Raw genomic sequence first — 72,089 nt, 5'->3', positions numbered from 1 at the left:
TGACAGTGAAATAGCCTGTTGGTAGCCATATGTATTGGGCAGGTAGTAGATTGAGAGGGATAGAATGTGGAAAGAAGGGAGCTGTAAAAAACAGGACTGGTATCTGAAATAAAGTGTGTGAACAGAATCCTGTTGCAGCAGCTGGTTTTATATGCAGAGTAAAGTTGGACATATTATGGAAGCATGGGTTGGTGAATAAATGAAGAGAAAATTACACAAATAAATATCAACTGTGTCTGGAGGAACAGAAAAGGGTAACAATGAGTGGTATGGGTATTGAAAGGTCAAAGCAGTGGTTTCTGGGAAAATTGATATATGGCTGCCGGCAGCATAAGAAATAAACGTTGGATTCCATTATTTTAACAATCACCTATGGTGTATTTATATGGAGTTTATATCAATACTTTATGTATAGCACAAGGAAATCAGTAAGGACTTTATAATCAATAATTAATTATTGTTATTAATATCTAAGCATTTTATTATTGTGTTGCTGTTTAAGCTCATATTTTAAAGTAACAGTATAATCACCAAAACAACTTAATATTAATGAAGCAGTTTTTCTGTATACATTATGCCTCTGAAGTCTTACTGCTCAATTCTCTACCATTTTGAAGTAAAATCACTTTTAATTCTGTCTATCCAGCCCTAGCTACACCTCCCCTGGCTGTAAATCACAAAGCCTGCAAAAAAACATGTAATTTTCTTTTAGATGTTACTTATTTTAAACGTTTTTATCTCCTGCTATTCAAATTAAACTTTAATCACACACAAGATACCCCTGCATGGTCTAGCAAGCTATTAACAGAGTAGGAGATACGAAATTCTAAATTAAACATAATTTGTAGTAAAGGAAGTGTAAGCTTTACAAAGCTCTTTTCAGGAAGTGTTTAGGAAAGTTGTGTAAGTCACATGCAGGGAGTTGTGACTAGGGCTGCATGAACATAGTGATTCAATTCCTAAATGGTATAGAATTGAGCAGTGTTCCTTTAGGTTTTTATTTAATAAAAACTTAACATTTGTAATTTCATTTGTTTTAATTATTTGAAAATGATAGCTAGACAGATAGATATAAAGCAGAAAAAGAATCACTCACCATTCTCATTATACTTGTTTTATAGGATAGCAAAGTACAAGTCAACGGTCCTGTACTCAAGAGGTGCCTTTTCACAAGATCCCTTTGCAGGTGAGTAGCAAATATATATTTCCAGTTAATATAACCACTGTCCAGGTGAAGTGTAGCTCTGAGTGCTGTGAGTGTTCACGGAATGTTTGAAAATGACATCACTGTGTGTTACCTAGACGTACTCTGCTGTAATTTATGACATCACAGACTCTGCTCTTGTGCATAGGCCTTACTAAGTATTGCAATGTCAACTTTGTTATTACTTATTTTTTTCATAGATAAAGCAGAGGGTTTGAAAAGGCCATTAGGTACTTTTTTTGCATGAAATATAACTTCTAATCTAAACTTCAAATTGACTGTACGAACAACAAAAACAGAAATATATTTTTATATTATTAACAGCAATGAATAATATATATACCTATGTCCCTTATAGATTTCTAAGTAGTGCATAATCGCTATTATATACAATATATGAGTTCATGCGCTGTTAATTATTGTTAAATGTTACATTTGTGGAGTTTTTTCTTTATTTGCTTTTCCTGTGATCAACTTGGACTCTACTTGAATTTGTTATATACATCTAGTTAAATACTATATAAGCACACACATATTATATACATAGAGAGCTTAAAATCTATAGCCTGGAGAGCCCATGGCATACTCTCCATAAATTGCCAATGACTTACCAGTAGTGAGTTGAAATTATTATAGATACTGTGACGAAACCAATCTCGCCACATTGTATTGGAGGAGCCTGGTTGCCCGCCTGCTGCCTCTGGACTATGGACCAGCAGCTAAAGGGTTAATTTTACTGTGCAGAAGGATTTATTTCTCCCTTTCTGCACAGCAGTTCGGTAGATTTAATCTACCGAACAAACAGCCATTCACCAACCTCCCCAGAGCCGTGGGAAGCCGGCCGGCGTTGTTAATTGGCCACCCAGAAGCTGGAGTGTGCTGCCAATTTACCTCCCTGAAGCTGCGGTTAATTGCCTGTTAACTGTGTGGCCGCTGTTACACTTAGCGGCCGCTAGGTGGCGCTGTTCTGGAGCTCCCCGGGCAGCCAGCACTTTTCTGCCCGGCTTTCATGCACCAAAATCGTACACTTTTCCGTGCAGGCACCGCTGAACCTCCAGCCCCTGGTTCTCATTCGTATGGATTTGGTGAATGCAGGGAAATTCGGTAGTTTATGTTTTATGTGAACTGTAGTAACCCAGATAGCCTGCCATGGAGCCTGTTCGTATAATTAAAGACTTTGGCTCCATTGCAATTAAAATGTATTTGTGTGATCTGGGTGCCATTCACCTAATAATGTGCACCCAGACCTGAACTATCTGGGGATATGTTACATGTCTATGTTTTGTGTATAAAATGTGTCTGTATGTATTTTAAAGTGATAGTCTGTTTCTGTGTCACCATGTGCATAATGGAGTCTGGCCTTTGTCCTAGGAGATAATTGAATTACTTCATTAATTATCTCCAGGACAGAGAGGAGGAAACCACAATACATTGTGGGAAAGTATTGTGGCTGTGTGTACTAATCTGATACATGTCTGTCTGCTGTTTCAGTCTTCCATCTGGTCCCCTAGGGGAGTGTCCACCAGGTGGGAGACCTGCATAAATACAGGGGCAGGTAGCCCTGAATAAACAGACCACTGCTTGACCTTCAACACGGAGCCTTGTCTCGTTCTTGGGGGGATTCACTGTATGCTGTTGGAGTTTGACTGCTAGGAGTGTAAGCTGATGTCTGCTTTTCCTATTCATCTGCTAGCAGCTATTTGTGAGGTTCCAGCTTAGAGTGCTATCTTATTCCCTGGTATGCAGTTCGGGAGTTTGGTGCATTCATTTATATCCAAATTCGTGAGTTTTGGTGCTTTTACAGTAGCTGTGCCTTTTTGGGAAAAGGGGATTATCGCCTAAACCGATTTTTCCCCTTTTATGCTGAAACGGTCCGTAACAGATACATATATATATACATGTATGTGTGTGTGTAAATATAATCATACCTTGTCCAGATATTTGTTATGTGTTGGAGCAGCTCTTGGACAAGTTGGTAGATTTGATTAATAGTATTAATAATCGATCTATCTGTAAATTTATATATATATATAAACTTCATTGAGATACACCTTTTGTATAATCATCCCTTATTCGGGTTTTGTAAAATCTGGAGAAGATACATAGATGATGCTTTTTATGTGTTGGAGCAGCTCTTTTCCACGTTTGAAGATTACATTGATAGTATCAATAATCTTGATTAGAATATCAAACTCACTGCTATGGTTACAAAGGTACCTAGTTTGAACTAAATTGTACATGAGCCTAGAGAATGTTCTTTATATGAAACCCAAATATAAAAAATAATCTGTTGTTATTTTAGATTTTTCTATCCTAAAAATCATTAGAGAAAATTACCATATTGCCTGTTGCTGGGAAAACAGTTTCTAGTTTCTAATCAAAAGTGAAGAAAAATTGCAAGAAATTTGTGCTGGGTTTACAGAAAAGCTGTTGTGGATCAAATCAAGTGCTTGATATTTTTGCATATCTGCCCCTGTACAAATTAATAAGTATTTACGTGCACGCTCCCAAAGTAATTCACACCAGACACAAGTTTCAGGTTAATGAAAGACTTGAGGAATCTTTATTCCGAGGGTCCGGTAAAGCAATTGGTTAGTTGTTAAGTGGTTCATCAATTGCTCATCCTACCGGGTGTGATGTCACTGGCATCATGGAGCTCTCCTCCAGATTCCAGCGCCATCTTGTTAATTTAAGGGTGTTAGTTGACTACAGGGGAAATTCCCTAGCGGCCATTTTAAGTAACTTATGAATAATATTGATTATAGTTATGCAGAGCAAATAGGCATTTTACGAAAATTAATAGAGTTAATATTCTGTCCACAACAGTCCCCCCTAAAAATTACTATTTACGATATAAACAACTACTATCTATCCCTAATAATATCCCTAATAGGCTGCTGCTCATCTTCTCAAACATGTTTTCTTGAACTCTTCACTGCACTAGAACCCGTAGCGGCTTGTCCACTACATCTCCGCAACAGACTTTTTACCCGTTAGACAAGACGCTGTCCCTATAGTTTCCCTAGAGAGAAGTAATTGTATACTTAATGTGGTGGGACTGAAGAGGTGCATGTGTTGTGTCACAGGTTCCGTCATCAATGTCTTGGTGTAGGAATGTTGGGGTGGTGCGGTCAATGGTTTGATCTACAGTCTTCTGCAAATATTTCTGTGCACAAGGCATTATACAGCAGACAAAGAAGAGGAAAAGAATCATTACAGTTAGGACAGCCATACCCACTTGGAAGAGTACTTTCTGCCATCCGTTTATCCATCCAAACCATCTATCCCAGGAATTGGTGATCCCTGAGTTTCTTTTTAACTCTTCAGAGAGGCTTTCAAGCTTCTCGATGGCCATAGTTACTTTCCCGTTAGGGCCTGTGTTATCTGGTATAAAAGTGCAGCATGTCATGGTATCTGGGAGTATTTCACACACACCTCCTTTCCCCCGCCAGAATCATGTCTATGGCCATCCTATTCTGAAATGACATTTGGGAGGTGGCTTGTAATTGTTCTGCCAGTCCCTGGAGGGCATCTCTGGTATAATTGACAAAACATTGTTGGTTTTAGTAGATGTAATTAATCCAATTTACATTCTTATAGGCCGTGATGAGTGGAATCAAGGATTTGAATCCAGCTGCAACCTCATCCCTGGCTTTAAAATCATTTGGCACCCCCCTTGGCATCTATGTATATGTGAGGGTCGAAACTGCCCTGTACAGGAGTGTCTCTTTTTACTCTAAAGTATGTGTGTGGTGAGTCAAGAGGGCCTTGGTGGTTGTCTGATATTATGTGTATGGGCATGATAACTTTAGTAAAAGCACATTCCCCCCACCATAGGCCTGTCAATTTGGATCTGAGTTGCATGTATCCACATAGCCAATAAATGTCTCTCAAGTATTTAACTTGATGTATTAACAGGGTAGCTGGAGGCTTTCGGTATGTAGCACAATAACCAGAAGGGAATTTTCCCACAAACTTCCCTGTAGTACTGTGTGTAGTGTATCAAGTGTAATTACCTGAATATACTGTGACTCCATAAGGTGGCCTGATATCCCTTTGGGTTAGAGGGTATATCTTCTTCCATGATTCACATACTGATGAGTTTGTAATTGACTGCACATAGAGACTTAAAGGACCACTCTAGGCACCCAGACCACTTCAGCTTAATGAAGTGGTCTGGGTGCCAGGTCCTTCTAGGGTTAACCCATTTTTTCATAAACATAGCAGTTTCAGAGAAACTGCTATGTTTGTGAATGGGTTAAGCCTTCCCCTATTTCCTCTAGTGGCTGTCTCACTGACAGCCGCTAGAGGCGCTTGCGTGATTCTCACTGTGAAAATCACAGTGAGAGCATGCAAGCGTCCATAGGAAAGCATTATGAATGCTTTCCTATGTGACCGGCTGAATGCGCCCGCAGCTCTTGCTGCGCGTGCGCATTCAGCCGACGGGGAGGAGAAGAGGAGGATCGGAGGAGGAGATCTCTCCGCCCACCGCTGGAAAAAGGTAAGTTTTTACCCCTTTCCCCTTTCCAGAGCTGGGCGGGAGGGGGTCCCTGAGGGTGGGGGCACCCTCAGGGCACTCTATTGCCAGGAAAACAAGTATGTTTTCCTGGCACTAGAGTGGTCCTTTAAGAAACATGTTTCAACATCAGGAGGTAGATTTAGAGGCACTGTACCTAGATGGGGTCTGGGTCCACCACAAACATAACAGTTAGTTTTATTATGAGAATTAGCATTATATCTCATCCACTCAAGCCATAGATTAGTGTCTGAAAAACCAGTCTCTACTGCCATAGTGTCTTCAAATGTAGGGTTAGCTATGGCTACCATGTCTTTAAGAGTCTTAATGTGGGGTTTGAGAGGGTTGATGGTCATATGTCTTGTATCTACCCACTCAGGTGATGTGTGCATGTCTTGTAAATAGAAAGTTCCCAATTTATTGTATGAACTACCCCCTCTCCAGTAGAATAGGTTTGATGATTTCTTTGTGCTGCGGAATCTGTCTTCCCAAAAGGTGCAAACACCAGTGGTTTTTGAAGTGTGCGACCACACTGGGACCATTGGACAGTGGAATATCCAGGCCCAGTAACTACCATTAAGTTATTTATTTTCCCTTATAAATCCATTTTTCTCAATATTAAATCTATAACATGTCACTGTACAGAAAGGATCAGAATTGTAAGAGCAAATAAATCAGGCATTGTTGTAATGATGATGAGGGTTGGAAAGTGAGAGACAGCATTAGGAAGTTGGAGAATTTCAAAACGTCAGGTTCCCTGTGTACAATGTATTGATGGGCTTAAATCGCCTATCTGAAAATGGTCTGGGTGGCAGATCGGGATTATTAAGGAATGAAAGAATTAATATTACTGGTGCTCTCTTTGGTTCTAGACTTGCAATAAATTACAATCTGCAAACTAATGATTGCTTCCGGTTCCTACGTTTTCACTGTGCTTTGCCCTAATAATATAAAGCAGAATCCTCAGAAAAACAACAAAATAAAGAATTCAGTTATAAAACTTTTTTAATAAAAAACTTTTTCCTTTACAAGCAAGCAGTCTTTTTCCCCACAACAATTCCTTCTTTAAAAGACTTTCCATTTCATCTCTTCTTTCACCTTCGTCACCTCCATCACCTCTTCCTCATTCTTCTTCTCCATGCCTTCCATTGCCATCTTCCCCCTCTTGGCCAAGTCTATTAAGACTATCTGGAATACACAGAAAACTGTGGCCACTAGATAAAGGTGCTCATAAATAAGGAGGAGAAGGAGGTACAGTGCGTATGTTGTGCTCAGGAAGACTGCCGTATAATGAACACGGGATTTGACCGTCCCTTGTAGAAATAAAGAGTCCAGCATTAGCCGACATGTTGCTGAGTTCACAGAAACACATACATAAATGCACGTGTAACATATGAGCAGGAAAGAGCTGGCACAAATATGGAAATATTCACTGCTAATGGAGGGTGGTGGCGGTTTAAATTTCCTATTGACTGAGAATTTTACCTGTATTAAAGAGGAAAAACACTGTTAGACGGAGTATATAATTTTATCGAGAGTCACAATCTTTCCAGCTTGATTTTTGTCACAATCGAGTCACAATCTTTCCAGTTTGATTTTTTTTCTATTGATTAAAGATGGCATAGGACACAGCAATGTACCCAATAACTGGAATATCTATTAGAGACAAACAAATCTGACCATTTGTTAGCTACCACTCACTTTAGGCAGTCTGACAGTGAAATAGCCTGTTGGTAGCCATATGTATTGGGCAGGTAGTAGATTGAGAGGGATAGAATGTGGAAAGAAGGGAGCTGTAAAAAACAGGACTGGTATCTGAAATAAAGTGTGTGAACAGAATCCTGTTGCAGCAGCTGGTTTTATATGCAGAGTAAAGTTGGACATATTATGGAAGCATGGGTTGGTGAATAAATGAAGAGAAAATTACACAAATAAATATCAACTGTGTCTGGAGGAACAGAAAAGGGTAACAATGAGTGGTATGGGTATTGAAAGGTCAAAGCAGTGGTTTCTGGGAAAATTGATATATGGCTGCCGGCAGCATAAGAAATAAACGTTGGATTCCATTATTTTAACAATCACCTATGGTGTATTTATATGGAGTTTATATCAATACTTTATGTATAGCACAAGGAAATCAGTAAGGACTTTATAATCAATAATTAATTATTGTTATTAATATCTAAGCATTTTATTATTGTGTTGCTGTTTAAGCTCATATTTTAAAGTAACAGTATAATCACCAAAACAACTTAATATTAATGAAGCAGTTTTTCTGTATACATTATGCCTCTGAAGTCTTACTGCTCAATTCTCTACCATTTTGAAGTAAAATCACTTTTAATTCTGTCTATCCAGCCCTAGCTACACCTCCCCTGGCTGTAAATCACAAAGCCTGCAAAAAAACATGTAATTTTCTTTTAGATGTTACTTATTTTAAACGTTTTTATCTCCTGCTATTCAAATTAAACTTTAATCACACACAAGATACCCCTGCATGGTCTAGCAAGCTATTAACAGAGTAGGAGATACGAAATTCTAAATTAAACATAATTTGTAGTAAAGGAAGTGTAAGCTTTACAAAGCTCTTTTCAGGAAGTGTTTAGGAAAGTTGTGTAAGTCACATGCAGGGAGTTGTGACTAGGGCTGCATGAACATAGTGATTCAATTCCTAAATGGTATAGAATTGAGCAGTGTTCCTTTAGGTTTTTATTTAATAAAAACTTAACATTTGTAATTTCATTTGTTTTAATTATTTGAAAATGATAGCTAGACAGATAGATATAAAGCAGAAAAAGAATCACTCACCATTCTCATTATACTTGTTTTATAGGATAGCAAAGTACAAGTCAACGGTCCTGTACTCAAGAGGTGCCTTTTCACAAGATCCCTTTGCAGGTGAGTAGCAAATATATATTTCCAGTTAATATAACCACTGTCCAGGTGAAGTGTAGCTCTGAGTGCTGTGAGTGTTCACGGAATGTTTGAAAATGACATCACTGTGTGTTACCTAGACGTACTCTGCTGTAATTTATGACATCACAGACTCTGCTCTTGTGCATAGGCCTTACTAAGTATTGCAATGTCAACTTTGTTATTACTTATTTTTTTCATAGATAAAGCAGAGGGTTTGAAAAGGCCATTAGGTACTTTTTTTGCATGAAATATAACTTCTAATCTAAACTTCAAATTGACTGTACGAACAACAAAAACAGAAATATATTTTTATATTATTAACAGCAATGAATAATATATATACCTATGTCCCTTATAGATTTCTAAGTAGTGCATAATCGCTATTATATACAATATATGAGTTCATGCGCTGTTAATTATTGTTAAATGTTACATTTGTGGAGTTTTTTCTTTATTTGCTTTTCCTGTGATCAACTTGGACTCTACTTGAATTTGTTATATACATCTAGTTAAATAATATATAAGCACACACATATTATATACATAGAGAGCTTAAAATCTGTAGCCTGGAGAGCCCATGGCATACTCTCCATAAATTGCCAATGACTTACCAGTAGTGAGTTGAAATTATTATAGATACATATATATATATACATGTATGTGTGTGTGTAAATATAATCATACCTTGTCCAGATATTTGTTATGTGTTGGAGCAGCTCTTGGACAAGTTGGTAGATTTGATTAATAGTATTGATAATCGATCTATCTGTAAATATATATATATATATATATAAACTTCATTGAAATACACCTTTTGTATAATCATCCCTTATTCGGGTTTTGTAAAATCTGGAGAAGATACATAGATGATGCTTTTTATGTGTTGGAGCAGCTCTTTTCCACGTTTGAAGATTACATTGATAGTATCAATAATCTTGATTAGAATATCAAACTCACTGCTATGGTTACAAAGGTACCTAGTTTGAACTAAATTGTACATGAGCCTAGAGAATGTTCTTTATATGAAACCCAAATATAAAAAATAATCTGTTGTTATTTTAGATTTTTCTATCCTAAAAATCATTAGAGAAAATTACCATATTGCCTGTTGCTGGGAAAACAGTTTCTAGTTTCTAATCAAAAGTGAAGAAAAATTGCAAGAAATTTGTGCTGGGTTTACAGAAAAGCTGTTGTGGATCAAATCAAGTGCTTGATATTTTTGCATATCTGCCCCTGTCCAAATTAATAAGTATTTACGTGCACGCTCCCAAAGTAATTCACACCAGACACAAGTTTCAGGTTAATGAAAGACTTGAGGAATCTTTATTCCATGGGTCCGGTAAAACAATTGGTTAGGTGTTAAGTGGTTCATCAATTGCTCATCCTACCGGGTGTGATGTCACTGGCATCATGGAGCTCTCCTCCAGATTCCAGCGCCATCTTGTTAATTCAAGGGTGTTAGTTGACTACAGGGGAAATTCCCTAGCGGCCATTTTAAGTAACTTATGAATAATATTGATTATAGTTATGCAGAGCAAATAGGCATTTTACGAAAATTAATAGAGTTAATATTCTGTCCACAACAGTCCCCCCTAAAAATGACTATTTACGATATAAACAACTACTATCTATCCCTAATAATATCCCTAATAGGCTGCTGCTCATCTTCTCAAACATGTTTTCTTGAACTCTTCACTGCACTAGAACCCGTAGCGGCTTGTCCACTACATCTCCGCAACAGACTTTTTACCCGTTAGACAAGACGCTGTCCCTATAGTTTCCCTAGAGAGAAGTAATTGTGTACTTAATGTGGTGGGACTGAAGAGGTGCATGTGTTGTGTCACAGGTTCCGTCATCAATGTCTTGGTGTAGGAATGTTGGGGTGGTGCGGTCAATGGTTTGATCTACAGTCTTCTGCAAATATTTCTGTGCACAAGGCATTATACAGCAGACAAAGAAGAGGAAAAGAATCATTACAGTTAGGACAGCCATACCCACTTGGAAGAGTACTTTCTGCCATCCGTTCATCCATCCAAACCATCTATCCCAAGAATTGGTGATCCCTGAGTTTCTTTTTAACTCTTCAGAGAGGCTTTCAAGCTTCTCGATGGCCATAGTTACTTTCCCGTTAGGGCCGGTGTTATCTGGGATAAAAGTGCAGCATGTCATGGTATCTGGGAGTATTTCACACACACCTCCTTTCCCCCGCCAGAATCATGTCTATGGCCATCCTATTCTGAAATGACATTTGGGAGGTGGCTTGTAATTGTTCTGCCAGTCCCTGGAGGGCATCTCTGGTATAATTGACAAAACATTGTTGGTTTTAGTAGATGTAATTAATCCAATTTACATTCTTATAGGCCGTGATGAGTGGAATCAAGGATTTGAATCCAGCTGCAACCTCATCCCTGGCTTTAAAATCATTTGGCACCCCCTTGGCATCTATGTATATGTGAGGGTCGAAACTGCCCTGTACAGGAGTGTCTCTTTTTACTCTAAAGTATGTGTGTGGTGAGTCAAGAGGGCCTTGGTGGTTGTCTGATATTATGTGTATGGGCATGATAACTTTAGTAAAAGCACATTACCCCCACCATAGGCCTGTCAATTTGGATCTGAGTTGCATGTATCCACATAGCCAATAAATGTCTCTCAAGTATTTAACTTGATGTATTAACAGGGTAGCTGGAGGCTTTCGGCATGTAGCACAATAACCAGAAGGGAATTTTCCCACAATCTTCCCTGTGGTACTGTGTGTAGTGTATCAAGTGTAATTACCTGAATATACTGTGACTCCATAAGGTGGCCTGATATCCCTTTGGGTTAGAGGGTATATCTTCTTCCATGATTCACATACTGATGAGTTTGTAATTGACTGCACATAGAGACTTAACCCCTTAAGGACCAAACTTCTGGAATAAAAGGGAATCATGACATGTCACACATGTCATGTGTCCTTAAGGGGTTAAAGGACCACTCTAGGCACCCAGACCACTTCAGCTTAATGAAGTGGTCTGGGTGCCAGGTCCTTTTAGGGTTAACCCATTTTTTCATAAACATAGCAGTTTCAGAGAAACTGCTATGTTTGTGAATGGGTTAAGCCTTCCCCTATTTCCTCTAGTGGCTGTCTCACTGACAGCCGCTAGAGGCGCTTGCGTGATTCTCACTGTGAAAATCACAGTGAGAGCACGCAAGCGTCCATAGGAAAGCATTATGAATGCTTTCCTATGTGACCGGCTGAATGCGCGCGCAGCTCTTGCCGCGCGTGCGCATTCAGCCGACGGGGAGGAGAAGAGGAGGATCGGAGGAGGAGATCTCTCCGCCCACCGCTGGAAAAAGGTAAGTTTTTACCCCTTTCCAGAGCCGGGCGGGAGGGGGTCCCTGAGGGTGGGGGCACCCTCAGGGCACTCTAGTGCCAGGAAAACGAGAATGTTTTCCTGGCACTAGAGTGGTCCTTTAAGAAACATGTTTCAACATCAGGAGGTAGATTTAGAGGCACTGTACCTAGATGGGGTCTGGCTCCACCACAAACATAACAGTTAGTTTTATTATGAGAATTAGCATTATATCTCATCCACTCAAGCCATAGATTAGTGTCTGAAAAACCAGTCTCTACTGCCATAGTGTCTTCAAATGTAGGGTTAGCTATGGCTACCATGTCTTTAAGAGTCTTAATGTGGGGTTTGAGAGGGTTGATGGTCATATGTCTTCTATCTACCCACTCAGGTGATGTGTGCATGTCTTGTAAATAGAAAGTTCCCAATTTATTGTATGAACTACCCCATCTCCAGTACATTCCCATTATATACTCTCCAGTGTCTCCTGGACTAGGGTGTTCTATGTTTAAGGTAAGTTTCATTGGAGTAGACCCAGTTGGTTTGCACAAAGTCATTCTGTGTAACAAGGATTTCCCATTCCTGTCCACTCTATCTAAGGCACTTTGTGGTCTGTAACCCCATGGTCGGCCCGTGTTCCAACCCGCTGCTTTCCAGGAACTACAGTGATGTCCCCAATGGTCACCAGTCACACAAATGTGTGGGTCCTTTTTATTAGGTATGTCTTTGTATATAGTCGAATGTTGGGATTGTGGAAAAGTACAAGAGACAATATCACAGTAAAGCTTCCTCTGGAGCTGGAACTTTCTTGCAGTGCGAAGCGTGTATCCAAGTGTCCTTCCCAGCTAGTTTTACTGAGGTAGATGTAGTTAGAAGGACTTGGAATAAACCATGAAATCTTGGCTCAAGTGTGTGCTTTCTCAGGAATTTCTTAACCAGAACCCAATCACCAGGGAGTAACTTATGGGTGATTGTATCAGACACTGGATCTTGAATAGAAGAAAACACTTGCGCATGGATTTTGGTCAAGGCATGAGAGAGAGCAGTTATGTAATTTACCATTGCATCTGACTGAATTTGGAGCTGCTGAGGAAAGTAACAGCCTAGCCTGGGAGCTGAACCAAATAGAATCTCGTAGGGGGACAAGCTAAATTTCCCTCTTGGAGTGTACCTCACGCTAAACAGTGCTATGGGAAGACGGAGTATATAATTTTATCGAGAGTCACAATCTTTCCAGTTTGATTTTTGTCTTAATCGAGTCACAATCTTTCCAGTTTGATTTTTTTTCTATTGATTAAAGATGGCATAGGACACAGCAATGTACCCAATAACTGGAATATCTATTAGAGACAAACAAATCTGACCAATTGTTAGCTACCACTCACTTTAGGCAGTCTGACAGTGAAATAGCCTGTTGGTAGCCATATGTATTGGGCAGGTAGTAGATTGAGAGGGATAGAATGTGGAAAGAAGGGAGCTGTAAAAAACAGGACTGGTATCTGAAATAAAGTGTGTGAACAGAATCCTGTTGCAGCAGCTGGTTTTATATGCAGAGTAAAGTTGGACATATTATGGAAGCATGGGTTGGTGAATAAATGAAGAGAAAATTACACAAATAAATATCAACTGTGTCTGGAGGAACAGAAAAGGGTAACAATGAGTGGTATGGGTATTGAAAGGTCAAAGCAGTGGTTTCTGGGAAAATTGATATATGGCTGCCGGCAGCATAAGAAATAAACGTTGGATTCCATTATTTTAACAATCACCTATGGTGTATTTATATGGAGTTTATATCAATACTTTATGTATAGCACAAGGAAATCAGTAAGGACTTTATAATCAATAATTAATTATTGTTATTAATATCTAAGCATTTTATTATTGTGTTGCTGTTTAAGCTTATATTTTAAAGTAACAGTATAATCACCAAAACAACTTTATATTAATGAAGCAGTTTTTCTGTATACATTATGCCTCTGAAGTCTTACTGCTCAATTCTCTACCATTTTGAAGTAAAATCACTTTTAATTCTGTCTATCCAGCCCTAGCTACACCTCCCCTGGCTGTAAATCACAAAGCCTGCAAAAAAACATATAATTTTCTTTTAGATGTTACTTATTTTAAATGTTTTTATCTCCTGCTATTCAAATGAAACTTTAATCACACACAAGATACCCCTGCATGGTCTAGCAAGCTATTAACAGAGTAGGAGATACGAAATTCTAAATTAAACATAATTTGTAGTAAAGGAAGTGTAAGCTTTACAAAGCTCTTTTCAGGAAGTGTTTAGGAAAGTTGTGTAAGTCACATGCAGGGAGTTGTGACTAGGGCTGCATGAACATAGTGATTCAATTCCTAAATGGTATAGAATTGAGCAGTGTTCCTTTAGGTTTTTATTTAATGCAAAAAAGTAACAAAATAAAAACTTAAAATTTGTAATTTCATTTCTTTTAATTATTTGAAAATGATAGCTAGACAGATAGATATAAAGCAGAAAAATAATCACTCACCATTCTCATTATACTTGTTTTATAGGATAGCAAAGTACAAGTCAACGGTCCTGTACTCAAGAGGTGCCTTTTCACAAGATCCCTTTGCAGGTGAGTAGGAAATATATATTTCCAGTTAATATAACCACTGTCCAGGTGAAGTGTAGCTCTGAGTGCTGTGAGTGTTCACGGAATGTTTGAAAATGACATCACTGTGTGTTACCTAGACGTACTCTGCTGTAATTTATGACATCACAGACTCTGCTCTTCTGCATAGGCCTTACTAAGTATTGCAATGTCAACTTTGTTATTACTTATTTTTTTCATAGATAAAGCAGAGGGTTTGAAAAGGCCATTAGGTACTTTTTTGCATGAAATATAACTTCTAATCTAAACTTCAAATTGACTGTACGAACAACAAAAACAGAAATATATTTTTATATTATTAACAGCAATGAATAATATATATACCTATGTCCCTTATAGATTTCTAAGTAGTGCATAATCGCTATTATATACAATATATGAGTTCATGCGCTGTTAATTATTGTTAAATGTTACATTTGTGGAGTTTTTTCTTTATTTGCTTTTCCTGTGATCAACTAGGACTCTACTTGAATTTGTTATATACATCTAGTTAAATAATATATAAGCACACACATATTATATACATAGAGAGCTTAAAATCTATAGCCTGGAGAGCCCATGGCATACTCTCCATAAATTGCCAATGACTTACCAGTAGTGAGTTGAAATTATTATAGATACATATATATATACATGTATGTGTGTGTGTAAATATAATCATACCTTGTCCAGATATTTGTTATGTGTTGGAGCAGCTCTTGGACAAGTTGGTAGATTTGATTAATAGTATTAATAATCGATCTATCTGTAAATATATATATATATATATATATATATATATATATATATAAACTTCATTGAGATACACCTTTTGTATAATCATCTCTTATTCGGGTTTTGTAAAATCTGGAGAAGATACATAGATGATGCTTTTTATGTGTTGGAGCAGCTCTTTTCCACGTTTGAAGATTACATTGATAGTATCAATAATCTTGATTAGAATATCAAACTCACTGCTATGGTTACAAAGGTACCTAGTTTGAACTAAATTGTACATGAGCCTAGAGAATGTTCTTTATATGAAACCCAAATATAAAAAATAATCTGTTGTTATTTTAGATTTTTCTATCCTAAAAATCATTAGAGAAAATTACCATATTGCCTGTTGCTGGGAAAACAGTTTCTAGTTTCTAATCAAAAGTGAAGAAAAATTGCAAGAAATTTGTGCTGGGTTTACAGAAAAGCTGTTGTGGATCAAATCAAGTGCTTGATATTTTTGCATATCTGCCCCTGTCCAAATTAATAAGTATTTACGTGCACGCTCCCAAAGTAATTCACACCAGACACAAGTTTCAGGTTAATGAAAGACTTGAGGAATCTTTATTCCATGGGTCCGGTAAAACAATTGGTTAGGTGTTAAGTGGTTCATCAATTGCTCATCCTACCGGGTGTGATGTCACTGGCATCATGGAGCTCTCCTCCAGATTCCAGCGCCATCTTGTTAATTCAAGGGTGTTAGTTGACTACAGGGGAAATTCCCTAGCGGCCATTTTAAGTAACTTATGAATAATATTGATTATAGTTATGCAGAGCAAATAGGCATTTTACGAAAATTAATAGAGTTAATATTCTGTCCACAACAGTCCCCCCTAAAAATTACTATTTACGATGTAAACAACTACTATCTATCCCTAATAATATCCCTAATAGGCTGCTGCTCATCTTCTCAAACATGTTTTCTTGAACTCTTCACTGCACTAGAACCCGTAGCGGCTTGTCCACTACATCTCCGCAACAGACTTTTTACCCGTTAGACAAGACGCTGTCCCTATAGTTTCCCTAGAGAGAAGTAATTGTATACTTAATGTGGTGGGACTGAAGAGGTGCATGTGTTGTGTCACAGGTTCCGTCATCAATGTCTTGGTGTAGGAATGTTGGGGTGGTGCGGTCAATGGTTTGATCTACAGTCTTCTGCAAATATTTCTGTGCACAAGGCATTATACAGCAGACAAAGAAGAGGAAAAGAATCATTACAGTTAGGACAGCCATACCCACTTGGAAGAGTACTTTCTGCCATCCGTTCATCCATCCAAACCATCTATCCCAAGAATTGGTGATCCCTGAGTTTCTTTTTAACTCTTCAGAGAGGCTTTCAAGCTTCTCGATGGCCATAGTTACTTTCCCGTTAGGGCCGGTGTTATCTGGGATAAAAGTGCAGCATGTCATGGTATCTGGGAGTATTTCACACACACCTCCTTTCCCCCCGCCAGAATCATGTCTATGGCCATCCTATTCTGAAATGACATTTGGGAGGTGGCTTGTAATTGTTCTGCCAGTCCCTGGAGGGCATCTCTGGTATAATTGACAAAACATTGTTGGTTTTAGTAGATGTAATTAATTGCATGATTTTGCTATTACATGACGAAAAGTCATGATTTTATTAAAGACACGGAGGCGAGTATTGCATATCCCTTTCTTTACTGTTGACAAATAGCAGCAAAGGAAACAAACAGAATGAAAAAAGAATGAACATGTGATAACATAGGCCCCTCCCCCTCAGGTCCCAGTATAACAGGCAGCACTTCCCTTCCATTTCCCTCTTTCTGCAGATGCGACCAAAGAACAATGTCCATAACTAGAGTAATGCGAGAATAAAGTCCCAAGGTAATAACAGAAAAAAACCGAGGAGGTATAACATCACAAACTGGGAAGTGTGGCCGTAGAATCCATAGGACCGGTGGAGGACAGCGGGAGGAGACCAATAAACTGGATCCTTGCTAGACGTCTTGCCAGATTAAGCTGTGGAGATATAAAGGACAGGAGCCAACAGGTTAAAGTCGATACTTGTAACTAGTTACAAGGTTACACCAGTGAGAACAAAGACCCTTGTATATACAATCCCACAAAACAATCAATGTTAACATATCCAGTAATATTGAAAACAACAAGTCTAAGGACGGCCCCACTTACCGTCCCAAACTATACTATGTGGTGTATCGTGGTATGAGTAATTTGGGTGGGGAGATACATACTTACCAGCGTGAGAATAACAAAAAAGGGTGGGGCAATACTCGCCTCCGTGTCTTTAATAAAATCATGACTTTTCGTCATGTAATAGCAAAATCATGCAATTTTATAACAAGACACGGAGGCTCATATTGCAAGTTTAAAGCTGATCCATTATTACAGCGAATGTGTGTGGGGCCGGCCGAAAGTAGAATTCTCGGAAGGTAGATTCCCTAGACCAATCAGCTGTTCTCATAATGTCCTCTAGGCGGGCGCCCGCAGACATCATAGAAGAGGCCGATGCCCCTCGTACTGAGTGGGCGCCGAACACTGTAGTGTCAATGCCCGCTTGGGCCAGCAGCCATTTCACCCAGCGTGATAAGGTAGTGCTGGAAACTGGGTGAAAAGGGGGACGGAAAGATAAGAACAACTGACGGGAGGCAGTAGATCGGTGTGGTTCGGTGCGAGATTCGTATTCACGAAGGCAGGTCACTGGGCATAGCGAAGGAGAGGCAGGGAAACTAGGGTAGGATACCGCTTTGATGGACGTCTTAGTGCGTCTGCTGATGTTAAAAGTTACCCCGTCCGGGGTGTATGACTTGGCATCGACGTCCAGTGCACTGACATCCGAGACCCTCTTGCATGAGATGAGACAGAGCAGGCACACCAATTTGGCCGACAGCTGTTTGAGGGAGAGTCCTGCGTTAGCGGGCCAGGATGAGAGGAAAGCCAATACAACTGAAACATCCCATGTCGTGGAGTAGCGGGGCCTGGGTGGCCTTGAAAATCTAGAGCCCTTGACGAGTCGGCACACTAGAGGGTGTTGTCCCGCGGGGCGGCCCTCGAAGCCTTGGTGAATCGCCGAGATAGCGGAACGGTAAAGGTTAATGGTCCTGTAAGCCTTACCGGCTTCGAAGAGAGACGTCAGGAACTGCAGGATCGTTGTTACAGGGGCCGAAACGGGATCCTCGTTCCGAGCCATGCACCAGCTAGCCCAAGCTCGCCAAGCTGACCCATATGCCCGTCTAGTGCCGGGAGCCCATGCTGCAGCCAATAAGAGTCTAGTTGCGTCCGAAACTCCTTGGATTTCCCAGGGTCCCCGGAGATTCGCCATGCCAGAAGTGGGAGAGAGCCCTCCAGCCGGAGGGGATGATAGCGACCCGTCGGGTCTTGCAGCAGGTCGTGGCGACCCGGCAGGAGTCGAGGATAGTCCAACGTCATCTCGAGCATTTGGGGAAACCAAGACTGCGTTTCCCAGAATGGGGTGACCATGACTAGCTCCGCCCGGTGTTTGCGGGTCTGCAGGAGTGAGCGAGGGATCATGGAAAATGGGGGAAAGGCATAGAGGAGGCCTCCCTTCCAATCTTGTAGGAAGGCATCCACTGCCTCCGCCATTGGGTCCGGCCTCCAGCTGAAGAAGCGTGGGAGTTGGGCATTGAGCCGGGAGGCGAAAAGGTCTATGGTAAATGGTCCCCAGAGAGATGATATGTTGGAGAACACCTTCCTGGCTAATCTCCAGTCGCTGGTGTCTGAAAGATAACGTGAACCCCAGTCCGCTTGGACGTTGTGCAGACCAGGTAAGTACTCTGCGTAGACCATCAGGTTCCGTTCCAGGCAGAATTCCCAAAAGTCTTTCGCCAACCTGGCCAGGACCGCCGACTGTGTACCACCCAGGTGGTTGACATATCTCACCGCCGAAACATTGTCCATGCGGAGCCGAATACACGATAGGGCACGGTCCTTGGCGAAGCTGCGGATGGCGAAGGAGCCTGCCATAAGTTCCAGGGCATTGATATGTAGTCGGGCTTCGGACTCCGACCACCGGCCCCCAGTTGAGATGCCCTCGCAGTGGGCTCCCCAACCGTGTAGACTCGCATCCGAGTCGATCGTGAATTCCGGCGTTAAGCCGAAGATGGCTTTGCCATTCCATGCAGACAGGTTGAGAATCCACCATCGCAACTCGTCTTTCGTCTCGTTGTCCAGAGAGACCAGGTCTGCGTAGGATGCCCCGGCTCTTAGGTGAGCGATCTTTAGGCGCTGTAGCGCTCGGTAGTGGAGTGGGCCTGGGAACACAGCCTGGATTGAAGAGGCCAGTAGGCCTATGAGGCGTGCCAATTGGCGTAAGGTGAGCTGGGGTCGGATAAGGGCCCTGCGTAATTCCTTGCGGATGGATCGAATCTTGGATATCGGGAGACTCAGCGTCGCTGCCCCCGAATCCACTTGGAATCCTAGGAATTCCAAGCGGGTGGCGGGGGTCAGGCATGACTTCTCCCAGTTGATTATGAAACCTAAGCGTGACAGGAGGTTTATGGCTAGTCGTAGATGTGTGAGGAGGGTGGAGCGCTCCTGAGCCATGAGGAGAATATCGTCTAGGTAGACGATTAGCCGAACTCCTCGACTGCGTAGCCAGGCCATAACGGGCCGTAGAAGTTTTGTGAAACACCACGGGGCTGAGGATAGGCCAAAGGGCAGACAGGTGAATCGCCATGTTTCGTGTCGCCAGTAAAAGCGTAGGAGGTCCCGAGAGGCCTCCGCTATTGGCACTGTCAGGTACGCGTCTTTTAGGTCTAGTTTCGCTAGCCAGTCTCCGTGGAGGAGGAGATCCCTTAGCAGGTGAATACCCTCCATCTTGAAATGGCGGTACCTGACTACGGCATTGAGGGGGCGCAAATTTATGACTGGCCTCAATTGGCCGCCTTTCTTTTCCACTAGGAAGATATTGCTTATTACGCCCGCAGGGCTGGGGGGTGCTAGTTCGATAGCCCCTTTGAACTGGAGGGTTGAAAGTTCTTCGTCGATCCGACCGCGATCCTGGAGGGAAAAGCGGATCGGTCGAGGAGGGGGAATGTGTGTAGGGTGGCAGGTGAGTTCTATATGGAAGCCCCGAATAGTGGCCAGTACCCAGGGATCTGAAGTGATTTGTGACCAGGCTGGGAAAAAATGTTGGAGTCTGCCCCCTATGTAACCCGGAGAAGAAATGTGTGGTAGAAGGCAACTCACCGTATGGTCGTCTGGAGTTTGGGTTACCCCGAAGGCCTCTGGATCGCCATTGACGTCCACGGGATGGAAAAAACATGGGGCGGGAGGTCTCCTGGTATTGGTTATATTGTTGAAAGGAGCCTCTTCCCGTGCCACGGGATTGGGGATAGTTGCGGCCGGACAGACGGCTCCTGATTCTGCCGGCCCTGGTAGAGACCCGCCCCTGGAATACTCGCCTCATGGAGGCCTGGGCCTTGTCTAGAGCCGTGAATGCCCCCACAAAACGCCCTAAGTCTTTAATGAAGGAGTCTCCGAAGAGGAGTCCTTGGGCGTCTTTGCCCGCCTCCGTAAGGGCGAGGTTGGCTAGTTTGGGCTCAATTTTGAACAATATGGCTTTACGCCTTTCAATAGATAGGGAGGTATTTACGCTCCCAGCAATACAAATTGCTCTCTGGACCCAACCTCTAAGGTCTTCAGGGTCGACCATGCGGTTCTCCGCTCTGGCGTCTTCCGCCAAGTCAAATAATTTGGCCAAAGGCCCGAATATGTCCAGGTGCTTGTCCTGGCAGGACTTCAAAGCGGACTCTAGTCCTTTACGGGGGTTCCAGCCCAGTTTAGTGAGAAACTGGGTCATTTTAGGATCAACCTCTGGGGTGTCACACACCTTGTTGGGCACCAGAGGCCTAGGACACTCCGCCCTCAATTTGTTGCGGGCCGCCTTGCTTAAGGGTTTTCTGACCCAATTTTCCAGGTAAGTGGCAACGTGGTCGGCCGGGAGCCACTCCGCCGACCTCGGATGATGAAGGTCATCCGGGTCGAAGAGTGGGACCCCCGAAGGATCCACGAGGGATGGCCCCGCAGCCGCGGGGTTCCTGGTCCCTGTCTCGCCTCCGGGCATCTCTGCCTGAGCAGAGGAAAGGAGGTCGAGAGCGCCATCGGCGGAATCCGCATCAGAGTCGGTATCTGACTCGTTCATAGCCTCCTCATTTGACCCGATTTCTGAGTCGGTGTCGCTCTCAATCTGTGCTCTAGCACATTTCCAAAGCCGCGCCCGTTCTGCCTGGCGCGGAAAGGCTCTTTTGCGTGGATGGGACACGCTTTCTGGGGCGACCGAAGGTACGCCAGTCATGGTGTTTCTGGAGGCAGAGGAGTGTTTAGACTTACGGGCAGCCTTTTTGAAGTCCCCTTTAGATACCTCTCCCTGGGGTGTCAAGGTGCCCGAGAGTTGCTCGTCTGAAGGACGGGGCAAGAGGGCTTGTGAAATGGTGTGGGAGAGGGTGGAGGACATAGACCCCATAGCAGCCATAATGGCGTCTGTCACTGAGCGCTGTAGCGCTAGAAACTGTGGTCCACCGGGTTGGGTAGTCCCATCCGCCATAGAAGGCGAAATATCTGAGGTGACAGGGGCCTCAGTTCTGATTACTGGGGAATCCGACTCCCCAGAGTGAGCGGACCCAGTAGATAGTCTGGGTTTAGGCATGATAAAGGACGTATGGGTTAGTCACCCAAACAAACTAAGCAAAGGAAAAAACGCTCTCACCAGGGCCCAGACCAGCGACACACTAAGAGGTAGGGACAGGATGTCAGAAAATGGTCGCCGGGAATCTCGCGGGATTCGCGGCACCCGCGAGATACGCGGTGAAATTATGAAACAAGGAGAAGTGCGCAGAGAGGCGCTCGAGCAGAAGAAACAGACAAGATTACATAAGCAGGGGAGGTCTGGGCCCTGAGGCTAGTGTATAACGACACAAATACTAACCTTAGAAATAAAAGACTAAATAAATACAAATTAAATAAATATCAATTAAATTATCAAATATAAGAGAAAATATGAGGAGAAAATATGGCATGTACTTATCTTTGTGTCAGAGCAGCAAAGAAAGAGGGAAATGGAAGGGAAGTGCTGCCTGTTATACTGGGACCTGAGGGGGAGGGGCCTATGTTATCACATGTTCATTCTTTTTTCATTCTGTTTGTTTCCTTTGCTGCTATTTGTCAACAGTAAAGAAAGGGATATGCAATATGAGCCTCCGTGTCTTGTTATAAAATCCAATTTACATTCTTATAGGCCGTGATGAGTGGAATCAAGGATTTGAATCCAGCTGCAACCTCATCCCTGGCTTTAAAATCATTTGGCACCCCCTTGGCATCTATGTATATGTGAGGGTCGAAACTGCCCTGTACAGGAGTGTCTCTTTTTACTCTAAAGTATGTGTGTGGTGAGTCAAGAGGGCCTTGGTGGTTGTCTGATATTATGTGTATGGGCATGATAACTTTAGTAAAAGCACATTCCCCCCACCATAGGCCTGTCAATTTGGATCTGAGTTGCATGTATCCACATAGCCAATAAATGTCTCTCAAGTATTTAACTTGATGTATTAACAGGGTAGCTGGAGGCTTTCGGCATGTAGCACAATAACCAGAAGAGAATTTTCCCACAAACTTCCCTGTGGTACTGTGTGTAGTGTATCAAGTGTAATTACCTGAATATACTGTGACTCCATAAGGTGGCCTGATATCCCTTTGGGTTAGAGGGTATATCTTCTTCCATGATTCACATACTGATGAGTTTGTAATTGACTGCACATAGAGACTTAACCCCTTAAGGACCAAACTTCTGGAATAAAAGGGAATCATGACATGTCACACATGTCATGTGTCCTTAAGGGGTTAAAGGACCACTCTAGGCACCCAGACCACTTCAGCTTAATGAAGTGGTCTGGGTGCCAGGTCCTTCTAGGGTTAACCCATTTTTTCATAAACATAGCAGTTTCAGAGAAACTGCTATGTTTGTGAATGGGTTAAGCCTTCCCCTATTTCCTCTAGTGGCTGTCTCACTGACAGCCGCTAGAGGCGCTTGCGTGATTCTCACTGTGAAAATCACAGTGAGAGCACGCAAGCGTCCATAGGAAAGCATTATGAATGCTTTCCTATGTGACCGGCTGAATGCGCGCGCAGCTCTTGCCGCGCGTGCGCATTCAGCCGACGGGGAGGAGAATAGGAGGATCGGAGGAGGAGATCTCTCCGCCCACCGCTGGGAAAAGGTAAGTTTTTACCCCTTTCCCCTTTCCAGAGCCGGGCGGGAGGGGGTCCCTGAGGGTGGGGGCACCCTCAGGGCACTCTAGTGCCAGGAAAACGAGTATGTTTTCCTGGCACTAGAGTGGTCCTTTAAGAAACATGTTTCAACATCAGGAGGTAGATTTAGAGGCACTGTACCTAGATGGGGTCTGGCTCCACCACAAACATAACAGTTAGTTTTATTATGAGAATTAGCATTATATCTCATCCACTCAAGCCATAGATTAGTGTCTGAAAAACCAGTCTCTACTGCCATAGTGTCTTCAAATGTAGGGTTAGCTATGGCTACCATGTCTTTAAGAGTCTTAATGTGGGGTTTGAGAGGGTTGATGGTCATATGTCTTGTATCTACCCACTCAGGTGATGTGTGCATGTCTTGTAAATAGAAAGTTCCCAATTTATTGTATGAACTACCCCCTCTCCAGTACATTCCCATTATATACTCTCCAGTGTCTCCTGGACTAGGGTGTTCTATGTTTAAGGTAAGTTTCATTGGAGTAGACCCAGTTGGTTTGCACAAAGTCATTCTGTGTAACAAGGATTTCCCATTCCTGTCCACTCTATCTAAGGCACTTTGTGGTCTGTAACCCCATGGTCGGCCCGTGTTCCAACCCGCTGCTTTCCAGGAACTACAGTGATGTCCCCAATGGTCACCAGTCACACAAATGTGTGGGTCCTTTTTATTAGGTATGTCTTTGTATATAGTCGAATGTTGGGATTGTGGAAAAGTACAAGAGACAATATCACAGTAAAGCTTCCTCTGGAGCTGGAACTTTCTTGCAGTGCGAAGCGTGTATCCAAGTGTCCTTCCCAGCTAGTTTTACTGAGGTAGATGTAGTTAGAAGGACTTGGAATAAACCATGAAATCTTGGCTCAAGTGTGTGCTTTCTCAGGAATTTCTTAACCAGAACCCTATCATCAGGGAGTAACTTATGGGTGATTGTATCAGACACTGGATCTGGAATAGAAGAAAACACTTGCGCATGGATTTTGGTCAAGGCATGAGAGAGAGCAGTTATGTAATTTACCATTGCATCTGACTGAATTTGGAGCTGCTGAGGAAAGTAACAGCCTAGCCTGGGAGCTGAACCAAATAGAATCTCGTAGGGGGACAAGCTAAATTTCCCTCTTGGAGTGTACCTCACGCTAAACAGTGCTATGGGAAGATAGGCTCAGAGCGTGGGCTGAGTAGTCTCTGCATATCATTTCCGCCCATTGTTGATGTGGACTGGTATAATTAAGGCAGAGTTTATCCCTGCCTGTTGAACAGAGCCAAGGGACACCAGCCACCTTATCCATTTTAATGAGCTGTCCCTTTAAGAGCAGAGCTCAGCTAAGAAGAACAGCACAATCACCAATTTCAGCATTTGATCAAACAATGAGATATAGAATAGGTTTGATGATTTCTTTGTGCTGCGGAATCTGTCTTCCCAAAAGGTGCAAACACCAGTGGTTTTTGAAGTGTGCGACCACACTGGGACCATTGGACAGTGGAATATCCAGGCCCAGTAACTACCATTAAGTTATTTATTTTCCCTTATAAATCCATTTTTCTCAATATTAAATCTATAACATGTCACTGCACAGAAAGGATCAGAATTGTAAGAGCAAATAAATCAGGCATTGTTGTAATGATGATGAGGGTTGGAAAGTGAGAGACAGCATTAGGAAGTTGGAGAATTTCAAAACGTCAGGTTCCCTGTGTACAATGTATTGATGGGCTTAAATCGCCTATCTGAAAATGGTCTGGGTGGCAGATCGGGATTATTAAGGAATGAAAGAATTAATATTACTGGTGCTCTCTTTGGTTCTAGACTTGCAATAAATTACAATCTGCAAACTAATGATTGCTTCCGGTTCCTACGTTTTCAATGTGCTTTGCCCTAATAATATAAAGCAGAATCCTCAGAAAAACAACAAAATAAAGAATTCAGTTATAAAACTTTTTTAATAAAAAACTTTTTCCTTTACAAGCAAGCAGTCTTTTTCCCCACAACAATTCCTTCTTTAAAAGACTTTCCATTTCATCTCTTCTTTCACCTTCGTCACCTCCATCACCTCTTCCTCATTCTTCTTCTCCATGCCTTCCATTGCCATCTTCCCCCTCTTGGCCAAGTCTATTAAGACTATCTGTAATACACAGAAAACTGTGGCCACTAGATAAAGGTGCTCATAAATAAGGAGGAGAAGGAGGTACAGTGCGTATGTTGTACTCAGGAAGACTGCCGTATAATGAACACGGGATTTGACCGTCCCTTGTAGAAATAAAGAGTCCAGCATTAGCCGACATGTTGCTGAGTTCACAGAAACACATACATAAATGCACGTGTAACATATGAGCAGGAAAGAGCTGGCACAAATATGGAAATATTCACTGCTAATGGAGGGTGGTGGCGGTTTAAATTTCCTATTCACTGAGAATTTTACCTGTATTAAAGAGGAAAAACACTGTTAGACGGAGTATATAATTTTATCGAGAGTCACAATCTTTCCAGTTTGATTTTTGTCACAATCGAGTCACCATCTTTCCAGTTTGATTTTTTTTCTATTGATTAAAGATGGCATAGGACACAGCAATGTACCCAATAACTGGAATATCTATTAGAGACAAACAAATCTGACCAATTGTTAGCTACCACTCACTTTAGGCAGTCTGACAGTGAAATAGCCTGTTGGTAGCCATATGTATTGGGCAGGTAGTAGATTGAGAGGGATAGAATGTGGAAAGAAGGGAGCTGTAAAAAACAGGACTGGTATCTGAAATAAAGTGTGTGAACAGAATCCTGTTGCAGCAGCTGGTTTTATATGCAGAGTAAAGTTGGACATATTATGGAAGCATGGGTTGGTGAATAAATGAAGAGAAAATTACACAAATAAATATCAACTGTGTCTGGAGGAACAGAAAAGGGTTTCTGGGAAAATTGATATATGGCTGCCGGCAGCATAAGAAATAAACGTTGGATTCCATTATTTTAACAATCACCTATGGTGTATTTATATGGAGTTTATATCAATACTTTATGTATAGCACAAGGAAATAAGTAAGGACTTTATAATCAATAATTAATTATTGTTATTAATATCTAAGCATTTTATTATTGTGTTGCTGTTTAAGCTCATATTTTAAAGTAACAGTATAATCACCAAAACAACTTTATATTAATGAAGCAGTTTTTCTGTATACATTATGCCTCTGAAGTCTTACTGCTCAATTCTCTACCATTTTGAAGTAAAATCACTTTTAATTCTGTCTATCCAGCCCTAGCTACACCTCCCCTGGCTGTAAATCACAAAGCCTGCAAAAAAACATATAATTTTATTTTAGATGTTACTTATTTTAAATGTTTTTATCTCCTGCTATTCAAATGAAACTTTAATCACACACAAGATACCCCTGCATGGTCTAGCAAGCTATTAACAGAGTAGGAGATACGAAATTCTAAATTAAACATAATTTGTAGTAAAGGAAGTGTAAGCTTTACAAAGCTCTTTTCAGGAAGTGTTTAGGAAAGTTGTGTAAGTCACATGCAGGGAGTTGTGACTAGGGCTGCATGAACATAGTGATTCAATTCCTAAATGGTATAGAATTGAGCAGTGTTCCTTTAGGTTTTTATTTAATGCAAAAAAGTAACAAAATAAAAACTTAAAATTTGTAATTTCATTTGTTTTAATTATTTGAAAATGATAGCTAGACAGATAGATATAAATCAGAAAAATAATCACTCACCATTCTCATTATACTTGTTTTATAGGATAGCAAAGTACAAGTCAACGGTCCTGTACTCAAGAGGTGCCTTTTCACAAGATCCCTTTGCAGGTGAGTAGGAAATATATATTTCCAGTTAATATAACCACTGTCCAGGTGAAGTGTAGCTCTGAGTGCTGTGAGTGTTCACGGAATGTTTGAAAAGGACATCACTGTGTGTTACCTAGACGTACTCTGCTGTAATTTATGACATCACAGACTCTGCTCTTCTGCATAGGCCTTACTAAGTATTGCAATGTCAACTTTGTTATTACTTATTTTTTTCATAGATAAAGCAGAGGGTTTGAAAAGGCCATTAGGTACTTTTTTGCATGAAATATAACTTCTAATCTAAACTTCAAATTGACTGTACGAACAACAAAAACAGAAATATATTTTTATATTATTAACAGCAATGAATAATATATATACCTATGTCCCTTATAGATTTCTAAGTAGTGCATAATCGCTATTATATACAATATATGAGTTCATGCGCTGTTAATTATTGTTAAATGTTACATTTGTGGAGTTTTTTCTTTATTTGCTTTTCCTGTGATCAACTAGGACTCTACTTGAATTTGTTATATACATCTAGTTAAATAATATATAAGCACACACATATTATATACATAGAGAGCTTAAAATCTATAGCCTGGAGAGCCCATGGCATACTCTCCATAAATTGCCAATGACTTACCAGTAGTGAGTTGAAATTATTATAGATACATATATATATACATGTATGTGTGTGTGTAAATATAATCATACCTTGTCCAGATATTTGTTATGTGTTGGAGCAGCTCTTGGACAAGTTGGTAGATTTGATTAATAGTATTAATAATCGATCTATCTGTAAATATATATATATATATATATATATATATATAAACTTCATTGAGATACACCTTTTGTATAATCATCTCTTATTCGGGTTTTGTAAAATCTGGAGAAGATACATAGATGATGCTTTTTATGTGTTGGAGCAGCTCTTTTCCACGTTTGAAGATTACATTGATAGTATCAATAATCTTGATTAGAATATCAAACTCACTGCTATGGTTACAAAGGTACCTAGTTTGAACTAAATTGTACATGAGCCTAGAGAATGTTCTTTATATGAAACCCAAATATAAAAAATAATCTGTTGTTATTTTAGATTTTTCTATCCTAAAAATCATTAGAGAAAATTACCATATTGCCTGTTGCTGGGAAAACAGTTTCTAGTTTCTAATCAAAAGTGAAGAAAAATTGCAAGAAATTTGTGCTGGGTTTACAGAAAAGCTGTTGTGGATCAAATCAAGTGCTTGATATTTTTGCATATCTGCCCCTGTCCAAATTAATAAGTATTTACGTGCACGCTCCCAAAGTAATTCACACCAGACACAAGTTTCAGGTTAATGAAAGACTTGAGGAATCTTTATTCCGAGGGTCCGGGAAAACAATTGGTTAGGTGTTAAGTGGTTCATCAATTGCTCATCCTACCGGGTGTGATGTCACTGGCATCATGGAGCTCTCCTCCAGATTCCAGCGCCATCTTGTTAATTCAAGGGTGTTAGTTGACTACAGGGGAAATTCCCTAGCGGCCATTTTAAGTAACTTATGAATAATATTGATTATAGTTATGCAGAGCAAATAGGCATTTTTACGAAAATTAATAGAGTTAATATTCTGTCCACAACAGTCCCCCCTAAAAATTACTATTTACGATGTAAACAACTACTATCTATCCCTAATAATATCCCTAATAGGCTGCTGCTCATCTTCTCAAACATGTTTTCTTGAACTCTTCACTGCACTAGAACCCGTAGCGGCTTGTCCACTACATCTCCGCAACAGACTTTTTACCCGTTAGACAAGACGCTGTCCCTATAGTTTCCCTAGAGAGAAGTCATTGTATACTTAATGTGGTGGGACTGAAGAGGTGCATGTGTTGTGTCACAGGTTCCGTCATCAATGTCTTGGTGTAGGAATGTTGGGGTGGTGCGGTCAATGGTTTGATCTACAGTCTTCTGCAAATATTTCTGTGCACAAGGCATTATACAGCAGACAAAGAAGAGGAAAAGAATCATTACAGTTAGGACAGCCATACCCACTTGGAAGAGTACTTTCTGCCATCCGTTCATCCATCCAAACCATCTATCCCAAGAATTGGTGATCCCTGAGTTTCTTTTTAACTCTTCAGAGAGGCTTTCAAGCTTCTCGATGGCCATAGTTACTTTCCCGTTAGGGCTGGTGTTATCTGGGATAAAAGTGCAGCATGTCATGGTATCTGGGAGTATTTCACACACACCTCCTTTCCCCCGCCAGAATCATGTCTATGGCCATCCTATTCTGAAATGACATTTGGGAGGTGGCTTGTAATTGTTCTGCCAGTCCCTGGAGGGCATCTCTGGTATAATTGACAAAACATTGTTGGTTTTAGTAGATGTAATTAATCCAATTTACATTCTTATAGGCCGTGATGAGTGGAATCAAGGATTTGAATCCAGCTGCAACCTCATCCCTGGCTTTAAAATCATTTGGCACCCCCTTGGCATCTATGTATATGTGAGGGTCGAAACTGCCCTGTACAGGAGTGTCTCTTTTTACTCTAAAGTATGTGTGTGGTGAGTCAAGAGGGCCTTGGTGGTTGTCTGATATTATGTGTATGGGCATGATAACTTTAGTAAAAGCACATTACCCCCACCATAGGCCTGTCAATTTGGATCTGAGTTGCATGTATCCACATAGCCAATAAATGTCTTGCAGCAGGTCGTGGCGACCCGGCAGGAGTCGAGGATAGTCCAACGTCATCTCGAGCATTTGGGGAAACCAAGACTGCGTTTCCCAGAATGGGGTGACCATGACTAGCTCCGCCCGGTGTTTGCGGGTCTGCAGGAGTGAGCGAGGGATCATGGAAAATGGGGGAAAGGCATAGAGGAGGCCTCCCTTCCAATCTTGTAGGAAGGCATCCACTGCCTCCGCCATTGGGTCCGGCCTCCAGCTGAAGAAGCGTGGGAGTTGGGCATTGAGCCGGGAGGCGAAAAGGTCTATGGTAAATGGTCCCCAGAGAGATGATATGTTGGAGAACACCTTCCTGGCTAATCTCCAGTCGCTGGTGTCTGAAAGATAACGTGAACCCCAGTCCGCTTGGACGTTGTGCAGACCAGGTAAGTACTCTGCGTAGACCATCAGGTTCCGTTCCAGGCAGAATTCCCAAAAGTCTTTCGCCAACCTGGCCAGGACCGCCGACTGTGTACCACCCAGGTGGTTGACATATCTCACCGCCGAAACATTGTCCATGCGGAGCCGAATACACGATAGGGCACGGTCCTTGGCGAAGCTGCGGATGGCGAAGGAGCCTGCCATAAGTTCCAGGGCATTGATATGTAGTCGGGCTTCGGACTCCGACCACCGGCCCCCAGTTGAGATGCCCTCGCAGTGGGCTCCCCAACCGTGTAGACTCGCATCCGAGTCGATCGTGAATTCCGGCGTTAAGCCGAAGATGGCTTTGCCATTCCATGCAGACAGGTTGAGAATCCACCATCGCAACTCGTCTTTCGTCTCGTTGTCCAGAGAGACCAGGTCTGCGTAGGATGCCCCGGCTCTTAGGTGAGCGATCTTTAGGCGCTGTAGCGCTCGGTAGTGGAGTGGGCCTGGGAACACAGCCTGGATTGAAGAGGCCAGTAGGCCTATGAGGCGTGCCAATTGGCGTAAGGTGAGCTGGGGTCGGATAAGGGCCCTGCGTAATTCCTTGCGGATGGATCGAATCTTGGATATCGGGAGACTCAGCGTCGCTGCCCCCGAATCCACTTGGAATCCTAGGAATTCCAAGCGGGTGGCGGGGGTCAGGCATGACTTCTCCCAGTTGATTATGAAACCTAAGCGTGACAGGAGGTTTATGGCTAGTCGTAGATGTGTGAGGAGGGTGGAGCGCTCCTGAGCCATGAGGAGAATATCGTCTAGGTAGACGATTAGCCGAACTCCTCGACTGCGTAGCCAGGCCATAACGGGCCGTAGAAGTTTTGTGAAACACCACGGGGCTGAGGATAGGCCAAAGGGCAGACAGGTGAATCGCCATGTTTCGTGTCGCCAGTAAAAGCGTAGGAGGTCCCGAGAGGCCTCCGCTATTGGCACTGTCAGGTACGCGTCTTTTAGGTCTAGTTTCGCTAGCCAGTCTCCGTGGAGGAGGAGATCCCTTAGCAGGTGAATACCCTCCATCTTGAAATGGCGGTACCTGACTACGGCATTGAGGGGGCGCAAATTTATGACTGGCCTCAATTGGCCGCCTTTCTTTTCCACTAGGAAGATATTGCTTATTACGCCCGCAGGGCTGGGGGGTGCTAGTTCGATAGCCCCTTTGAACTGGAGGGTTGAAAGTTCTTCGTCGATCCGACCGCGATCCTGGAGGGAAAAGCGGATCGGTCGAGGAGGGGGAATGTGTGTAGGGTGGCAGGTGAGTTCTATATGGAAGCCCCGAATAGTGGCCAGTACCCAGGGATCTGAAGTGATTTGTGACCAGGCTGGGAAAAAATGTTGGAGTCTGCCCCCTATGTAACCCGGAGAAGAAATGTGTGGTAGAAGGCAACTCACCGTATGGTCGTCTGGAGTTTGGGTTACCCCGAAGGCCTCTGGATCGCCATTGACGTCCACGGGATGGAAAAAACATGGGGCGGGAGGTCTCCTGGTATTGGTTATATTGTTGAAAGGAGCCTCTTCCCGTGCCACGGGATTGGGGATAGTTGCGGCCGGACAGACGGCTCCTGATTCTGCCGGCCCTGGTAGAGACCCGCCCCTGGAATACTCGCCTCATGGAGGCCTGGGCCTTGTCTAGAGCCGTGAATGCCCCCACAAAACGCCCTAAGTCTTTAATGAAGGAGTCTCCGAAGAGGAGTCCTTGGGCGTCTTTGCCCGCCTCCGTAAGGGCGAGGTTGGCTAGTTTGGGCTCAATTTTGAACAATATGGCTTTACGCCTTTCAATAGATAGGGAGGTATTTACGCTCCCAGCAATACAAATTGCTCTCTGGACCCAACCTCTAAGGTCTTCAGGGTCGACCATGCGGTTCTCCGCTCTGGCGTCTTCCGCCAAGTCAAATAATTTGGCCAAAGGCCCGAATATGTCCAGGTGCTTGTCCTGGCAGGACTTCAAAGCGGACTCTAGTCCTTTACGGGGGTTCCAGCCCAGTTTAGTGAGAAACTGGGTCATTTTAGGATCAACCTCTGGGGTGTCACACACCTTGTTGGGCACCAGAGGCCTAGGACACTCCGCCCTCAATTTGTTGCGGGCCGCCTTGCTTAAGGGTTTTCTGACCCAATTTTCCAGGTAAGTGGCAACGTGGTCGGCCGGGAGCCACTCCGCCGACCTCGGATGATGAAGGTCATCCGGGTCGAAGAGTGGGACCCCCGAAGGATCCACGAGGGATGGCCCCGCAGCCGCGGGGTTCCTGGTCCCTGTCTCGCCTCCGGGCATCTCTGCCTGAGCAGAGGAAAGGAGGTCGAGAGCGCCATCGGCGGAATCCGCATCAGAGTCGGTATCTGACTCGTTCATAGCCTCCTCATTTGACCCGATTTCTGAGTCGGTGTCGCTCTCAATCTGTGCTCTAGCACATTTCCAAAGCCGCGCCCGTTCTGCCTGGCGCGGAAAGGCTCTTTTGCGTGGATGGGACACGCTTTCTGGGGCGACCGAAGGTACGCCAGTCATGGTGTTTCTGGAGGCAGAGGAGTGTTTAGACTTACGGGCAGCCTTTTTGAAGTCCCCTTTAGATACCTCTCCCTGGGGTGTCAAGGTGCCCGAGAGTTGCTCGTCTGAAGGACGGGGCAAGAGGGCTTGTGAAATGGTGTGGGAGAGGGTGGAGGACATAGACCCCATAGCAGCCATAATGGCGTCTGTCACTGAGCGCTGTAGCGCTAGAAACTGTGGTCCACCGGGTTGGGTAGTCCCATCCGCCATAGAAGGCGAAATATCTGAGGTGACAGGGGCCTCAGTTCTGATTACTGGGGAATCCGACTCCCCAGAGTGAGCGGACCCAGTAGATAGTCTGGGTTTAGGCATGATAAAGGACGTATGGGTTAGTCACCCAAACAAACTAAGCAAAGGAAAAAACGCTCTCACCAGGGCCCAGACCAGCGACACACTAAGAGGTAGGGACAGGATGTCAGAAAATGGTCGCCGGGAATCTCGCGGGATTCGCGGCACCCGCGAGATACGCGGTGAAATTATGAAACAAGGAGAAGTGCGCAGAGAGGCGCTCGAGCAGAAGAAACAGACAAGATTACATAAGCAGGGGAGGTCTGGGCCCTGAGGCTAGTGTATAACGACACAAATACTAACCTTAGAAATAAAAGACTAAATAAATACAAATTAAATAAATATCAATTAAATTATCAAATATAAGAGAAAATATGAGGAGAAAATATGGCATGTACTTATCTTTGTGTCAGAGCAGCAAAGAAAGAGGGAAATGGAAGGGAAGTGCTGCCTGTTATACTGGGACCTGAGGGGGAGGGGCCTATGTTATCACATGTTCATTCTTTTTTCATTCTGTTTGTTTCCTTTGCTGCTATTTGTCAACAGTAAAGAAAGGGATATGCAATATGAGCCTCCGTGTCTTGTTATAAAATCCAATTTACATTCTTATAGGCCGTGATGAGTGGAATCAAGGATTTGAATCCAGCTGCAACCTCATCCCTGGCTTTAAAATCATTTGGCACCCCCTTGGCATCTATGTATATGTGAGGGTCGAAACTGCCCTGTACAGGAGTGTCTCTTTTTACTCTAAAGTATGTGTGTGTTGAGTCAAGAGGGCCTTGGTGGTTGTCTGATATTATGTGTATGGGCATGATAACTTTAGTAAAAGCACATTCCCCCCACCATAGGCCTGTCAATTTGGATCTGAGTTGCATGTATCCACATAGCCAATAAATGTCTCTCAAGTATTTAACTTGATGTATTAACAGGGTAGCTGGAGGCTTTCGGCATGTAGCACAATAACCAGAAGAGAATTTTCCCACAAACTTCCCTGTGGTACTGTGTGTAGTGTATCAAGTGTAATTACCTGAATATACTGTGACTCCATAAGGTGGCCTGATATCCCTTTGGGTTAGAGGGTATATCTTCTTCCATGATTCACATACTGATGAGTTTGTAATTGACTGCACATAGAGACTTAACCCCTTAAGGACCAAACTTCTGGAATAAAAGGGAATCATGACATGTCACACATGTCATGTGTCCTTAAGGGGTTAAAGGACCACTCTAGGCACCCAGACCACTTCAGCTTAATGAAGTGGTCTGGGTGCCAGGTCCTTCTAGGGTTAACCCATTTTTTCATAAACATAGCAGTTTCAGAGAAACTGCTATGTTTGTGAATGGGTTAAGCCTTCCCCTATTTCCTCTAGTGGCTGTCTCACTGACAGCCGCTAGAGGCGCTTACGTGATTCTCACTGTGAAAATCACAGTGAGAGCACGCAAGCGTCCATAGGAAAGCATTATGAATGCTTTCCTATGTGACCGGCTGAATGCGCGCGCAGCTCTTGCCGCGCGTGCGCATTCAGCCGACGGGGAGGAGAATAGGAGGATCGGAGGAGGAGATCTCTCCGCCCACCGCTGGGAAAAGGTAAGTTTTTACCCCTTTCCCCTTTCCAGAGCCGGGCGGGAGGGGGTCCCTGAGGGTGGGGGCACCCTCAGGGCACTCTAGTGCCAGGAAAACGAGTATGTTTTCCTGGCACTAGAGTGGTCCTTTAAGAAACATGTTTCAACATCAGGAGGTAGATTTAGAGGCACTGTACCTAGATGGGGTCTGGCTCCACCACAAACATAACAGTTAGTTTTATTATGAGAATTAGCATTATATCTCATCCACTCAAGCCATAGATTAGTGTCTGAAAAACCAGTCTCTACTGCCATAGTGTCTTCAAATGTAGGGTTAGCTATGGCTACCATGTCTTTAAGAGTCTTAATGTGGGGTTTGAGAGGGTTGATGGTCATATGTCTTGTATCTACCCACTCAGGTGATGTGTGCATGTCTTGTAAATAGAAAGTTCCCAATTTATTGTATGAACTACCCCCTCTCCAGTACATTCCCATTATATACTCTCCAGTGTCTCCTGGACTAGGGTGTTCTATGTTTAAGGTAAGTTTCATTGGAGTAGACCCAGTTGGTTTGCACAAAGTCATTCTGTGTAACAAGGATTTCCCATTCCTGTCCACTCTATCTAAGGCACTTTGTGGTCTGTAACCCCATGGTCGGCCCGTGTTCCAACCCGCTGCTTTCCAGGAACTACAGTGATGTCCCCAATGGTCACCAGTCACACAAATGTGTGGGTCCTTTTTATTAGGTATGTCTTTGTATATAGTCGAATGTTGGGATTGTGGAAAAGTACAAGAGACAATATCACAGTAAAGCTTCCTCTGGAGCTGGAACTTTCTTGCAGTGCGAAGCGTGTATCCAAGTGTCCTTCCCAGCTAGTTTTACTGAGGTAGATGTAGTTAGAAGGACTTGGAATAAACCATGAAATCTTGGCTCAAGTGTGTGCTTTCTCAGGAATTTCTTAACCAGAACCCTATCATCAGGGAGTAACTTATGGGTGATTGTATCAGACACTGGATCTGGAATAGAAGAAAACACTTGCGCATGGATTTTGGTCAAGGCATGAGAGAGAGCAGTTATGTAATTTACCATTGCATCTGACTGAATTTGGAGCTGCTGAGGAAAGTAACAGCCTAGCCTGGGAGCTGAACCAAATAGAATCTCGTAGGGGGACAAGCTAAATTTCCCTCTTGGAGTGTACCTCACGCTAAACAGTGCTATGGGAAGATAGGCTCAGAGCGTGGGCTGAGTAGTCTCTGCATATCATTTCCGCCCATTGTTGATGTGGACTGGTATAATTAAGGCAGAGTTTATCCCTGCCTGTTGAACAGAGCCAAGGGACACCAGCCACCTTATCCATTTTAATGAGCTGTCCCTTTAAGAGCAGAGCTCAGCTAAGAAGAACAGCACAATCACCAATTTCAGCATTTGATCAAACAATGAGATATAGAATAGGTTTGATGATTTCTTTGTGCTGCGGAATCTGTCTTCCCAAAAGGTGCAAACACCAGTGGTTTTTGAAGTGTGCGACCACACTGGGACCATTGGACAGTGGAATATCCAGGCCCAGTAACTACCATTAAGTTATTTATTTTCCCTTATAAATCCATTTTTCTCAATATTAAATCTATAACATGTCACTGCACAGAAAGGATCAGAATTGTAAGAGCAAATAAATCAGGCATTGTTGTAATGATGATGAGGGTTGGAAAGTGAGAGACAGCATTAGGAAGTTGGAGAATTTCAAAACGTCAGGTTCCCTGTGTACAATGTATTGATGGGCTTAAATCGCCTATCTGAAAATGGTCTGGGTGGCAGATCGGGATTATTAAGGAATGAAAGAATTAATATTACTGGTGCTCTCTTTGGTTCTAGACTTGCAATAAATTACAATCTGCAAACTAATGATTGCTTCCGGTTCCTACGTTTTCAATGTGCTTTGCCCTAATAATATAAAGCAGAATCCTCAGAAAAACAACAAAATAAAGAATTCAGTTATAAAACTTTTTTAATAAAAAACTTTTTCCTTTACAAGCAAGCAGTCTTTTTCCCCACAACAATTCCTTCTTTAAAAGACTTTCCATTTCATCTCTTCTTTCACCTTCGTCACCTCCATCACCTCTTCCTCATTCTTCTTCTCCATGCCTTCCATTGCCATCTTCCCCCTCTTGGCCAAGTCTATTAAGACTATCTGTAATACACAGAAAACTGTGGCCACTAGATAAAGGTGCTCATAAATAAGGAGGAGAAGGAGGTACAGTGCGTATGTTGTACTCAGGAAGACTGCCGTATAATGAACACGGGATTTGACCGTCCCTTGTAGAAATAAAGAGTCCAGCATTAGCCGACATGTTGCTGAGTTCACAGAAACACATACATAAATGCACGTGTAACATATGAGCAGGAAAGAGCTGGCACAAATATGGAAATATTCACTGCTAATGGAGGGTGGTGGCGGTTTAAATTTCCTATTCACTGAGAATTTTACCTGTATTAAAGAGGAAAAACACTGTTAGACGGAGTATATAATTTTATCGAGAGTCACAATCTTTCCAGTTTGATTTTTGTCACAATCGAGTCACAATCTTTCCAGTTTGATTTTTTTTCTATTGATTAAAGATGGCATAGGACACAGCAATGTACCCAATAACTGGAATATCTATTAGAGACAAACAAATCTGACCAATTGTTAGCTACCACTCACTTTAGGCAGTCTGACAGTGAAATAGCCTGTTGGTAGCCATATGTATTGGGCAGGTAGTAGATTGAGAGGGATAGAATGTGGAAAGAAGGGAGCTGTAAAAAACAGGACTGGTATCTGAAATAAAGTGTGTGAACAGAATCCTGTTGCAGCAGCTGGTTTTATATGCAGAGTAAAGTTGGACATATTATGGAAGCATGGGTTGGTGAATAAATGAAGAGAAAATTACACAAATAAATATCAACTGTGTCTGGAGGAACAGAAAAGGGTTTCTGGGAAAATTGATATATGGCTGCCGGCAGCATAAGAAATAAACGTTGGATTCCATTATTTTAACAATCACCTATGGTGTATTTATATGGAGTTTATATCAATACTTTATGTATAGCACAAGGAAATAAGTAAGGACTTTATAATCAATAATTAATTATTGTTATTAATATCTAAGCATTTTATTATTGTGTTGCTGTTTAAGCTCATATTTTAAAGTAACAGTATAATCACCAAAACAACTTTATATTAATGAAGCAGTTTTTCTGTATACATTATGCCTCTGAAGTCTTACTGCTCAATTCTCTACCATTTTGAAGTAAAATCACTTTTAATTCTGTCTATCCAGCCCTAGCTACACCTCCCCTGGCTGTAAATCACAAAGCCTGCAAAAAAACATATAATTTTATTTTAGATGTTACTTATTTTAAATGTTTTTATCTCCTGCTATTCAAATGAAACTTTAATCACACACAAGATACCCCTGCATGGTCTAGCAAGCTATTAACAGAGTAGGAGATACGAAATTCTAAATTAAACATAATTTGTAGTAAAGGAAGTGTAAGCTTTACAAAGCTCTTTTCAGGAAGTGTTTAGGAAAGTTGTGTAAGTCACATGCAGGGAGTTGTGACTAGGGCTGCATGAACATAGTGATTCAATTCCTAAATGGTATAGAATTGAGCAGTGTTCCTTTAGGTTTTTATTTAATGCAAAAAAGTAACAAAATAAAAACTTAAAATTTGTAATTTCATTTGTTTTAATTATTTGAAAATGATAGCTAGACAGATAGATATAAAGCAGAAAAAGAATCACTCACCATTCTCATTATACTTGTTTTATAGGATAGCAAAGTACAAGTCAACGGTCCTGTACTCAAGAGGTGCCTTTTCACAAGATCCCTTTGCAGGTGAGTAGGAAATATATATTTCCAGTTAATATAACCACTGTCCAGGTGAAGTGTAGCTCTGAGTGCTGTGAGTGTTCACGGAATGTTTGAAAATGACATCACTGTGTGTTACCTAGACGTACTCTGCTGTAATTTATGACATCACAGACTCTGCTCTTCTGCATAGGCCTTACTAAGTATTGCAATGTCAACTTTGTTATTACTTATTTTTTTCATAGATAAAGCAGAGGGTTTGAAAAGGCCATTAGGTACTTTTTTGCATGAAATATAACTTCTAATCTAAACTTCAAATTGACTGTACGAACAACAAAAACAGAAATATATTTTTATATTATTAACAGCAATGAATAATATATATACCTATGTCCCTTATAGATTTCTAAGTAGTGCATAATCGCTATTATATACAATATATGAGTTCATGCGCTGTTAATTATTGTTAAATGTTACATTTGTGGAGTTTTTTCTTTATTTGCTTTTCCTGTGATCAACTAGGACTCTACTTGAATTTGTTATATACATCTAGTTAAATAATATATAAGCACACACATATTATATACATAGAGAGCTTAAAATCTATAGCCTGGAGAGCCCATGGCATACTCTCCATAAATTGCCAATGACTTACCAGTAGTGAGTTGAAATTATTATAGATACATATATATATACATGTATGTGTGTGTGTAAATATAATCATACCTTGTCCAGATATTTGTTATGTGTTGGAGCAGCTCTTGGACAAGTTGGTAGATTTGATTAATAGTATTAATAATCGATCTATCTGTAAATATATATATATATATATATATATATATAAACTTCATTGAGATACACCTTTTGTATAATCATCTCTTATTCGGGTTTTGTAAAATCTGGAGAAGATACATAGATGATGCTTTTTATGTGTTGGAGCAGCTCTTTTCCACGTTTGAAGATTACATTGATAGTATCAATAATCTTGATTAGAATATCAAACTCACTGCTATGGTTACAAAGGTACCTAGTTTGAACTAAATTGTACATGAGCCTAGAGAATGTTCTTTATATGAAACCCAAATATAAAAAATAATCTGTTGTTATTTTAGATTTTTCTATCCTAAAAATCATTAGAGAAAATTACCATATTGCCTGTTGCTGGGAAAACAGTTTCTAGTTTCTAATCAAAAGTGAAGAAAAATTGCAAGAAATTTGTGCTGGGTTTACAGAAAAGCTGTTGTGGATCAAATCAAGTGCTTGATATTTTTGCATATCTGCCCCTGTCCAAATTAATAAGTATTTACGTGCACGCTCCCAAAGTAATTCACACCAGACACAAGTTTCAGGTTAATGAAAGACTTGAGGAATCTTTATTCCGAGGGTCCGGTAAAACAATTGGTTAGGTGTTAAGTGGTTCATCAATTGCTCATCCTACCGGGTGTGATGTCACTGGCATCATGGAGCTCTCCTCCAGATTCCAGCGCCATCTTGTTAATTCAAGGGTGTTAGTTGACTACAGGGGAAATTCCCTAGCGGCCATTTTAAGTAACTTATGAATAATATTGATTATAGTTATGCAGAGCAAATAGGCATTTTTACGAAAATTAATAGAGTTAATATTCTGTCCACAACAGTCCCCCCTAAAAATTACTATTTACGATGTAAACAACTACTATCTATCCCTAATAATATCCCTAATAGGCTGCTGCTCATCTTCTCAAACATGTTTTCTTGAACTCTTCACTGCACTAGAACCCGTAGCGGCTTGTCCACTACATCTCCGCAACAGACTTTTTACCCGTTAGACAAGACGCTGTCCCTATAGTTTCCCTAGAGAGAAGTAATTGTATACTTAATGTGGTGGGACTGAAGAGGTGCATGTGTTGTGTCACAGGTTCCGTCATCAATGTCTTGGTGTAGGAATGTTGGGGTGGTGCGGTCAATGGTTTGATCTACAGTCTTCTGCAAATATTTCTGTGCACAAGGCATTATACAGCAGACAAAGAAGAGGAAAAGAATCATTACAGTTAGGACAGCCATACCCACTTGGAAGAGTACTTTCTGCCATCCGTTCATCCATCCAAACCATCTATCCCAAGAATTGGTGATCCCTGAGTTTCTTTTTAACTCTTCAGAGAGGCTTTCAAGCTTCTCGATGGCCATAGTTACTTTCCCGTTAGGGCCGGTGTTATCTGGGATAAAAGTGCAGCATGTCATGGTATCTGGGAGTATTTCACACACACCTCCTTTCCCCCGCCAGAATCATGTCTATGGCCATCCTATTCTGAAATGACATTTGGGAGGTGGCTTGTAATTGTTCTGCCAGTCCCTGGAGGGCATCTCTGGTATAATTGACAAAACATTGTTGGTTTTAGTAGATGTAATTAATCCAATTTACATTCTTATAGGCCGTGATGAGTGGAATCAAGGATTTGAATCCAGCTGCAACCTCATCCCTGGCTTTAAAATCATTTGGCACCCCCTTGGCATCTATGTATATGTGAGGGTCGAAACTGCCCTGTACAGGAGTGTCTCTTTTTACTCTAAAGTATGTGTGTGGTGAGTCAAGAGGGCCTTGGTGGTTGTCTGATATTATGTGTATGGGCATGATAACTTTAGTAAAAGCACATTACCCCCACCATAGGCCTGTCAATTTGGATCTGAGTTGCATGTATCCACATAGCCAATAAATGTCTCTCAAGTATTTAACTTGATGTATTAACAGGGTAGCTGGAGGCTTTCGGCATGTAGCACAATAACCAGAAGAGAATTTTCCCACAAACTTCCCTGTGGTACTGTGTGTAGTGTATCAAGTGTAATTACCTGAATATACTGTGACTCCATAAGGTGGCCTGATATCCCTTTGGGTTAGAGGGTATATCTTCTTCCATGATTCACATACTGATGAGTTTGTAATTGACTGCACATAGAGACTTAACCCCTTAAGGACCAAACTTCTGGAATAAAAGGGAATCATGACATGTCACACATGTCATGTGTCCTTAAGGGGTTAAAGGACCACTCTAGGCACCCAGACCACTTCAGCTTAATGAAGTGGTCTGGGTGCCAGGTCCTTCTAGGGTTAACCCATTTTTTCATAAACATAGCAGTTTCAGAGAAACTGCTATGTTTGTGAATGGGTTAAGCCTTCCCCTATTTCCTCTAGTGGCTGTCTCACTGACAGCCGCTAGAGGCGCTTGCGTGATTCTCACTGTGAAAATCACAGTGAGAGCACGCAAGCGTCCATAGGAAAGCATTATGAATGCTTTCCTATGTGACCGGCTGAATGCGCGCGCAGCTCTTGCCGCGCGCGCGCATTCAGCCGACGGGGAGGAGAATAGGAGGATCGGAGGAGGAGATCTCTCTGCCCACCGCTGGAAAAAGGTAAGTTTTTACCCCTTTCCCCTTTCCAGAGCCGGGCGGGAGGGGGTCCCTGAGGGTGGGGGCACCCTCAGGGCACTCTAGTGCCAGGAAAACGAGTATGTTTTCCTGGCACTAGAGTGGTCCTTTAAGAAACATGTTTCAACATCAGGAGGTAGATTTAGAGGCACTGTACCTAGATGGGGTCTGGCTCCACCACAAACATAACAGTTAGTTTTATTATGAGAATTAGCATTATATCTCATCCACTCAAGCCATAGATTAGTGTCTGAAAAACCAGTCTCTACTGCCATAGTGTCTTCAAATGTAGGGTTAGCTATGGCTACCATGCCTTTAAGAGTCTTAATGTGGGGTTTGAGAGGGTTGATGGTCATATGTCTTGTATCTACCCACTCAGGTGATGTGTGCATGTCTTGTAAATAGAAAGTTCCCAATTTATTGTATGAACTACCCCCTCTCCAGTACATTCCCATTATATACTCTCCAGTGTCTCCTGGACTAGGGTGTTCTATGTTTAAGGTAAGTTTCATTGGAGTAGACCCAGTTGGTTTGCACAAAGTCATTCTGTGTAACAAGGATTTCCCATTCCTGTCCACTCTATCTAAGGCACTTTGTGGTCTGTAACCCCATGGTCGGCCCGTGTTCCAACCCGCTGCTTTCCAGGAACTACAGTGATGTCCCCAATGGTCACCAGTCACACAAATGTGTGGGTCCTTTTTATTAGGTATGTCTTTGTATATAGTCGAATGTTGGGATTGTGGAAAAGTACAAGAGACAATATCACAGTAAAGCTTCCTCTGGAGCTGGAACTTTCTTGCAGTGCGAAGCGTGTATCCAAGTGTCCTTCCCAGCTAGTTTTACTGAGGTAGATGTAGTTAGAAGGACTTGGAATAAACCATGAAATCTTGGCTCAAGTGTGTGCTTTCTCAGGAATTTCTTAACCAGAACCCTATCACCAGGGAGTAACTTATGGGTGATTGTATCAGACACTGGATCTGGAATAGAAGAAAACACTTGCGCATGGATTTTGGTCAAGGCATGAGAGAGAGCAGTTATGTAATTTACCATTGCATCTGACTGAATTTGGAGCTGCTGAGGAAAGTAACAGCCTAGCCTGGGAGCTGAACCAAATAGAATCTCGTAGGGGGACAAGCTAAATTTCCCTCTTGGAGTGTACCTCACGCTAAACAGTGCTATGGGAAGATAGGCTCAGAGCGTGGGCTGAGTAGTCTCTGCATATCATTTCCGCCCATTGTTGATGTGGACTGGTATAATTAAGGCAGAGTTTATCCCTGCCTGTTGAACAGAGCCAAGGGACACCAGCCACCTTATCCATTTTAATGAGCTGTCCCTTTAAGAGCAGAGCTCAGCTGAGAAGAACAGCACAATCACCAATTTCAGCATTTGATCAAACAATGAGATATAGAATAGGTTTGATGATTTCTTTGTGCTGCGGAATCTGTCTTCCCAAAAGGTGCAAACACCAGTGGTTTTTGAAGTGTGCGACCACACTGGGACCATTGGACAGTGGAATATCCAGGCCCAGTAACTACCATTAAGTTATTTATTTTCCCTTATAAATCCATTTTTCTCAATATTAAATCTATAACATGTCACTGCACAGAAAGGATCAGAATTGTAAGAGCAAATAAATCAGGCATTGTTGTAATGATGATGAGGGTTGGAAAGTGAGAGACAGCATTAGGAAGTTGGAGAATTTCAAAACGTCAGGTTCCCTGTGTACAATGTATTGATGGGCTTAAATCGCCTATCTGAAAATGGTCTGGGTGGCAGATCGGGATTATTAAGGAATGAAAGAATTAATATTACTGGTGCTCTCTTTGGTTCTAGACTTGCAATAAATTACAATCTGCAAACTAATGATTGCTTCCGGTTCCTACGTTTTCACTGTGCTTTGCCCTAATAATATAAAGCAGAATCCTCAGAAAAACAACAAAATAAAGAATTCAGTTATAAAACTTTTTTAATAAAAAACTTTTTCCTTTACAAGCAAGCAGTCTTTTTCCCCACAACAATTCCTTCTTTAAAAGACTTTCCATTTCATCTCTTCTTTCACCTTCGTCACCTCCATCACCTCTTCCTCATTCTTCTTCTCCATGCCTTCCATTGCCATCTTCCCCCTCTTGGCCAAGTCTATTAAGACTATCTGTAATACACAGAAAACTGTGGCCACTAGATAAAGGTGCTCATAAATAAGGAGGAGAAGGAGGTACAGTGCGTATGTTGTACTCAGGAAGACTGCCGTATAATGAACACGGGATTTGACCGTCCCTTGTAGAAATAAAGAGTCCAGCATTAGCCGACATGTTGCTGAGTTCACAGAAACACATACATAAATGCACGTGTAACATATGAGCAGGAAAGAGCTGGCACAAATATGGAAATATTCACTGCTAATGGAGGGTGGTGGCGGTTTAAATTTCCTATTAACTGAGAATTTTACCTGTATTAAAGAGGAAAAACACTGTTAGACGGAGTATATAATTTTATCGAGAGTCACAATCTTTCCAGTTTGATTTTTGTCACAATCGAGTCACAATCTTTCCAGTTTGATTTTTTTTCTATTGATTAAAGATGGCATAGGACACAGCAATGTACCCAATAACTGGAATATCTATTAGAGACAAACAAATCTGACCAATTGTTAGCTACCACTCACTTTAGGCAGTCTGACAGTGAAATAGCCTGTTGGTAGCCATATGTATTGGGCAGGTAGTAGATTGAGAGGGATAGAATGTGGAAAGAAGGGAGCTGTAAAAAACAGGACTGGTATCTGAAATAAAGTGTGTGAACAGAATCCTGTTGCAGCAGCTGGTTTTATATGCAGAGTAAAGTTGGACATATTATGGAAGCATGGGTTGGTGAATAAATGAAGAGAAAATTACACAAATAAATATCAACTGTGTCTGGAGGAACAGAAAAGGGTTTCTGGGAAAATTGATATATGGCTGCCGGCAGCATAAGAAATAAACGTTGGATTCCATTATTTTAACAATCACCTATGGTGTATTTATATGGAGTTTATATCAATACTTTATGTATAGCACAAGGAAATCAGTAAGGACTTTATAATCAATAATTAATTATTGTTATTAATATCTAAGCATTTTATTATTGTGTTGCTGTTTAAGCTCATATTTTAAAGTAACAGTATAATCACCAAAACAACTTTATATTAATGAAGCAGTTTTTCTGTATACATTATGCCTCTGAAGTCTTACTGCTCAATTCTCTACCATTTTGAAGTAAAATCACTTTTAATTCTGTCTATCCAGCCCTAGCTACACCTCCCCTGGCTGTAAATCACAAAGCCTGCAAAAAAACATATAATTTTATTTTAGATGTTACTTATTTTAAATGTTTTTATCTCCTGCTATTCAAATGAAACTTTAATCACACACAAGATACCCCTGCATGGTCTAGCAAGCTATTAACAGAGTAGGAGATACGAAATTCTAAATTAAACATAATTTGTAGTAAAGGAAGTGTAAGCTTTACAAAGCTCTTTTCAGGAAGTGTTTAGGAAAGTTGTGTAAGTCACATGCAGGGAGTTGTGACTAGGGCTGCATGAACATAGTGATTCAATTCCTAAATGGTATAGAATTGAGCAGTGTTCCTTTAGGATTTTATTTAATGCAAAAAAGTAACAAAATAAAAACTTAAAATTTGTAATTTCATTTGTTTTAATTATTTGAAAATGATAGCTAGACAGATAGATATAAAGCAGAAAAATAATCACTCACCATTCTCATTATACTTGTTTTATAGGATAGCAAAGTACAAGTCAACGGTCCTGTACTCAAGAGGTGCCTTTTCACAAGATCCCTTTGCAGGTGAGTAGGAAATATATATTTCCAGTTAATATAACCACTGTCCAGGTGAAGTGTAGCTCTGAGTGCTGTGAGTGTTCACGGAATGTTTGAAAATGACATCACTGTGTGTTACCTAGACGTACTCTGCTGTAATTTATGACATCACAGACTCTGCTCTTCTGCATAGGCCTTACTAAGTATTGCAATGTCAACTTTGTTATTACTTATTTTTTTCATAGATAAAGCAGAGGGTTTGAAAAGGCCATTAGGTACTTTTTTGCATGAAATATAACTTCTAATCTAAACTTCAAATTGACTGTACGAACAACAAAAACAGAAATATATTTTTATATTATTAACAGCAATGAATAATATATATACCTATGTCCCTTATAGATTTCTAAGTAGTGCATAATCGCTATTATATACAATATATGAGTTCATGCGCTGTTAATTATTGTTAAATGTTACATTTGTGGAGTTTTTTCTTTATTTGCTTTTCCTGTGATCAACTTGGACTCTACTTGAATTTTTTATATACATCTAGTTAAATAATATATAAGCACACACATATTATATACATAGAGAGCTTAAAATATATAGCCTGGAGAGCCCATGGCATACTCTCCATAAATTGCCAATGACTTACCAGTAGTGAGTTGAAATTATTATAGATACATATATATATACATGTATGTGTGTGTGTAAATATAATCATACCTTGTCCAGATATTTGTTATGTGTTGGAGCAGCTCTTGGACAAGTTGGTAGATTTGATTAATAGTATTAATAATCGATCTATCTGTAAATATATATATATATATATATATATATATATATATATATAAACTTCATTGAGATACACCTTTTGTATAATCATCTCTTATTCGGGTTTTGTAAAATCTGGAGAAGATACATAGATGATGCTTTTTATGTGTTGGAGCAGCTCTTTTCCACGTTTGAAGATTACATTGATAGTATCAATAATCTTGATTAGAATATCAAACTCACTGCTATGGTTACAAAGGTACCTAGTTTGAACTAAATTGTACATGAGCCTAGAGAATGTTCTTTATATGAAACCCAAATATAAAAAATAATCTGTTGTTATTTTAGATTTTTTATCCTAAAAATCATTAGAGAAAATTACCATATTGCCTGTTGCTGGGAAAACAGTTTCTAGTTTCTAATCAAAAGTGAAGAAAAATTGCAAGAAATTTGTGCTGGGTTTACAGAAAAGCTGTTGTGGATCAAATCAAGTGCTTGATATTTTTGCATATCTGCCCCTGTCCAAATTAATAAGTATTTACGTGCACGCTCCCAAAGTAATTCACACCAGACACAAGTTTCAGGTTAATGAAAGACTTGAGGAATCTTTATTCCGAGGGTCCGGTAAAACAATTGGTTAGGTGTTAAGTGGTTCATCAATTGCTCATCCTACCGGGTGTGATGTCACTGGCATCATGGAGCTCTCCTCCAGATTCCAGCGCCATCTTGTTAATTCAAGGGTGTTAGTTGACTACAGGGGAAATTCCCTAGCGGCCATTTTAAGTAACTTATGAATAATATTGATTATAGTTATGCAGAGCAAATAGGCATTTTTACGAAAATTAATAGAGTTAATATTCTGTCCACAACAGTCCCCCCTAAAAATTACTATTTACGATGTAAACAACTACTATCTATCCCTAATAATATCCCTAATAGGCTGCTGCTCATCTTCTCAAACATGTTTTCTTGAACTCTTCACTGCACTAGAACCCGTAGCGGCTTGTCCATTACATCTCCGCAACAGACTTTTTACCCGTTAGACAAGACGCTGTCCCTATAGTTTCCCTAGAGAGAAGTAATTGTATACTTAATGTGGTGGGACTGAAGAGGTGCATGTGTTGTGTCACAGGTTCCGTCATCAATGTCTTGGTGTAGGAATGTTGGGGTGGTGCGGTCAATGGTTTGATCTACAGTCTTCTGCAAATATTTCTGTGCACAAGGCATTATACAGCAGACAAAGAAGAGGAAAAGAATCATTACAGTTAGGACAGCCATACCCACTTGGAAGAGTACTTTCTGCCATCCGTTCATCCATCCAAACCATCTATCCCAAGAATTGGTGATCCCTGAGTTTCTTTTTAACTCTTCAGAGAGGCTTTCAAGCTTCTCGATGGCCATAGTTACTTTCCCGTTAGGGCCGGTGTTATCTGGGATAAAAGTGCAGCATGTCATGGTATCTGGGAGTATTTCACACACACCTCCTTTCCCCCGCCAGAATCATGTCTATGGCCATCCTATTCTGAAATGACATTTGGGAGGTGGCTTGTAATTGTTCTGCCAGTCCCTGGAGGGCATCTCTGGTATAATTGACAAAACATTGTTGGTTTTAGTAGATGTAATTAATCCAATTTACATTCTTATAGGCCGTGATGAGTGGAATCAAGGATTTGAATCCAGCTGCAACCTCATTCCTGGCTTTAAAATCATTTGGCACCCCCTTGGCATCTATGTATATGTGAGGGTCGAAACTGCCCTGTACAGGAGTGTCTCTTTTTACTCTAAAGTATGTGTGTGGTGAGTCAAGAGGGCCTTGGTGGTTGTCTGATATTATGTGTATGGGCATGATAACTTTAGTAAAAGCACATTCCCCCCACCATAGGCCTGTCAATTTGGATCTGAGTTGCATGTATCCACATAGCCAATAAATGTCTCTCAAGTATTTAACTTGATGTATTAACAGGGTAGCTGGAGGCTTTCGGCATGTAGCACAATAACCAGAAGAGAATTTTCCCACAAACTTCCCTGTGGTACTGTGTGTAGTGTATCAAGTGTAATTACCTGAATATACTGTGACTCCATAAGGTGGCCTGATATCCCTTTGGGTTAGAGGGTATATCTTCTTCCATGATTCACATACTGATGAGTTTGTAATTGACTGCACATAGAGACTTAACCCCTTAAGGACCAAACTTCTGGAATAAAAGGGAATCATGACATGTCACACATGTCATGTGTCCTTAAGGGGTTAAAGGACCACTCTAGGCACCCAGACCACTTCAGCTTAATGAAGTGGTCTTGGTGCCAGGTCCTTCTAGGGTTAACCCATTTTTTCATAAACATAGCAGTTTCAGAGAAACTGCTATGTTTGTGAATGGGTTAAGCCTTCCCCTATTTCCTCTAGTGGCTGTCTCACTGACAGCCGCTAGAGGCGCTTGCGTGATTCTCACTGTGAAAATCACAGTGAGAGCACGCAAGCGTCCATAGGAAAGCATTATGAATGCTTTCCTATGTGACCGGCTGAATGCGCGCGCAGCTCTTGCCGCGCGTGCGCATTCAGCCGACGGGGAGGAGAATAGGAGGATCGGAGGAGGAGATCTCTCCGCCCACCGCTGGAAAAAGGTAAGTTTTTACCCCTTTCCCCTTTCCAGAGCCGGGCGGGAGGGGGTCCCTGAGGGTGGGGGCACCCTCAGGGCACTCTAGTGCCAGGAAAACGAGTATGTTTTCCTGGCACTAGAGTGGTCCTTTAAGAAACATGTTTCAACATCAGGAGGTAGATTTAGAGGCACTGTACCTAGATGGGGTCTGGCTCCACCACAAACATAACAGTTAGTTTTATTATGAGAATTAGCATTATATCTCATCCACTCAAGCCATAGATTAGTGTCTGAAAAACCAGTCTCTACTGCCATAGTGTCTTCAAATGTAGGGTTAGCTATGGCTACCATGTCTTTAAGAGTCTTAATGTGGGGTTTGAGAGGGTTGATGGTCATATGTCTTGTATCTACCCACTCAGGTGATGTGTGCATGTCTTGTAAATAGAAAGTTCCCAATTTATTGTATGAACTACCCCCTCTCCAGTACATTCCCATTATATACTCTCCAGTGTCTCCTGGACTAGGGTGTTCTATGTTTAAGGTAAGTTTCATTGGAGTAGACCCAGTTGGTTTGCACAAAGTCATTCTGTGTAACAAGGATTTCCCATTCCTGTCCACTCTATCTAAGGCACTTTGTGGTCTGTAACCCCATGGTCGGCCCGTGTTCCAACCCGCTGCTTTCCAGGAACTACAGTGATGTCCCCAATGGTCACCAGTCACACAAATGTGTGGGTCCTTTTTATTAGGTATGTCTTTGTATATAGTCGAATGTTGGGATTGTGGAAAAGTACAAGAGACAATATCACAGTAAAGCTTCCTCTGGAGCTGGAACTTTCTTGCAGTGCGAAGCGTGTATCCAAGTGTCCTTCCCAGCTAGTTTTACTGAGGTAGATGTAGTTAGAAGGACTTGGAATAAACCATGAAATCTTGGCTCAAGTGTGTGCTTTCTCAGGAATTTCTTAACCAGAACCCTATCACCAGGGAGTAACTTATGGGTGATTGTATCAGACACTGGATCTGGAATAGAAGAAAACACTTGCGCATGGATTTTGGTCAAGGCATGAGAGAGAGAGCAGTTATGTAATTTACCATTGCATCTGACTGAATTTGGAGCTGCTGAGGAAAGTAACAGCCTAGCCTGGGAGCTGAACCAAATAGAATCTCGTAGGGGGACAAGCTAAATTTCCCTCTTGGAGTGTACCTCACGCTAAACAGTGCTATGGGAAGATAGGCTCAGAGCGTGGGCTGAGTAGTCTCTGCATATCATTTCCGCCCATTGTTGATGTGGACTGGTATAATTAAGGCAGAGTTTATCCCTGCCTGTTGAACAGAGCCAAGGGACACCAGCCACCTTATCCATTTTAATGAGCTGTCCCTTTAAGAGCAGAGCTCAGCTAAGAAGAACAGCACAATCACCAATTTCAGCATTTGATCAAACAATGAGATATAGAATAGGTTTGATGATTTCTTTGTGCTGCGGAATCTGTCTTCCCAAAAGGTGCAAACACCAGTGGTTTTTGAAGTGTGCGACCACACTGAGACCATTGGACAGTGGAATATCAAGGCCCAGTAACTACCATTAAGTTATTTATTTTCCCTTATAAATCCATTTTTCTCAATATTAAATCTATAACATGTCACTGCACAGAAAGGATCAGAATTGTAAGAGCAAATAAATCAGGCATTGTTGTAATGATGATGAGGGTTGGAAAGTGAGAGACAGCATTAGGAAGTTGGAGAATTTCAAAACGTCAGGTTCCCTGTGTACAATGTATTGATGGGCTTAAATCGCCTATCTGAAATTGGTCTGGGTGGCAGATCGGGATTATTAAGGAATGAAAGAATTAATATTACTGGTGCTCTCTTTGGTTCTAGACTTGCAATAAATTACAATCTGCAAACTAATGATTGCTTCCGGTTCCTACGTTTTCACTGTGCTTTGCCCTAATAATATAAAGCAGAATCCTCAGAAAAACAACAAAATAAAGAATTCAGTTATAAAATTTTTATAATAAAAAACTTTTTCCTTTACAAGCAAGCAGTCTTCTTCCCCACAACAATTCCTTCTTTAAAAGACTTTCCATTTCATCTCTTCTTTCACCTTCGTCACCTCCATCACCTCTTCCTCATTCTTCTTCTCCATGCCTTCCATTGCCATCTTCCCCCTCTTGGCCAAGTCTATTAAGACTATCTGTAATACACAGAAAACTGTGGCCACTAGATAAAGGTGCTCATAAATAAGGAGGAGAAGGAGGTACAGTGCGTATGTTGTACTCAGGAAAACTGCCGTATAATGAACACGGGATTTGACCGTCCCTTGTAGAAATAAAGAGTCCAGCATTAGCCGACATGTTGCTGAGTTCACAGAAACACATGCATAAATGCACGTGTAACATATGAGCAGGAAAGAGCTGGCACAAATATGGAAATATTCACTGCTAATGGAGGGTGGTGGCGGTTTAAATTTCCTATTCACTGAGAATTTTACCTGTATTAAAGAGGAAAAACACTGTTAGACGGAGTATATAATTTTATCGAGAGTCACAATCTTTCCAGTTTGATTTTTGTCACAATCGAGTCACAATCTTTCCAGTTTGATTTTTTTTCTATTGATTAAAGATGGCATAGGACACAGCAATGTACCCAATAACTGGAATATCTATTAGAGACAAACAAATCTGACCAATTGTTAGCTACCACTCACTTTAGGCAGTCTGACAGTGAAATAGCCTGTTGGTAGCCATATGTATTGGGCAGGTAGTAGATTGAGAGGGATAGAATGTGGAAAGAAGGGAGCTGTAAAAAACAGGACTGGTATCTGAAATAAAGTGTGTGAACAGAATCCTGTTGCAGCAGCTGGTTTTATATGCAGAGTAAAGTTGGACATATTATGGAAGCATGGGTTGGTGAATAAATGAAGAGAAAATTACACAAATAAATATCAACTGTGTCTGGAGGAACAGAAAAGGGTTTCTGGGAAAATTGATATATGGCTGCCGGCAGCATAAGAAATAAACGTTGGATTCCATTATTTTAACAATCACCTATGGTGTATTTATATGGAGTTTATATCAATACTTTATGTATAGCACAAGGAAATCAGTAAGGACTTTATAATCAATAATTAATTATTGTTATTAATATCTAAGCATTTTATTATTGTGTTGCTGTTTAAGCTCATATTTTAAAGTAACAGTATAATCACCAAAACAACTTTATATTAATGAAGCAGTTTTTCTGTATACATTATGCCTCTGAAGTCTTACTGCTCAATTCTCTACCATTTTGAAGTAAAATCACTTTTAATTCTGTCTATCCAGCCCTAGCTACACCTCCCCTGGCTGTAAATCACAAAGCCTGCAAAAAAACATATAATTTTATTTTAGATGTTACTTATTTTAAATGTTTTTATCTCCTGCTATTCAAATGAAACTTTAATCACACACAAGATACCCCTGCATGGTCTAGCAAGCTATTAACAGAGTAGGAGATACGAAATTCTAAATTAAACATAATTTGTAGTAAAGGAAGTGTAAGCTTTACAAAGCTCTTTTCAGGAAGTGTTTAGGAAAGTTGTGTAAGTCACATGCAGGGAGTTGTGACTAGGGCTGCATGAACATAGTGATTCAATTCCTAAATGGTATAGAATTGAGCAGTGTTCCTTTAGGTTTTTATTTAATGCAAAAAAGTAACAAAATAAAAACTTAAAATTTGTAATTTAATTTGTTTTAATTATTTGAAAATGATAGCTAGACAGATAGATATAAAGCAGAAAAATAATCACTCACCATTCTCATTATACTTGTTTTATAGGATAGCAAAGTACAAGTCAACGGTCCTGTACTCAAGAGGTGCCTTTTCACAAGATCCCTTTGCAGGTGAGTAGGAAATATATATTTCCAGTTAATATAACCACTGTCCAGGTGAAGTGTAGCTCTGAGTGCTGTGAGTGTTCACGGAATGTTTGAAAATGACATCACTGTGTGTTACCTAGACGTACTCTGCTGTAATTTATGACATCACAGACTCTGCTCTTCTGCATAGGCCTTACTAAGTATTGCAATGTCAACTTTGTTATTACTTATTTTTTTCATAGATAAAGCAGAGGGTTTGAAAAGGCCATTAGGTACTTTTTTGCATGAAATATAACTTCTAATCTAAACTTCAAATTGACTGTACGAACAACAAAAACAGAAATATATTTTTATATTATTAACAGCAATGAATAATATATATACCTATGTCCCTTATAGATTTCTAAGTAGTGCATAATCGCTATTATATACAATATATGAGTTCATGCGCTGTTAATTATTGTTAAATGTTACATTTGTGGAGTTTTTTCTTTATTTGCTTTTCCTGTGATCAACTAGGACTCTACTTGAATTTGTTATATACATCTAGTTAAATAATATATAAGCACACACATATTATATACATAGAGAGCTTAAAATCTATAGCCTGGAGAGCCCATGGCATACTCTCCATAAATTGCCAATGACTTACCAGTAGTGAGTTGAAATTATTATAGATACATATATATATACATGTATGTGTTTGTGTAAATATAATCATACCTTGTCCAGATATTTGTTATGTGTTGGAGCAGCTCTTGGACAAGTTGGTAGATTTGATTAATATTATTAATAATCGATCTATCTGTAAATATATATATATATATATATATATATATATATATAAACTTCATTGAGATACACCTTTTATATAATCATCTCTTATTCGGGTTTTGTAAAATCTGGAGAAGATACATAGATGATGCTTTTTATGTGTTGGAGCAGCTCTTTTCCACGTTTGAAGATTACATTGATAGTATCAATAATCTTGATTAGAATATCAAACTCACTGCTATGGTTACAAAGGTACCTAGTTTGAACTAAATTGTACATGAGCCTAGAGAATGTTCTTTATATGAAACCCAAATATAAAAAATAATCTGTTGTTATTTTAGATTTTTCTATCCTAAAAATCATTAGAGAAAATTACCATATTGCCTGTTGCTGGGAAAACAGTTTCTAGTTTCTAATCAAAAGTGAAGAAAAATTGCAAGAAATTTGTGCTGGGTTTACAGAAAAGCTGTTGTGGATCAAATCAAGTGCTTGATATTTTTGCATATCTGCCCCTGTCCAAATTAATAAGTATTTACGTGCACGCTCCCAAAGTAATTCACACCAGACACAAGTTTCAGGTTAATGAAAGACTTGAGGAATCTTTATTCCGAGGGTCCGGTAAAACAATTGGTTAGGTGTTAAGTGGTTCATCAATTGCTCATCCTACCGGGTGTGATGTCACTGGCATCATGGAGCTCTCCTCCAGATTCCAGCGCCATCTTGTTAATTCAAGGGTGTTAGTTGACTACAGGGGAAATTCCCTAGCGGCCATTTTAAGTAACTTATGAATAATATTGATTATAGTTATGCAGAGCAAATAGGCATTTTTACGAAAATTAATAGAGTTAATATTCTGTCCACAACAGTCCCCCCTAAAAATTACTATTTACGATGTAAACAACTACTATCTATCCCTAATAATATCCCTAATAGGCTGCTGCTCATCTTCTCAAACATGTTTTCTTGAACTCTTCACTGCACTAGAACCCGTAGCGGCTTGTCCACTACATCTCCGCAACAGACTTTTTACCCGTTAGACAAGACGCTGTCCCTATAGTTTCCCTAGAGAGAAGTAATTGTATACTTAATGTGGTGGGACTGAAGAGGTGCATGTGTTGTGTCACAGGTTCCGTCATCAATGTCTTGGTGTAGGAATGTTGGGGTGGTGCGGTCAATGGTTTGATCTACAGTCTTCTGCAAATATTTCTGTGCACAAGGCATTATACAGCAGACAAAGAAGAGGAAAAGAATCATTACAGTTAGGACAGCCATACCCACTTGGAAGAGTACTTTCTGCCATCCGTTCATCCATCCAAACCATCTATCCCAAGAATTGGTGATCCCTGAGTTTCTTTTTAACTCTTCAGAGAGGCTTTCAAGCTTCTCGATGGCCATAGTTACTTTCCCGTTAGGGCCGGTGTTATCTGGGATAAAAGTGCAGCATGTCATGGTATCTGGGAGTATTTCACACACACCTCCTTTCCCCCGCCAGAATCATGTCTATGGCCATCCTATTCTGAAATGACATTTGGGAGGTGGCTTGTAATTGTTCTGCCAGTCCCTGGAGGGCATCTCTGGTATAATTGACAAAACATTGTTGGTTTTAGTAGATGTAATTAATCCAATTTACATTCTTATAGGCCGTGATGAGTGGAATCAAGGATTTGAATCCAGCTGCAACCTCATTCCTGGCTTTAAAATCATTTGGCACCCCCTTGGCATCTATGTATATGTGAGGGTCGAAACTGCCCTGTACAGGAGTGTCTCTTTTTACTCTAAAGTATGTGTGTGGTGAGTCAAGAGGGCCTTGGTGGTTGTCTGATATTATGTGTATGGGCATGATAACTTTAGTAAAAGCACATTCCCCCCACCATAGGCCTGTCAATTTGGATCTGAGTTGCATGTATCCACATAGCCAATAAATGTCTCTCAAGTATTTAACTTGATGTATTAACAGGGTAGCTGGAGGCTTTCGGCATGTAGCACAATAACCAGAAGAGAATTTTCCCACAAACTTCCCTGTGGTACTGTGTGTAGTGTATCAAGTGTAATTACCTGAATATACTGTGACTCCATAAGGTGGCCTGATATCCCTTTGGGTTAGAGGGTATATCTTCTTCCATGATTCACATACTGATGAGTTTGTAATTGACTGCACATAGAGACTTAACCCCTTAAGGACCAAACTTCTGGAATAAAAGGGAATCATGACATGTCACACATGTCATGTGTCCTTAAGGGGTTAAAGGACCACTCTAGGCACCCAGACCACTTCAGCTTAATGAAGTGGTCTGGGTGCCAGGTCCTTCTAGGGTTAACCCATTTTTTCATAAACATAGCAGTTTCAGAGAAACTGCTATGTTTGTGAATGGGTTAAGCCTTCCCCTATTTCCTCTAGTGGCTGTCTCACTGACAGCCGCTAGAGGCGCTTGCGTGATTCTCACTGTGAAAATCACAGTGAGAGCACGCAAGCGTCCATAGGAAAGCATTATGAATGCTTTCCTATGTGACCGGCTGAATGCGCGCGCAGCTCTTGCCGCGCGTGCGCATTCAGCCGACGGGGAGGAGAATAGGAGGATCGGAGGAGGAGATCTCTCCGCCCACCGCTGGAAAAAGGTAAGTTTTTACCCCTTTCCCCTTTCCAGAGCCGGGCGGGAGGGGGTCCCTGAGGGTGGGGGCACCCTCAGGGCACTCTAGTGCCAGGAAAACGAGTATGTTTTCCTGGCACTAGAGTGGTCCTTTAAGAAACATGTTTCAACATCAGGAGGTAGATTTAGAGGCACTGTACCTAGATGGGGTCTGGCTCCACCACAAACATAACAGTTAGTTTTATTATGAGAATTAGCATTATATCTCATCCACTCAAGCCATAGATTAGTGTCTGAAAAACCAGTCTCTACTGCCATAGTGTCTTCAAATGTAGGGTTAGCTATGGCTACCATGTCTTTAAGAGTCTTAATGTGGGGTTTGAGAGGGTTGATGGTCATATGTCTTGTATCTACCCACTCAGGTGATGTGTGCATGTCTTGTAAATAGAAAGTTCCCAATTTATTGTATGAACTACCCCCTCTCCAGTACATTCCCATTATATACTCTCCAGTGTCTCCTGGACTAGGGTGTTCTATGTTTAAGGTAAGTTTCATTGGAGTAGACCCAGTTGGTTTGCACAAAGTCATTCTGTGTAACAAGGATTTCCCATTCCTGTCCACTCTATCTAAGGCACTTTGTGGTCTGTAACCCCATGGTCGGCCCGTGTTCCAACCCGCTGCTTTCCAGGAACTACAGTGATGTCCCCAATGGTCACCAGTCACACAAATGTGTGGGTCCTTTTTATTAGGTATGTCTTTGTATATAGTCGAATGTTGGGATTGTGGAAAAGTACAAGAGACAATATCACAGTAAAGCTTCCTCTGGAGCTGGAACTTTCTTGCAGTGCGAAGCGTGTATCCAAGTGTCCTTCCCAGCTAGTTTTACTGAGGTAGATGTAGTTAGAAGGACTTGGAATAAACCATGAAATCTTGGCTCAAGTGTGTGCTTTCTCAGGAATTTCTTAACCAGAACCCTATCACCAGGGAGTAACTTATGGGTGATTGTATCAGACACTGGATCTGGAATAGAAGAAAACACTTGCGCATGGATTTTGGTCAAGGCATGAGAGAGAGCAGTTATGTAATTTACCATTGCATCTGACTGAATTTGGAGCTGCTGAGGAAAGTAACAGCCTAGCCTGGGAGCTGAACCAAATAGAATCTCGTAGGGGGACAAGCTAAATTTCCCTCTTGGAGTGTACCTCACGCTAAACAGTGCTATGGGAAGATAGGCTCAGAGCGTGGGCTGAGTAGTCTCTGCATATCATTTCCGCCCATTGTTGATGTGGACTGGTATAATTAAGGCAGAGTTTATCCCTGCCTGTTGAACAGAGCCAAGGGACACCAGCCACCTTATCCATTTTAATGAGCTGTCCCTTTAAGAGCAGAGCTCAGCTAAGAAGAACAGCACAATCACCAATTTCAGCATTTGATCAAACAATGAGATATAGAATAGGTTTGATGATTTCTTTGTGCTGCGGAATCTGTCTTCCCAAAAGGTGCAAACACCAGTGGTTTTTGAAGTGTGCGACCACACTGAGACCATTGGACAGTGGAATATCCAGGCCCAGTAACTACCATTAAGTTATTTATTTTCCCTTATAAATCCATTTTTCTCAATATTAAATCTATAACATGTCACTGCACAGAAAGGATCAGAATTGTAAGAGCAAATAAATCAGGCATTGTTGTAATGATGATGAGGGTTGGAAAGTGAGAGACAGCATTAGGAAGTTGGAGAATTTCAAAACGTCAGGTTCCCTGTGTACAATGTATTGATGGGCTTAAATCGCCTATCTGAAAATGGTCTGGGTGGCAGATCGGGATTATTAAGGAATGAAAGAATTAATATTACTGGTGCTCTCTTTGGTTCTAGACTTGCAATAAATTACAATCTGCAAACTAATGATTGCTTCCGGTTCCTACGTTTTCACTGTGCTTTGCCCTAATAATATAAAGCAGAATCCTCAGAAAAACAACAAAATAAAGAATTCAGTTATAAAACTTTTTTAATAAAAAACTTTTTCCTTTACAAGCAAGCAGTCTTTTTCCCCACAACAATTCCTTCTTTAAAAGACTTTCCATTTCATCTCTTCTTTCACCTTCGTCACCTCCATCACCTCTTCCTCATTCTTCTTCTCCATGCCTTCCATTGCCATCTTCCCCCTCTTGGCCAAGTCTATTAAGACTATCTGTAATACACAGAAAACTGTGGCCACTAGATAAAGGTGCTCATAAATAAGGAGGAGAAGGAGGTACAGTGCGTATGTTGTACTCAGGAAGACTGCCGTATAATGAACACGGGATTTGACCGTCCCTTGTAGAAATAAAGAGTCCAGCATTAGCCGACATGTTGCTGAGTTCACAGAAACACATACATAAATGCACGTGTAACATATGAGCAGGAAAGAGCTGGCACAAATATGGAAATATTCACTGCTAATGGAGGGTGGTGGCGGTTTAAATTTCCTATTCACTGAGAATTTTACCTGTATTAAAGAGGAAAAACACTGTTAGACGGAGTATATAATTTTATCGAGAGTCACAATCTTTCCAGTTTGATTTTTGTCACAATCGAGTCACAATCTTTCCAGTTTGATTTTTTTTCTATTGATTAAAGATGGCATAGGACACAGCAATGTACCCAATAACTGGAATATCTATTAGAGACAAACAAATCTGACCAATTGTTAGCTACCACTCACTTTAGGCAGTCTGACAGTGAAATAGCCTGTTGGTAGCCATATGTATTGGGCAGGTAGTAGATTGAGAGGGATAGAATGTGGAAAGAAGGGAGCTGTAAAAAACAGGACTGGTATCTGAAATAAAGTGTGTGAACAGAATCCTGTTGCAGCAGCTGGTTTTATATGCAGAGTAAAGTTGGACATATTATGGAAGCATGGGTTGGTGAATAAATGAAGAGAAAATTACACAAATAAATATCAACTGTGTCTGGAGGAACAGAAAAGGGTTTCTGGGAAAATTGATATATGGCTGCCGGCAGCATAAGAAATAAACGTTGGATTCCATTATTTTAACAATCACCTATGGTGTATTTATATGGAGTTTATATCAATACTTTATGTATAGCACAAGGAAATCAGTAAGGACTTTATAATCAATAATTAATTATTGTTATTAATATCTAAGCATTTTATTATTGTGTTGCTGTTTAAGCTCATATTTTAAAGTAACAGTATAATCACCAAAACAACTTTATATTAATGAAGCAGTTTTTCTGTATACATTATGCCTCTGAAGTCTTACTGCTCAATTCTCTACCATTTTGAAGTAAAATCACTTTTAATTCTGTCTATCCAGCCCTAGCTACACCTCCCCTGGCTGTAAATCACAAAGCCTGCAAAAAAACATATAATTTTATTTTAGATGTTACTTATTTTAAATGTTTTTATCTCCTGCTATTCAAATGAAACTTTAATCACACACAAGATACCCCTGCATGGTCTAGCAAGCTATTAACAGAGTAGGAGATACGAAATTCTAAATTAAACATAATTTGTAGTAAAGGAAGTGTAAGCTTTACAAAGCTCTTTTCAGGAAGTGTTTAGGAAAGTTGTGTAAGTCACATGCAGGGAGTTGTGACTAGGGCTGCATGAACATAGTGATTCAATTCCTAAATGGTATAGAATTGAGCAGTGTTCCTTTAGGTTTTTATTTAATGCAAAAAAGTAACAAAATAAAAACTTAACATTTGTAATTTCATTTGTTTTAATTATTTGAAAATGATAGCTAGACAGATAGATATAAAGCAGAAAAATAATCACTCACCATTCTCATTATACTTGTTTTATAGGATAGCAAAGTACAAGTCAACGGTCCTGTACTCAAGAGGTGCCTTTTCACAAGATCCCTTTGCAGGTGAGTAGGAAATATATATTTCCAGTTAATATAACCACTGTCCAGGTGAAGTGTAGCTCTGAGTGCTGTGAGTGTTCACGGAATGTTTGAAAATGACATCACTGTGTGTTACCTAGACGTACTCTGCTGTAATTTATGACATCACAGACTCTGCTCTTCTGCATAGGCCTTACTAAGTATTGCAATGTCAACTTTGTTATTACTTATTTTTTTCATAGATAAAGCAGAGGGTTTGAAAAGGCCATTAGGTACTTTTTTGCATGAAATATAACTTCTAATCTAAACTTCAAATTGACTGTACGAACAACAAAAACAGAAATATATTTTTATATTATTAACAGCAATGAATAATATATATACCTATGTCCCTTATAGATTTCTAAGTAGTGCATAATCGCTATTATATACAATATATGAGTTCATGCGCTGTTAATTATTGTTAAATGTTACATTTGTGGAGTTTTTTCTTTATTTGCTTTTCCTGTGATCAACTAGGACTCTACTTGAATTTGTTATATACATCTAGTTAAATAATATATAAGCACACACATATTATATACATAGAGAGCTTAACATCTATAGCCTGGAGAGCCCATGGCATACTCTCCATAAATTGCCAATGACTTACCAGTAGTGAGTTGAAATTATTATAGATACATATATATATACATGTATGTGTTTGTGTAAATATAATCATACCTTGTCCAGATATTTGTTATGTGTTGGAGCAGCTCTTGGACAAGTTGGTAGATTTGATTAATAGTATTAATAATCGATCTATCTGTAAATATATATATATATATATATATATATATATAAACTTCATTGAGATACACCTTTTATATAATCATCTCTTATTCGGGTTTTGTAAAATCTGGAGAAGATACATAGATGATGCTTTTTATGTGTTGGAGCAGCTCTTTTCCACGTTTGAAGATTACATTGATAGTATCAATAATCTTGATTAGAATATCAAACTCACTGCTATGGTTACAAAGGTACCTAGTTTGAACTAAATTGTACATGAGCCTAGAGAATGTTCTTTATATGAAACCCAAATATAAAAAATAATCTGTTGTTATTTTAGATTTTTCTATCCTAAAAATCATTAGAGAAAATTACCATATTGCCTGTTGCTGGGAAAACAGTTTCTAGTTTCTAATCAAAAGTGAAGAAAAATTGCAAGAAATTTGTGCTGGGTTTACAGAAAAGCTGTTGTGGATCAAATCAAGTGCTTGATATTTTTGCATATCTGCCCCTGTCCAAATTAATAAGTATTTACGTGCACGCTCCCAAAGTAATTCACACCAGACACAAGTTTCAGGTTAATGAAAGACTTGAGGAATCTTTATTCCGAGGGTCCGGTAAAACAATTGGTTAGGTGTTAAGTGGTTCATCAATTGCTCATCCTACCGGGTGTGATGTCACTGGCATCATGGAGCTCTCCTCCAGATTCCAGCGCCATCTTGTTAATTCAAGGGTGTTAGTTGACTACAGGGGAAATTCCCTAGCGGCCATTTTAAGTAACTTATGAATAATATTGATTATAGTTATGCAGAGCAAATAGGCATTTTTACGAAAATTAATAGAGTTAATATTCTGTCCACAACAGTCCCCCCTAAAAATTACTATTTACGATGTAAACAACTACTATCTATCCCTAATAATATCCCTAATAGGCTGCTGCTCATCTTCTCAAACATGTTTTCTTGAACTCTTCACTGCACTAGAACCCGTAGCGGCTTGTCCACTACATCTCCGCAACAGACTTTTTACCCGTTAGACAAGACGCTGTCCCTATAGTTTCCCTAGAGACAAGTAATTGTATACTTAATGTGGTGGGACTGAAGAGGTGCATGTGTTGTGTCACAGGTTCCGTCATCAATGTCTTGGTGTAGGAATGTTGGGGTGGTGCGGTCAATGGTTTGATCTACAGTCTTCTGCAAATATTTCTGTGCACAAGGCATTATACAGCAGACAAAGAAGAGGAAAAGAATCATTACAGTTAGGACAGCCATACCCACTTGGAAGAGTACTTTCTGCCATCCGTTCATCCATCCAAACCATCTATCCCAAGAATTGGTGATCCCTGAGTTTCTTTTTAACTCTTCAGAGAGGCTTTCAAGCTTCTCGATGGCCATAGTTACTTTCCCGTTAGGGCCGGTGTTATCTGGGATAAAAGTGCAGCATGTCATGGTATCTGGGAGTATTTCACACACACCTCCTTTCCCCCGCCAGAATCATGTCTATGGCCATCCTATTCTGAAATGACATTTGGGAGGTGGCTTGTAATTGTTCTGCCAGTCCCTGGAGGGCATCTCTGGTATAATTGACAAAACATTGTTGGTTTTAGTAGATGTAATTAATCCAATTTACATTCTTATAGGCCGTGATGAGTGGAATCAAGGATTTGAATCCAGCTGCAACCTCATCCCTGGCTTTAAAATCATTTGGCACCCCCTTGGCATCTATGTATATGTGAGGGTCGAAACTGCCCTGTACAGGAGTGTCTCTTTTTACTCTAAAGTATGTGTGTGGTGAGTCAAGAGGGCCTTGGTGGTTGTCTGATATTATGTGTATGGGCATGATAACTTTAGTAAAAGCACATTCCCCCCACCATAGGCCTGTCAATTTGGATCTGAGTTGCATGTATCCACATAGCCAATAAATGTCTCTCAAGTATTTAACTTGATGTATTAACAGGGTAGCTGGAGGCTTTCGGCATGTAGCACAATAACCAGAAGAGAATTTTCCCACAAACTTCCCTGTGGTACTGTGTGTAGTGTATCAAGTGTAATTACCTGAATATACTGTGACTCCATAAGGTGGCCTGATATCCCTTTGGGTTAGAGGGTATATCTTCTTCCATGATTCACATACTGATGAGTTTGTAATTGACTGCACATAGAGACTTAACCCCTTAAGGACCAAACTTCTGGAATAAAAGGGAATCATGACATGTCACACATGTCATGTGTCCTTAAGGGGTTAAAGGACCACTCTAGGCACCCAGACCACTTCAGCTTAATGAAGTGGTCTGGGTGCCAGGTCCTTCTAGGGTTAACCCATTTTTTCATAAACATAGCAGTTTCAGAGAAACTGCTATGTTTGTGAATGGGTTAAGCCTTCCCCTATTTCCTCTAGTGGCTGTCTCACTGACAGCCGCTAGAGGCGCTTGCGTGATTCTCACTGTGAAAATCACAGTGAGAGCACGCAAGCGTCCATAGGAAAGCATTATGAATGCTTTCCTATGTGACCGGCTGAATGCGCGCGCAGCTCTTGCCGCGCGTGCGCATTCAGCCGACGGGGAGGAGAATAGGAGGATCGGAGGAGGAGATCTCTCCGCCCACTGCTGGAAAAAGGTAAGTTTTTACCCCTTTCCCCTTTCCAGAGCCGGGCGGGAGGGGGTCCCTGAGGGTGGGGGCACCCTCAGGGCACTCTAGTGCCAGGAAAACGAGTATGTTTTCCTGGCACTAGAGTGGTCCTTTAAGAAACATATTTCAACATCAGGAGGTAGATTTAGAGGCACTGTACCTAGATGGGGTCTGGCTCCACCACAAACATAACACTTAGTTTTATTATGAGAATTAGCATTATATCTCATCCACTCAAGCCATAGATTAGTGTCTTAAAAACCAGTCTCTACTGCCATAGTGTCTTCCAATGTAGGGTTAGCTATGGCTACCATGTCTTTAAGAGTCTTAATGTGGGGTTTGAGAGGGTTGATGGTCATATGTCTTGTATCTACCCACTCAGGTGATGTGTGCATGTCTTGTAAATAGAAAGTTCCCAATTTATTGTATGAACTACCCCCTCTCCAGTACATTCCCATTATATACTCTCCAGTGTCTCCTGGACTAGGGTGTTCTATGTTTAAGGTAAGTTTCATTGGAGTAGACCCAGTTGGTTTGCACAAAGTCATTCTGTGTAACAAGGATTTCCCATTCCTGTCCACTCTATCTAAGGCACTTTGTGGTCTGTAACCCCATGGTCGGCCCGTGTTCCAACCCGCTGCTTTCCAGGAACTACAGTGATGTCCCCAATGGTCACCAGTCACACAAATGTGTGGGTCCTTTTTATTAGGTATGTCTTTGTATATAGTCGAATGTTGGGATTGTGGAAAAGTACAAGAGACAATATCACAGTAAAGCTTCCTCTGGAGCTGGAACTTTCTTGCAGTGCGAAGCGTGTATCCAAGTGTCCTTCCCAGCTAGTTTTACTGAGGTAGATGTAGTTAGAAGGACTTGGAATAAACCATGAAATCTTGGCTCAAGTGTGTGCTTTCTCAGGAATTTCTTAACCAGAACCCTATCACCAGGGAGTAACTTATGGGTGATTGTATCAGACACTGGATCTGGAATAGAAGAAAACACTTGCGCATGGATTTTGGTCAAGGCATGAGAGAGAGCAGTTATGTAATTTACCATTGCATCTGACTGAATTTGGAGCTGCTGAGGAAAGTAACAGCCTAGCCTGGGAGCTGAACCAAATAGAATCTCGTAGGGGGACAAGCTAAATTTCCCTCTTGGAGTGTACCTCACGCTAAACAGTGCTATGGGAAGATAGGCTCAGAGCGTGGGCTGAGTAGTCTCTGCATATCATTTCCGCCCATTGTTGATGTGGACTGGTATAATTAAGGCAGAGTTTATCCCTGCCTGTTGAACAGAGCCAAGGGACACCAGCCACCTTATCCATTTTAATGAGCTGTCCCTTTAAGAGCAGAGCTCAGCTAAGAAGAACAGCACAATCACCAATTTCAGCATTTGATCAAACAATGAGATATAGAATAGGTTTGATGATTTCTTTGTGCTGCGGAATCTGTCTTCCCAAAAGGTGCAAACACCAGTGGTTTTTGAAGTGTGCGACCACACTGGGACCATTGGACAGTGGAATATCCAGGCCCAGTAACTACCATTAAGTTATTTATTTTCCCTTATAAATCCATTTTTCTCAATATTAAATCTATAACATGTCACTGCACAGAAAGGATCAGAATTGTAAGAGCAAATAAATCAGGCATTGTTGTAATGATGATGAGGGTTGGAAAGTGAGAGACAGCATTAGGAAGTTGGAGAATTTCAAAACGTCAGGTTCCCTGTGTACAATGTATTGATGGGCTTAAATCGCCTATCTGAAAATGGTCTGGGTGGCAGATCGGGATTATTAAGGAATGAAAGAATTAATATTACTGGTGCTCTCTTTGGTTCTAGACTTGCAATAAATTACAATCTGCAAACTAATGATTGCTTCCGGTTCCTACGTTTTCACTGTGCTTTGCCCTAATAATATAAAGCAGAATCCTCAGAAAAACAACAAAATAAAGAATTCAGTTATAAAACTTTTTTAATAAAAAACTTTTTCCTTTACAAGCAAGCAGTCTTTTTCCCCACAACAATTCCTTCTTTAAAAGACTTTCCATTTCATCTCTTCTTTCACCTTCGTCACCTCCATCACCTCTTCCTCATTCTTCTTCTCCATGCCTTCCATTGCCATCTTCCCCCTCTTGGCCAAGTCTATTAAGACTATCTGTAATACACAGAAAACTGTGGCCACTAGATAAAGGTGCTCATAAATAAGGAGGAGAAGGAGGTACAGTGCGTATGTTGTACTCAGGAAGACTGCCGTATAATGAACACGGGATTTGACCGTCCCTTGTAGAAATAAAGAGTCCAGCATTAGCCGACATGTTGCTGAGTTCACAGAAACACATACATAAATGCACGTGTAACATATGAGCAGGAAAGAGCTGGCACAAATATGGAAATATTCACTGCTAATGGAGGGTGGTGGCGGTTTAAATTTCCTATTCACTGAGAATTTTACCTGTATTAAAGAGGAAAAACACTGTTAGACGGAGTATATAATTTTATCGAGAGTCACAATCTTTCCAGTTTGATTTTTGTCACAATCGAGTCACAATCTTTCCAGTTTGATTTTTTTTCTATTGATTAAAGATGGCATAGGACACAGCAATGTACCCAATAACTGGAATATCTATTAGAGACAAACAAATCTGACCAATTGTTAGCTACCACTCACTTTAGGCAGTCTGACAGTGAAATAGCCTGTTGGTAGCCATATGTATTGGGCAGGTAGTAGATTGAGAGGGATAGAATGTGGAAAGAAGGGAGCTGTAAAAAACAGGACTGGTATCTGAAATAAAGTGTGTGAACAGAATCCTGTTGCAGCAGCTGGTTTTATATGCAGAGTAAAGTTGGACATATTATGGAAGCATGGGTTGGTGAATAAATGAAGAGAAAATTACACAAATAAATATCAACTGTGTCTGGAGGAACAGAAAAGGGTTTCTGGGAAAATTGATATATGGCTGCCGGCAGCATAAGAAATAAACGTTGGATTCCATTATTTTAACAATCACCTATGGTGTATTTATATGGAGTTTATATCAATACTTTATGTATAGCACAAGGAAATCAGTAAGGACTTTATAATCAATAATTAATTATTGTTATTAATATCTAAGCATTTTATTATTGTGTTGCTGTTTAAGCTCATATTTTAAAGTAACAGTATAATCACCAAAACAACTTTATATTAATGAAGCAGTTTTTCTGTATACATTATGCCTCTGAAGTCTTACTGCTCAATTCTCTACCATTTTGAAGTAAAATCACTTTTAATTCTGTCTATCCAGCCCTAGCTACACCTCCCCTGGCTGTAAATCACTAAGCCTGCAAAAAAACATATAATTTTATTTTAGATGTTACTTATTTTAAATGTTTTTATCTCCTGCTATTCAAATGAAACTTTAATCACACACAAGATACCCCTGCATGGTCTAGCAAGCTATTAACAGAGTAGGAGATACGAAATTCTAAATTAAACATAATTTGTAGTAAAGGAAGTGTAAGCTTTACAAAGCTCTTTTCAGGAAGTGTTTAGGAAAGTTGTGTAAGTCACATGCAGGGAGTTGTGACTAGGGCTGCATGAACATAGTGATTCAATTCCTAAATGGTATAGAATTGAGCAGTGTTCCTTTAGGTTTTTATTTAATGCAAAAAAGTAACAAAATAAAAACTTAAAATTTGTAATTTCATTTGTTTTAATTATTTGAAAATGATAGCTAGACAGATAGATATAAAGCAGAAAAAGAATCACTCACCATTCTCATTATACTTGTTTTATAGGATAGCAAAGTACAAGTCAACGGTCCTGTACTCAAGAGGTGCCTTTTCACAAGATCCCTTTGCAGGTGAGTAGGAAATATATATTTCCAGTTAATATAACCACTGTCCAGGTGAAGTGTAGCTCTGAGTGCTGTGAGTGTTCACGGAATGTTTGAAAATGACATCACTGTGTGTTACCTAGACGTACTCTGCTGTAATTTATGACATCACAGACTCTGCTCTTCTGCATAGGCCTTACTAAGTATTGCAATGTCAACTTTGTTATTACTTATTTTTTTCATAGATAAAGCAGAGGGTTTGAAAAGGCCATTAGGTACTTTTTTGCATGAAATATAACTTCTAATCTAAACTTCAAATTGACTGTACGAACAACAAAAACAGAAATATATTTTTACATTATTAACAGCAATGAATAATATATATACCTATGTCCCTTATAGATTTCTAAGTAGTGCATAATCGCTATTATATACAATATATGAGTTCATGCGCTGTTAATTATTGTTAAATGTTACATTTGTGGAGTTTTTTCTTTATTTGCTTTTCCTGTGATCAACTAGGACTCTACTTGAATTTGTTATATACATCTAGTTAAATAATATATAAGCACACACATATTATATTCATAGAGAGCTTAAAATCTATAGCCTGGAGAGCCCATGGCATACTCTCCATAAATTGCCAATGACTTACCAGTAGTGAGTTGAAATTATTATAGATACATATATATATACATGTATGTGTGTGTGTAAATATAATCATACCTTGTCCAGATATTTGTTATGTGTTGGAGCAGCTCTTGGACAAGTTGGTAGATTTGATTAATAGTATTAATAATCGATCTATCTGTAAATATATATATATATATATATATATATAAACTTCATTGAGATACACCTTTTGTATAATCATCTCTTATTCGGGTTTTGTAAAATCTGGAGAAGATACATAGATGATGCTTTTTATGTGTTGGAGCAGCTCTTTTCCACGTTTGAAGATTACATTGATAGTATCAATAATCTTGATTAGAATATCAAACTCACTGCTATGGTTACAAAGGTACCTAGTTTGAACTAAATTGTACATGAGCCTAGAGAATGTTCTTTATATGAAACCCAAATATAAAAAATAATCTGTTGTTATTTTAGATTTTTCTATCCTAAAAATCATTAGAGAAAATTACCATATTGCCTGTTGCTGGGAAAACAGTTTCTAGTTTCTAATCAAAAGTGAAGAAAAATTGCAAGAAATTTGTGCTGGGTTTACAGAAAAGCTGTTGTGGATCAAATCAAGTGCTTGATATTTTTGCATATCTGCCCCTGTCCAAATTAATAAGTATTTACGTGCACGCTCCCAAAGTAATTCACACCAGACACAAGTTTCAGGTTAATGAAAGACTTGAGGAATCTTTATTCCGAGGGTCCGGTAAAACAATTGGTTAGGTGTTAAGTGGTTCATCAATTGCTCATCCTACCGGGTGTGATGTCACTGGCATCATGGAGCTCTCCTCCAGATTCCAGCGCCATCTTGTTAATTCAAGGGTGTTAGTTGACTACAGGGGAAATTCCCTAGCGGCCATTTTAAGTAACTTATGAATAATATTGATTATAGTTATGCAGAGCAAATAGGCATTTTACGAAAATTAATAGAGTTAATATTCTGTCCACAACAGTCCCCCCTAAAAATTACTATTTACGATGTAAACAACTACTATCTATCCCTAATAATATCCCTAATAGGCTGCTGCTCATCTTCTCAAACATGTTTTCTTGAACTCTTCACTGCACTAGAACCCGTAGCGGCTTGTCCACTACATCTCCGCAACAGACTTTTTACCCGTTAGACAAGACGCTGTCCCTATAGTTTCCCTAGAGAGAAGTAATTGTATACTTAATGTGGTGGGACTGAAGAGGTGCATGTGTTGTGTCACAGGTTCCGTCATCAATGTCTTGGTGTAGGAATGTTGGGGTGGTGCGGTCAATGGTTTGATCTACAGTCTTCTGCAAATATTTCTGTGCACAAGGCATTATACAGCAGACAAAGAAAAGGAAAAGAATCATTACAGTTAGGACAGCCATACCCACTTGGAAGAGTACTTTCTGCCATCCGTTCATCCATCCAAACCATCTATCCCAAGAATTGGTGATCCCTGAGTTTCTTTTTAACTCTTCAGAGAGGCTTTCAAGCTTCTCGATGGCCATAGTTACTTTCCCGTTAGGGCCGGTGTTATCTGGGATAAAAGTGCAGCATGTCATGGTATCTGGGAGTATTTCACACACACCTCCTTTCCCCCGCCAGAATCATGTCTATGGCCATCCTGTTCTGAAATGACATTTGGGAGGTGGCTTGTAATTGTTCTGCCAGTCCCTGGAGGGCATCTCTGGTATAATTGACAAAACATTGTTGGTTTTAGTAGATGTAATTAATCCAATTTACATTCTTATAGGCCGTGATGAGTGGAATCAAGGATTTGAATCCAGCTGCAACCTCATCCCTGGCTTTAAAATCATTTGGCACCCCCTTGGCATCTATGTATATGTGAGGGTCGAAACTGCCCTGTACAGGAGTGTCTCTTTTTACTCTAAAGTATGTGTGTGGTGAGTCAAGAGGGCCTTGGTGGTTGTCTGATATTATGTGTATGGGCATGATAACTTTAGTAAAAGCACATTACCCCCACCATAGGCCTGTCAATTTGGATCTGAGTTGCATGTATCCACATAGCCAATAAATGTCTCTCAAGTATTTAACTTGATGTATTAACAGGGTAGCTGGAGGCTTTCGGCATGTAGCACAATAACCAGAAGAGAATTTTCCCACAAACTTCCCTGTGGTACTGTGTGTAGTGTATCAAGTGTAATTACCTGAATATACTGTGACTCCATAAGGTGGCCTGATATCCCTTTGGGTTAGAGGGTATATCTTCTTCCATGATTCACATACTGATGAGTTTGTAATTGACTGCACATAGAGACTTAACCCCTTAAGGACCAAACTTCTGGAATAAAAGGGAATCATGACATGTCACACATGTCATGTGTCCTTAAGGGATTAAAGGACCACTCTAGGCACCCAGACCACTTCAGCTTAATGAAGTGGTCCTGGTGCCAGGTCCTTCTAGGGTTAACCCATTTTTTCATAAACATAGCAGTTTCAGAGAAACTGCTATGTTTGTGAATGGGTTAAGCCTTCCCCTATTTCCTCTAGTGGCTGTCTCACTGACAGCCGCTAGAGGCGCTTGCGTGATTCTCACTGTGAAAATCACAGTGAGAGCACGCAAGCGTCCATAGGAAAGCATTATGAATGCTTTCCTATGTGACCGGCTGAATGCGCGCGCAGCTCTTGCCGCGCGTGCGCATTCAGCCGACGGGGAGGAGAATAGGAGGATCGGAGGAGGAGATCTCTCCGCCCACCGCTGGAAAAAGGTAAGTTTTTACCCCTTTCCCCTTTCCAGAGCCGGGCGGGAGGGGGTCCCTGAGGGTGGGGGCACCCTCAGGGCACTCTAGTGCCAGGAAAACGAGTATGTTTTCCTGGCACTAGAGTGGTCCTTTAAGAAACATGTTTCAACATCAGGAGGTAGATTTAGAGGCACTGTACCTAGATGGGGTCTGGCTCCACCACAAACATAACAGTTAGTTTTATTATGAGAATTAGCATTATATCTCATCCACTCAAGCCATAGATTAGTGTCTGAAAAACCAGTCTCTACTGCCATAGTGTCTTCAAATGTAGGGTTAGCTATGGCTACCATGTCTTTAAGAGTCTTAATGTGGGGTTTGAGAGGGTTGATGGTCATATGTCTTGTATCTACCCACTCAGGTGATGTGTGCATGTCTTGTAAATAGAAAGTTCCCAATTTATTGTATGAACTACCCCCTCTCCAGTACATTCCCATTTTATACTCTCCAGTGTCTCCTGGACTAGGGTGTTCTATGTTTAAGGTAAGTTTCATTGGAGTAGACCCAGTTGGTTTGCACAAAGTCATTCTGTGTAACAAGGATTTCCCATTCCTGTCCACTCTATCTAAGGCGCTTTGTGGTCTGTAACCCCATGGTCGGCCCGTGTTCCAACCCGCTGCTTTCCAGGAACTACAGTGATGTCCCCAATGGTCACCAGTCACACAAATGTGTGGGTCCTTTTTATTAGGTATGTCTTTGTATATAGTTGAATGTTGGGATTGTGGAAAAGTACAAGAGACAATATCACAGTAAAGCTTCCTCTGGAGCTGGAACTTTCTTGCAGTGCGAAGCGTGTATCCAAGTGTCCTTCCCAGCTAGTTTTACTGAGGTAGATGTAGTTAGAAGGACTTGGAATAAACCATGAAATCTTGGCTCAAGTGTGTGCTTTCTCAGGAATTTCTTAACCAGAACCCTATCACCAGGGAGTAACTTATGGGTGATTGTATCAGACACTGGATCTGGAATAGAAGAAAACACTTGCGCATGGATTTTGGTCAAGGCATGAGAGAGAGCAGTTATGTAATTTACCATTGC

This window comes from Pelobates fuscus, chromosome 4 (genome assembly GCF_036172605.1).
Source record: "Pelobates fuscus isolate aPelFus1 chromosome 4, aPelFus1.pri, whole genome shotgun sequence".
Taxonomy (NCBI): domain Eukaryota; kingdom Metazoa; phylum Chordata; class Amphibia; order Anura; family Pelobatidae; genus Pelobates; species Pelobates fuscus.
Note: the sequence above shows the minus strand (reverse complement) of the source record.